Below are 72,089 nucleotides of genomic sequence, written 5' to 3'. Positions count from 1 at the left end.
AGAGACATTCCCCCCTGAGTCAGAGCAAAGAGTTTGAACTGGTACCCGAAATTGAGTGTCCACCATAGAGTGAAATAAATTGAAAATTTCAAAAACCCATGACTTAGAGTGCAGAAAGTAAATCCAGGTGTAACGTGTGAAATCATCAATGAATATAACATAGTATCGTAACCCAGAGAGAGACACAATTGGTGAAGGACCCCAGACATCCGTATGCACTACTTCAAACATATAAGATGATTTTGTAGTACTTAGAGGAAATGGAATACACTTACTTTTTGAAAGACAACAAGAAGAACAAGAATAATCCAAATCATTTTTATTAAGAGAAATATAACATGCTAGAAGAAAATAACTGAATTGCCGAACAAATATTTGATGAAGATGGAGAAAAGAAATAACGAGCCAGAGTGACAGATGGATCAAAGTCTAGCACATACAGATGACCATGCCGCCTACCCATCCCAAGTACCTTCCCCGTTGCCAGATCCTGTATAAAACAATAGTTTGGAAGAAATATGACGAAGCAGTTATTGGATGTAAGTTGACTAACAAAAATTAAATTGGAGGAGAGGTTAGGAACATAAAACATATTACGAAGGGTGAACTGGCAATGGACAGAAGGAGAGATGGTCAATGATCCAACGGATTAAATGAGTAGTCTAGTGCCATCCGCAGTATAAATAGCTTGATTTTCGGTGTAGGGACGAATATCGTGAAGATGAGATACAACACCAGTCATATGATTGGAAGCACCCTAATCGAAAAACTATGTACAAGATGAGGATATATCTGCCATACCGGTCGCAGAAAGGGCCTGCACGATTTGCTGGAGCATCGTAGGAGTCAAAGATGAGGAAAGACCTTCAGCAAAAACAGTAGATGCAGTATCACTAACAGAATTGTCGGAGGAATTAGTAGAAGAAGTAGCAGAAAGAGCACGACCACGACCATGACTACAACCACCACGTCTACGGCCGAAAGAAGATGTATAGGCACGTGAATGACAGTCCTGAATACCATGACCAGCCTGTCGACAATAAGCGCACCAATCTTTGCATTGAGCAACGACATGACCCACATTGTTACAACCGCGACAAGTCAAAGGAGTGGAACCATGGTTTGGTGCAGTGGTGGACACAGTAAGCACCAGATCAGATGATCTCAGAGTTGGGGAAGTAAGAGAGAGAACTTTCAGTCGTTGTTCCTTAGCCAATAAATCATTAATAACCGAATTCAATGAAGGAGTAGGACTACAGTTCAGGAGAGCAGCCCGATAATGCTTAAATTCCAGACGCAGCTTCATAAGAAACCGTCGAACTTGCGCACTCTTGTGCATAGTTTGGAATATCTTAAAGTCATGAGAAAATGCAGGATCCATCATAGTCATCTTTGTCCAAATTGCGACAATTTTAAAGTAGAATGATTGAATACTGTCGTCACCCTGAGTAAGATTAACCAGATCTTATTTCAGGCGGTATAACCGAGCCGCATTACTCAATTGATAAATTGTCTGGAGATGCTCCTACATTGCCTTAGCAGTGTGGTGAAGTGTGAGGCCAACAACAATGGACCGATCAACCGAATCGAGAATCCAGGTAATAATCCGTCCATTTTTCATTTCCTACTCAGCTAATTTGTCGGCATCGGTGGAAGTGGGGACAGTAACAGATCCATCAATTAGTTCCCACAAACCACGACCCTTGAGGAAGCTCTGAAAGTGGATGACCCATAAATTGTAGTTGGTTCCATCAAAACTACAACGTGGGGCCTCTGTACGGGATGAGTCCTTGTCCATAGATAGAGGTGGGCAAAATGGACCCGATCCGCCCCGATTCGAACAGAACTGATGGCCTGAATCGGTCAGGTTCGAGTAGGATCGGTCAGATCCGAACGACAATCGGATCGGATTCAGGTATGTAGCAAATCCGACCGAACCAAACTGAAATCCGATCCATTTGGATCTGACCCGATTTGATCCGGACTACACCGATGTAGTAACTAGTATTAAAAAAACCCACCCAACCCATCTCTCTCTCTCTCTCTCTCTCTCTCTCTCTCACATACAGAGATTCATCAGCAATGGTGTCTGTAAGCAGCATCACACCCCAACGATTTCTCAACATCTCAAGACCCACGTCAGGTACAAAACCCAACTTCGAATTCCCGTAAATGATATCTTAGGATCCTCTCTCCCAAGCTGCTGTAAACACCGCAACGCTTCAAAATCCCATCTATTCAGCTCAAAAAACAGAGAACTTGGAAGAAGGATTGGCTACTCCCCCTGACACCAGCCCATGGTTGATGGTCGGTGCTTTGTGAACCCCACCATGATGTATGTGTTTCATCCATTCCGTTCATCCATTTTATAGATCATTTTAGGGCTTTATATATATAAAAAAATGATAGGGATATAAATCTAAGGTGGACCACACCACAGGAAAACAATAATGATTGGATATCCACCATTGTAATCCTCCTGAGGCCCACTGTACTATTTATTTGACATCTAATCTGTTGATTAGGTCATAAGGACTCAGATGAAGGGAAACAACAAATATCAGCTTGATCAAAAACTTTTATAGCCTCCAAAACGTTTTTAATGGTCAACGTTCATTTAATATTGTTTCCTATAATGTGGTCCACTTGAGATTTCGATATACCTCATTTTTTTTAATAACATAAAATGATCTATAAAAATAGATGGAGGGCATGGATGAAACACATACATCATAGTGGGGTCCATAGAGCGACGACCGGTGGCAAGGGAGTAGCCCGTCCGTTTCCAGTACAGCGCTACAGCTGTACTGGCACATGACACGTCTGGCAGCGGATTGCATACTGAGTAACTCAGTACGGTAAGCGTACCGAGTAAACTCCGTGGGCCCCAATGTCATTCATACATTGTATCCACTCCGTCTATCTCTTTTAACACATAATTTTAGGGATTTATCCCAAAAATGGAGTATATCCAAAGCTCAAATGGACCACACCACCAGAAATAGTGTGAATTGAACGTTTACCATTGAAAATTTCTTAGGGACAATAGAAGTTTTAGATCAAGCTGATATTTGTGTTTTACCTTCATCCATGTCTTTCTGATCGTATGAACAGGTTGGATGACAAATAAACATCCCTGGGGCCTTAGAAAATTTTCAACGGTTGAAATCAATATTTTCACTTTTTCCAGTGGTATGGTCCACTTGAGCTTTCTATATGCATAAATTTTGGGTTGAACCCATAAAATGATATGGAATAACGAATGGACGGCGTGGATAAACCACATGCATTCGCGATGGGCCCAACTGAGTTTACTTAGTACGATAAGAGCGTACTGAGTAACTCAGTACGCAATCCGATTTCCTGGCATTCTCGTGCTCCGGGCGCTCCTCGAGCTCCGAGTTGTACGAACGGTTCAAAGGAGATCAAAGTTATATGGGCTCCACAGTGATGTATTTATTATATCTACACCGTTCATATATTTTTATAGATCATTATAGAGCATTATTCAAAAAATGAATAATATCCAAAGATCATCTGGACCACACCTCAAATATTAGCAAAGAATGATTTTCACTGTTAAACCATTCGTGTGGTCCACTTGATAGTCAGATTTGTCTTATTTTTCGTCTCAAGCCTTAAGACGAGCTTACCAAATGGATGAACAGTTTGGATATAACAACTACCCCATGATTAGATCCACAGAACTTGCTAACGTGGATACACAATTCGAATTCACCCTGCGCAGGCCGTGCTTGCATGAAAAGCAAGTAAACAATTTCGTGAAGAGCAAGTAAACTTTAAAAGTTAATAAAAACGTATACATGGAGACTGAAAGTTCTTTCAGAGCCATGTGGGGCCCACCTTGATGTATATATTTCATCTAAGCCATTTATCAATTTTAAAATATTATTTTAGTCATTGGGCACAAAAAGGAGATATATTAAAGGTTAACTTAGACCACACCATATGAAACAATTTGATTTAATTCATACTGTTCAAATCGTACCTAATCCGATTCGGCTCGGTTTTCTTGACCGAGACTGACTCGGTTCGGGTAAGGTCAATAGGCATCGGGTCTGTCCGAATCAGGTGACCCGGATTCGGTCTTGGATCGGATCGAGTTCGGGTCTAACCATTGAAAATTCGGATCTGATCGAGTTATACCTGATCCGATCCGATTAGGACCGATGCCCAGCTCTATCCATAGATCTAAAGTAATGGAAACCATGCGAAGAGACGTGGCAGAAGGAAGTTCTGGATATACTTGGCAGCGGAAGAGTCGCAGCAGGCAGCAAAAGGAGATAGCCAAGGGATGGAGCGAATCGCAGCAACAACAACAGGGGTTGCTGGATCAGGATCAGGATCGAATGTAGCACTAGCAACAAGGGCGTGCCGAAGGGCTGAGGGTGCAGCAGGGGTGATCGGATGAGCAACAAGGGCGGTCGGATGACGTAGGGGTGGTCAGACGACGCAGGGATGTTCAGATGACGCAGCAGGGGTGGCCAGACAACGCAGGGGCAGTCGGACGAGCAGCAGGGTCGGAGGCAGCAACAGGGGAGGACGGACGTAGCAACAGGGGTGGTCAGATTTGTCAGGAGATGACATAGGAACGGCCGGATCTGTCAGAAGACGGTGTCGGTGACGAAGGAGGTGTCGGATTAGGATCGGTATGCTCTGATACCATGAAAACAAAGAGAACTCCTTTGGTTTTCTTGTATTTTAGACAACCCAAAGGGGTTGAATATATAGAGATCTACAGCCATCTATACAAGGTAAATTAGAAATACAGAATCATTTAATTAGCTATACAAGGCATGTGACTATACAAGGCATACGACTATACAAGGCATGCGGCGCATGCAACTATATAAGGCATGCGACCTGTCTAACAGTTATTTCCACTATTTGTTGGTGTTTTATTTTGAAATAGATGGATGGAATGGATTCGATTAGTAACCTTTGAGTGGACCCCACAAGGCCCAAGAGGCACATTACATCCATCTACCGCAGATTACTGATTAGTTTTAACCATTTTCTTACGCTAAAAGCCCTGAAAACCCTCATTTCGCATCTATCGCCATCTCCGCCTCCCTCTCTCCGTCTCCGTCTCCCTCTCTTTCGATCTCCCGATCTCAACCCTCTCTTTCAATCTCCCTCGATCTCCCTCTCTTTCGATCTCCGTCTCCCGATCTCAACCCTCTCTCTCGATCTCCCTCTCACTCTCCCTCCCTCTCTCGATCTGTGGAGAGATTTCTAGTTACGTCCATTCAAATGATGCTGTGGCTAATCACTTTAATGTGGATGAACATGACTTATCATTAAGAAAGCTCAATGACTTATCATGGTGCAACTCATGTTCTAGCCAACTCAAGTTCAAGCCAAAGATCCATGCATCTCATACCCAGCCACTCATCATGACATTTATTCCCTTCTCAACCCCCCTGTTCCTATAGATTGCTAGTGAACGTATGCTCTGTGACTTGCCGTCCGTTGAATTTTGTCACATCAGAAACTCCTAGTAGTCTAGTCCATTTTTCTCACTTCTTTGCATAAGCATCATCACATCCGTCTTCTAGACACACCGTTGGACGTATGCTCTATGGCTTGCCGAAATCTCGGATCTTGCCACATCAGAAATCCACGTGTATGCCTAGTCCTATCTCGACCACAACATCCATCATCCCTTGAGATTATTTTTCCACACTAAGTAGAGATTGTACCTTTGTATGGGCAAAGAAGGTGCCTAAGACCTTCACTCTTTGTAACCGAGGTCTCTTACTCGGAATCCCGGATCGCAGACCAGGAGTCAATCTAAGGTAGGTGAGTCTTCGGATTTCTCCAACCTTACATATTTCGCAGGTTCTAGCCGACTGCGGGATTCTGAAATTAACCGGCTAATGGTGACTCCAACATTTACAAATCGGCCTGTTAACTCCCACCTTTCACCCTGAAAAACATTTAAATCCGCGTGGGCGTCAATTTTCAGTGTCCACAGGTTAAGAGGTGAAGCTTGTAGCGTGATGAGTTGTGCTTATGGCTTGGATTCATGTTTTAATTGAACTCTCTTTTAATTCTAGTTTGATTAATAGGAATCCTTTCAGTTTTTAATGGTTTGTTGTGACTTAAATTACAATGGATCTGCGATAGCTTTGAGCATGTTCTTAGCATTATAGGGTTTGTGAATTTGGGAACCCTATTGTTCACCATCGTCTCCTGGGCATAGTTGGATGATGGAATCCTTCCCAACATTCGTACATCCCTTAGATTGGTTATAGATTGGCTAAATTCTGTTGTGTGCTTTGTCTCATATACATGGTTTTGTGATAGAATTAATTCTAATTCTCATACCTATCTTCTATTTGATAAATAGATCAAAAGGATGTTCATATTTGTGTTTTAATGTATTATCTTTCAACTGGATGAAGATAGGACTCTAAATCCAATTGTGTTCTTGAATCAAGCGTAGATCTTCATGATCTCTACAAGTGGATCCTTGGCACCCTAGTTTCCCTCCTTTAAAGTTTACAATTTTTAGTTAATCAAAATTCACAATTATTTCCTTAATTCTTCCTGATTTAGATCACATCTTCGCTTACTTCTAATTCAAGTTACTTTCAGATTACGTACAAGATTCAGTCCCTGTGGATTCGACCTCGGTCTTACTGAGATTGTTACTACAACACAACCCTATACTTGGGGTATGAACATCTACTGTTGAAAAATTCAAGCTGATATTTTTGTTTTCACTACATCCATGTCCGTGTGATCTTATAAACAGGTTGGATGACAAATAAAAATTACTGGAGGCCTTAGAAAGGTCTCAAAGGTGGAAATCAATACTTCCACGGTTCCCTGTGGTATGATCCACTTGAGCTTTGGATATGCTTCAATTTTGGGCTCAACCCCTAAAATGATATGGAAAAATGGATGCACGGCATGGATAAACCACAACGGGCCAAACAGAGTTTACTCAGTATGATAAGAGCATACTTACTCAGTACACAATCCGATTTCGTATCAGCCACACTATCAACTAGGGTTGGCAAGGGCCAAGTTTGCCTGACATCTATAAGACCCAAGCCTAACATGGCCCAGGCCAAAAATGGGTTGGACCTATGCCTGGCCTAACCCTCACAATCTGGCCTGAAATTTGATAAAATCTTTATTTCTCACCTTTTTGTTTTTATTTTTATTTTACATGTATACACCACACTGGGTACTTGAACCCATGACTTCCGCTAAAATCCTTATTTCTCACTTGAATATTTCTCATCTATCCATTGATCAAGTGGGCCAGACATGCATAAACAAATAATGGTTTTAGAGGAATGAAACCAATAATGTATATTTAATATGGATGAGTTCCTTAATCTAGGATTGCAATGGTACATTTGCACTAAAGTAATAGATAGATGACTTGAGCCCAAGCATAACCTAGAAATTGATTGAGCCATGCATACAAGACCCAAGCCCAGCTCCCAAGACACGCCAGTAGGTCCAGCCCCAACTCAAAGCCGGGTCGGGCAAGCTAGCTTCCCATTGCCAGCCTTACTATGGGAGGTGGATTGCGTACTGAGTAACTCTGTGGGGCCGACCGCGATGTATGTGTATTATCCACGCCGTCCATCCGTTTTATCATCTTATTTTAGGTTGAGCCTGAAATTGAAGCATATCCAAAGCTTAAGTAGGCCACACCACAGGAAATAGTGCGAATTGAACACCTGCCGTTGAAAATTTCTTGGGGCCCACAGAAGTTTTGGATCAAGCAGATATCTGTGTTTTCCTTTCATCCATGTCTGTGTGATCTTATAACAGGTTTGATGACAAATAAACATCACTGTGGGCCTACGAAGGATTCGACGGTGGGCGTCATTCTCCCCATTGTTTCCTATGGTGTGGTCCACTTGATCTTTGGATATGCTTCAATTTTGGACTCATCCACTAAAATGAGGTGTAAAAATAGATGGACAGAATGGATAAAACATATAAATCGACGGTGGATGACAAATAAACATCACAGATATCTAGAAGACTCTTTTCCTACTACGTTTTAGCTCAACCCAGTCAACAAAACAGGGTCAACTCAGCGAGTCATGAGTCAACTTCTCAACTTGGCCAGCATATCCCTGTAATAGCTTTGCTAAGCCCATGCGTCTGTACAAGGACTACTGTACACGCACCACCACATGTGCCAGCGTGTGCGACGGGTGCAATATCCAAGCCGTCCATCAGGTGGATCTAACCATGCAGATGCTATTGCTCAAAAAGTGATTGGAAAACTTCAGCCAAAACCTTTCATCGGTACATTTGCTTCATAAACTGTGGGCCGACCTGATGAATGAACGGACCTAATTCTGTGACGAGTGAATCTACATGATGATACCCTTCTGATGAATGGATTGGATCTAATACCAATGTACCATGATATCACATTTGTGATGTGTACATCAGCTGACTTATGCACACGTGCGAACTTGCCAGAGCTCATCGTAGGTGCGTTGGACAATGATCATGAAATATCATGATCGTACAGTGCCTACTTGGCTTAGGGCAGGCAAACCCGGACTTTTGAATTGGGCCAGCGGGACAGGCCCAGCCCAACAGTTCAATACATGGGCCAAACCAACCCAAGTGTGGCCCATTGACAGCCCTACGTTGGAATGGCCCACCGGCAGTAGGCATTGGATTGGGTGTCATTCAGTAAAAGGTACCACCACTGCCAACCCTTGATTGGAGCACTTAGGCAAATCCAGTCCGTACAGTTAGTGGACCACCTTTTGGTTGAGTTAGGCTGCCAGTAGTTGCTCGGATAAAGGGTATCCGATGGACCCAACTCAATTTTAGGGCCCGTTTGGAAACATTTCCTCAAAAAGGGTTTTAAGCTCTTTTTTTTTCTTTTTTCTTTTTCTTCTGTCAACTGATGTTTGGCTCAAAGCTTTTTTAAGACCTCTCTCCCTATTTATACTCTCTCTCTCTCTCTCTCTCTCTCTGGCTCAAAGCTCATTTAAGACCTCTCTCCCTATTTATGTACTCTCTCTCTCTCTCTCTCTCAAAGCTCATTTAAGACCTCTCTCCCTATTTATATAGTCTCTCTCTCTCTCTCTCTCTCTCTCTCTCTCTCTCTCTCTCTCTCTCTCTCTCTGTGTGTGGCTCAAAGCTCATTTAAGACCTCTCTCCCTATTTATATACTCTCTCTCTCTCTCTCTCTCTCTCTCTCTCTCTGTGGCTCAAAGCTCATTTAAGACCTCTCTCCCTATTTGTGTACTCTCTCTCTCTCTGGCTCAAAGCTCATTTAAGACCTCTCTCCCTATTTATATACTCTCTCTCTCTCTCTCTCTCTCTCTCTCTCTCTCTCTACACAAAGGTCTCTAAGTTCAACACATGAGTTGAAGTGCATTTCAACACCAAAATCATGAGTTCAAGCGCCCTTGTGGTATGCAAGTAAAAAAAAGTCCAATTGCTTGGACCACAAGTTGTGGTCCACCCAGCGGACAACTTCCCAACTATTAAGTGCGTGTAACATCTAACACTTCCAATAGTGTGGTTGTTTGAATTATCTCCGCTGTTAGCGAAATATCTTCAATATTATCATTCTCCTCTTTTGTGATACTGATAACACTAGTAGCGATGCCGATAACACTGGTTGTATTAGACATTCCAGGTATCAACATTGCATTGCTAAGTATCACCAACATATCAATATCGTGAATATTTTCAATTGTATAAATTGTAGGTGTCACTTGTATTGCCAATATATCAATATCACCAATATTTTCAATTGTGTAAATTCTAGGCGATGCTTGTACCACGAGTGTATCCACAATATTTCAATAATATTGCTAATGTAGAGATGTCACAAAAAAATGTTTATTAAAAAAATTCTATTTCAAATTTTTTATGAGTACATGATTGTATGTAGTGTTCAATTTATCACTGCTAATATTGTTATCGCAACATACGCAATATCAAGAGCACGTTCTTTCATTTCCTTTCTAGTTGTTAATGATTTTTTGACAAAATATAGTGATTTATCGATATTCTGTAATATTGATGGATGGTTGGATGGTTAGAGGAGATATATGGATGGTTAAATTGTTTTTCTTTTTGTAATTTTTGTCATTTATAAATATGTAAATTTGTGTATTTTAGCATCTCTAAAGTTTCACCGAGAATTTTGTTGTTTTTTTTTTTTTTTTTTTTAAATGTTTTCCTACATTTATAGTTATCATCAATACTATTGACGATATCGATATTGTTTCCGTAGCCCTTACCAACAAAACTTATAGTGACACCAATACATAAGAAGTTAGAGGAGTTTTCTAAAGGGTAAACCGTAACTTATAGTTCAGCCAGTAGGACTTGCAGCCCTCTCTCTCCATCTCTCCCGGCAAGCCCACCGTAGTTCGTGTATGGAATCCAACCATCTCTGCCCGGCAAAGATAGCAGTCGCCCCAAAAATATGACCAATCCAACCATCACATGGCCTAGCACTTGAATTTTGAAGTTTTTGGGTGGATGCCCACTGTTTGCTCTAGAGTGGTCCACCTATTGATTATATGAACTTTATTTTTGGTGCATTAATTTTATCATCATGGTGGACCTGCACATATTGGACGGCAGACATGCAACACGGTGGACCCCACCCAGCAGTTGAATAATTTTTACAGGCAGGTGAATAAGCTCAACATGTGCTAATAAACTTTAGGCTTATGTTAATAACCTTTACTGACAGGTGATTAAGAGTTGTAGAGAGGGCTCTGTCAACAACGGTTGTAGATCTATTTGGATTGTAGAGAGCCATGTACATCACGCACGTGTGTCAAAATGGCACACCTGTGTGTAATCTAATCCACCCATTGGAAGGACCTGACCATACCAATTCCATTACTTGACCTGAGACCGGAATCGAACCCCACTCCAAACCAAGGTCCAAAGAGGGGTAACCATGCATGGGCCCATCATACTTGTAAATGGGGCTTGATTTAGACCGTTCATTCAGTGGTCCCTACCATGCATTGGCCATAACCGAAAACTTGCTTCAATGAGACAATTGTCAACATCTGAGAGGTAGATTTTTTGACCATATGGGTGCTGAGTAACTATAGGGTGCTGAGTAAAATTGTGGGTGCCACTATGATGTATGTGTCTTATCATGCTGTCCATTTATTTTTCATCTCATTTTAGGGCATGAGCCTAAAATTGAAGTATATCCAAAGCTCAGGTGGACCACACCAAAGGAGATGGTGAGAATTAAATGCCTACCATTGAAATTTTCTTGGGAGTTACGGAAGTTTTGGGTCAAGTTGTAATTTATGTTTTCCCTTGGTCTATGTCTTTGTGACCTTATAAACGTTGGATGAGAAATAAACATTATAATCGGCTCTAGGATGGTTTCAACGATGGATGTCACTATCATCATTGTTTTCTATGATGTGGTCCACTTGAGCATTGGATATGCTTCAAGTTTGTGTTAATGCTCTAAACTGAGCTGAAAAACAGATGGATAGCATGGATAAAACATAAACATTATGATGGGCCCCACATAGTTTACTTAGCACACTGTAGGGTGCTAGTTACTCGTACACAATCCCCTTTGGGAGCGAAAATTGACTAACCATGTTTTATCCATGCCATCTACCATGTCAAACAACTAGTTGTTATAAAAACTGGGGTCTTTAACTTTTAAATCAATTGGTGATTTGACATGGTATCAAAGCCAAATGTCTTGTGTTTGAATCTTAAAAATCAGGTCTGGCCTAGGGCCTTTGAAATCAATCTTGGCTTACTTATGGTGTGTCCCTCTACCGTTGTCCAATATGTTCCCGTATGGAATTTCACCCAAATGTGCGGGGGAGTGTTAAAGTCCCTCACACATTGATACACCATTTTCTAATGGCTCGAGCTTTTAGAGAAATAGTTGTTTGACAGTCTCAGTAATGTTTCTCCCACAAAGCACTCGAGTTCCATCCCTATTAAGTTGCAAAAAGTAGTAGAATGCGGTTTTTTCGAACGTGGATTTCCTATGAAAGCCTTTCATGCGCTGGAAACCTAGGTGGGTCCCACCACGATGTTTTTGAGAAATTTACCCTGTCCATCCATTTTTCCTTATCATTTCAGGGCATTATCTCAAAACTGAGGCAGATCCAAATCTCAAGTGGACCACACCACAGGAAGCAGCGGTGATAATGATTCTCATCGTTAAATATTTTTTAGGGCCCACCGTGATATTTGTTTGACATCCAACCTATATATTAGGATATACAGACCTGGATGATGGAAAAAAAAAACAAATATCAGCTTGATACAAAAATTTGGTAGCCCCAGGAAGTTTTTAATGGTGAGAGTTCAATCAACACTGTGTGGCCCGCTTGAGATTTTGATCTACCTTAGTTTTGAGTTCATACCATAATATTATTTTTAAAATTGTATGGACGGTGTGGATTTATCATTAACATCTTGGTGGGACCCACCTAGTATCATAACGGAAGAATTTTATGTGAAAAGGTTTTGGCCGCGTGGATAAAGAGGCGTGTGAGAAAAGGAAACTTGCTTTTTCAAGATCGCTCTAAGAGTGCCTTCATCCAGACCGTCTGCTTTATCCAACAGTTGATAGGAAGGTTTGCACATAATAAGGTGTGTACAGGTACGTAGCTGAGCGTTCATATATACACACACACACACCATTTTTTTCTAATCTCTCTTACCTTTACTCTCTCCCTCTCATGTGCATTGCACCTGCCATACCTTTTAAGTAAAATATTACTATTAAAATGTATCTAACATGGGCTGGCCCAACTCAACCCATCTCCCATTTCACCCCCATTTTAATCATCTCCAGATTGGTGGACCCCATCTCTCTCTATCTCTCTCATGTCATTATCATCCACTCATGATGTGAAGCAGACTCCACGTTGTGGGTCATGCCGGACTCGAAGGCTGCAGCCTTGATGGAGAGGTCACCTTTTAACAATTGCAAGCTAAGTTCTCAATGCATTTCTTGACTCTGCAAATCTAAGGTTGTAAAGAAATATCCCTTTATTCTTCCCACATTAAAACTATCCACATGCAAGTGCTATCACAGATCATTTACGGGTCAAAAAGAAAGGTTGGCCATCCTCATCTATCTTTTTAGAAAGGTAATTTATTTGATACTCTAGAATCACATGATGCTTGATACACAGTCTCTCAAAAACTATACACGTGGCATACATTATTAATACAACCCAAATCGATTAAATTGTGGAACCCACCATTGCAGAGTGATAGTCTGAAAGCGTGATTGGTTGAGCAATCCTAACCTTTGATTCGTGGACAGTCTTTTTGTTGAAACTGGACCATTGAATTTTTTTTCATCTTTAACTGTCCAATAAATGTCTCCAATCCATAATCATATAATAAAAAAGACCCATATTTTGGATAGTTTAATTTGAATTAATTGTATGAAACGTACACAATTTCTTGATAATTTCTAAGCACCTTGTGTATCATCCATCCCACTACGCTAGAGTATCAAAGTTTCAATTTTAAAATAAAATGGAAGTGCCCTTGGTTACTTTGTACTTGTTCGTTTTGCCCGTTTTAAGAACGGTAAGCAGGGGTATTCTGTCCACATGAAGTTCAAACAGTTGAGTTTCTGAGCAACTGCTAATTTATCACACGAGAGACAGATCTGGGCCACTCACTAGGCGGGCCCCAACTTTTTATATCTTCTAAACTAATATAAGGTCAATCCATTTCTTGTATAAGATACACATGGATGAGGAAAATGACTGGTTAGATAAACAATCTATTCAGTGCAGATATTTAGTCCATCTGATGAGTGGACCGTACTGAAATATGGTCAGGATATATCCACATCCAGAATCGTGTATGGAATGGAATGGATCTCGTAAAAATATTCCACGTCATCATGTGTACCGCGATTCATCTTTCCAATATCTTCTCGTGCGAATGGGTTCAGCATTTCCTTACACATTGGATCGTGTAAGGTGGGAGCGGATTAGGTGATACCCGGGTAACACCTCAGTGGGTGTTACCCTTACCTTGTGGGGCCTACCTTGATGAATTTTTATATATCCACGCCGTCCATACGTTTTTAAATCTCAATTTAGTACGTTTTTACAAAAAATTATTTCATCTAATTCTCTCTTTGACCATATCACTGGAAAAAATGGTGAATGACCATTAAAAAATGTTTTGTAGGCCAAAATGGCTTTGGATCAAGCTGATATTTTTATTTTCCGTTCATCCAGTTATGATTGACCTTATCAAATGTTTGGATGGAAAATAAAAATTAATAATATTCTAACGGTTGGCCTAACAAGTTTTTAATGGTGGGCATTCAATCACCACTACTTCCTGTGGTGTGCTCTACCTGAGATTTCTATATGATTAAATTTTTGTACCATAGTCTAAAATGGTCTGGAAAAACTGATGTACGGCGTGGATATAAAACATATTATCAAGGTGGGCCCCACGGTAAGGGTAACACTCACTGAGGTGTTACCCTGGTAACACCTAATCCCTCCCGAGTAAGGTATGTGGTCGAAGCCATGATTGTCCCCCAAGTATGCAAAAGTGATGGTCAAGTGACACGTGCCACCACGTGGAGATTGGGCTAAAAGTAATGGTCGTGCTCTGCTCTAGCTACTCGCGAGAGTAGCCCTCGGAATCTTACTCTCTCCACGGATGCCTATGTGGCACGTGTATGTCCATCATTCGTATTACTGAAAATGGGTCACACTTGGAATATTAAATGTGGACCACCAAACGATTAGGTTGACCTAATTTTTGAGTCAGACACATACCCTATGGGTCCCATTGGATGACCCATTTACTGACTCAAGCTTTAATAGATGCGCTGTTCATACCAAGATCATAGGTTTGACTGCCCACGTGGAATGGAAACGGATGGGCTACTGGTGGTCGGTGCTCTACAGCCTCACCATTATGTATATGTTTCATCCATGCTGTCTATCTATTTTTTCATATCATTTCATGGCATGAAACGAAAATGAGGTCTATCCCCATCACAAGTCGACCACATTACACGAGACGATGTTGAATGAGCGTCCACCATTAAAAATCTTTTGGGAGCCATAAAAGTTTTGGATCAAGATGATATTTGTTTTTTACCTTCATCTGGGTTGTATGACCTAATTAAAAGATTAGATGTCAAATAAACAGTACAGTAGTCTTTAGGAGGATTTTAATGGTGGATATCCAATCACTATTGTTTTCCTGTGGGGTGGTCCACCTGAGATTTATATCCCTCTCATTTTTGGGATCAAGCCCTAAAATGATCAGTAAAAATGGATGAACAGAATGGATGAATCACATACATCATGGTGAGTCCATAAAGCACTGACCACTAGCCACCGAGGTGGTGGCAGACAATCGGTTTCCATGTAGAATAGGGTTGCCGATAGTCGGGTTGACCTGTTAGCCCCAGAGCTTTCAATACCAGGACTGAATAACGCAAGTCGAGTTGGGACAAAGCTTGGCTAGGATTGTCCAAGACTCTTCATGAAACGGTGCCAACTCATCGTAGAATCAATCATCTAATATCACAATAAAATTTTAATGACTCATCTTTAAATCCAAGACTCAAAAGTTAGAACCATCCATCACGATTATAACATCGCAACTTTTATATGGCACTTCTGAGAATATAAACAGTCTCAACTTCGTTCATCATCTAATATGCAATCCGGTGGGATAACTATGATTGCTTCCTTCATTTTCTCAACAATTTGTTCAATGGCTAGGATTGTCCAATTAAATTGACATATAAAAGAGATGGGCAATCAAAGATGAGCCCACATGATCATTGAGTGTACAGAGCAGTGGTAGAAGATTTTAAATTATAATTAATATAGATTATTCATTTTCTTAACAATTCCTTAATTTATTACTATCATCCAATTGATATAATTTTATGAAGGTGATGTAGAGCGGGTGGTGGACACTTTCATGTTCAAGATAGACTAGAGAAGGCTCGATCAGAGGTGGAAGTGATTAGGATCGTCGGAACTCTAAAATAGACATATTTAGCAAACTGGAATGAGTTATTCAACATGCCACATATAATTTCAAAGTAGAAAAAGCTACTTTAGCCACCCAACCATGTTATGCCAAGTTGCATATACCAAATTTGTGAGATTTCATCAAATTGAGAGTAGAAAATTCATTTTATTTCCGTTTTCACTATTTGTAGTAAGTTTTAGTTTGATTATAACTTTTGATCCATTAAGTTTTAGGAGTCGTGCTCAACATGAAAAGGGCCTAGAAAAAAAGGAGATACTACTTTAGCAACCCATCCCCTTCTAAACCCTTTCATGTTGGGCATAACTCATCAAAAGTTATGATTGAACTAAAACTTACTATAAATAATAAAAATGAATTTTTAATAGTAGATTTGATGGAATCTTGCAAATTTGACATGTGTAACCCAGCATATCGGGGTTAGGTGGATAAAGTATATTCTCCTACTCAAAATCATATATGGCAGAGTAACTCATTCCGATTTGTTAGATATGTCCGTTTTAGGGTTTTGACGGTCCTAATCACTTCTGCCTCTAATCTGACCTTCTCTAGTCCATCTTAGATATAAAAGTGTCCATGACCCGCTTTACATCAGAAGGGGATGGGTTTTTAAAGGTTGTCTTGACTAGGTGGATGGTCAGCATCCGTTATTGGATCTTCTTTATCATAGTCAATGTCAGCCCTTTATTTCTCATCCATGAAAAGATCATTAGAATCACCCCATCATAGTAACTTCTAAGAAGGATTGACGAAAGGAAAAAAAAAACAACTTACATTTTATAACAGAATGTATATGGAACATCCATTTTCTATCCATTCATCGGAAGGTTACACATGCTCGTACAGCCGAAATTTTATCAAGGTCACACGCTACCTGACTCAACCAGGTTAGAGCGGGTCACATCGATCTAGGAGGATTTTATCGTTTCATTATCGTTTCATTAATGGCACTTTTTTCTCTTGTTTCAAATTCTCAATGTAGAGCCCAATAAAGTGGACCCACTCTAACAACAATAATGACCACACATTAAGTAGCATTTTCGAGCCAGATATATGGTGTCCATGCACTACATCCATGTTCTTAGATTAAAGGGCATCCATACAAGTTGGAAATGTGGACCATTAAGAAAGTGTCATCATACATAATAAATGAGCTGTCTCCCATGAGTATCACCTGATCCGTGCAATACTGATGTGGTTTCATTAGCAGGCTCTCCACCTCACTACAATTCCCTTTATGTTTAGCCAGTCTTTAAAGATAAATGATATTAAAAAGAAAAAACAAAAAGAAATAAGAAAGACTTTAATACTCTGGCTGAATGTGATGGATGATACGCAGGCACTAAGAACTTAACAGAGAAATTTGTATGCATGGGATAAAGTAATTCAAAATAGACCGTCCAAAATATGTGTCCCAGATTAGATGCATGGTAAGCTAAAGAATACATATATCTGGCTATTGGATTTGTGGACATTTATTTGAAAATTAAAATGAAAAATATCTAGGGATTATTACCGTGAAATGCTTTCAAGAATCAGATTTTTCTGAATAGTGTCTTTGGAACTCGGGCTGGCTCACTCGACTCGACTCAAAAAAGCTCAATTTGACTCGGTTTGAAACTGAGTTCGAGCTAAGTCGAGCTGATTTTTTGAGCTTGAAAAAATTTCGAACCAAGTTCGAGTTTGCCTAAGCTGGACTCGACTTGGATTGAACCCCAACTCAAATCAAACTCAGATCAAACCAGTTCAATGACTCGGTTACTTTGATATTCATGTTGCTCACCAAGTGTTTGATGAAATGACCCAACGAAGTGTTGGCAGGTGGCAAGGAAGGTATGTATATGATATACTTTTTTTTTCTTGATTTTGATGTTGCCTACAAAGTATTTGGTAAAATACCTGTAAACAACTGTTGCTATTTTACATATAGTAAGAAATTAAAAGTGCACTCTATGTATTTATGAAAATGCTGCACAAGCTTGATCATAGCTTGAACTGACCTGAGTTGCTGACCAAGTTGAGTTGAGCTAGCTAGTCAAGCTCAAGGACCAAGCCGAGTCGAGTTCAAACTAGGGTAAGCTAGTGGCCGAGCCGGGCCAAGCTGTGCCAAGCTCGACTCAGTTCAACTCGTGTACACATCGACTGGGAGCTGATACTCTGGACGGGAAATTACAATGCCATCCTTATCTTATTTTATTTTTATAAAGTGGAGAATTTAGAATTGTGTGGCCCATTTGGTAAGCGTCTAGCATCTGACCCGTCCAACACATGCAAACTAACAAGACTATTAGGCGAACAAAAATTATGGAGGATCTAACCATAAGGTAAGCCAATTTATTAAAAATAATATACACCACTCGGAATATCCAAATTGATGTGTATCCCATTGATATTTGATCAGCCTGATTTTTGGTTCGTACAATCACTATGGTGGGTTTCATATATTGGATGGCTTGGATGTTATACACATACCATGTGGGCCACACAAGTCTAACATTTACTAGTTTTAAAGAAAAAATTAGAAGAGGCATTTTGTGTGTTGTTTTACCTCAAAAAGCAGCTCGCTGTCATATCCACTTCTTCAGGCATTATTTGGTAAAATGGTAATGGTTGAGGAATTTTGCGGTAAAAATGTCTTCTAACCAGTGGTTAGAGTAGGTCAACCAATTTGATTTGGACCGTGAATTGACCGTGGATTCTAAAATTTGGTCGGTTTAGGTCCAGTCAGTATATGCCACGTGTACATCTTTTTCAGTGCCGGTGTATCAAGCGCCATGGGCTGCCAGAGTATCAAATAAAAATGCTGAAAAAGGCAAAAGTCACGCTTTCCCGAATTACAACCATGTTCTTTGTACATGGTTTGAGACACATGGACTGTGTAATCATTAATCTCAACCGTCCATTAGGTTCGACCCACTTTTCAAGAGCCAAGTTTCCAAACGTTGGCTTCTTCCTAATACTGCAGGTTTACCAAGCTACATGCTTATCTGATCAAAACGGTGTCTGGAGACATTCTATTCAAAGTGGACGCTATATTTCAATTGATTATTGGGTTTTGTTTGATCTAAACTGTCCATTTTTGCATGGCTTTTTCGGGAATGAAAATTTCCTGACTGGTGTGGATTTTTCACTCTGGCCCATGAAAAATGGGTCTAACCTGATGGACGTCAAGATCGATGATTTGATCAGCCACGTTTCAGAAAGCACCGGTGGCACTATCAGCCTCATTTGCACCGGGAAACACCGAAGTTCCCCCTGGGAAAAAGAAAGAGATTTTGACCACACTGGCACCGTTGTTCGTATGGTCAAGTTCTCCAAGGATCTTCCATATTCCGAGTCGCTTCATGACACGCATCCGAAATTTCTTTCGGATCAAAACGCGGTTGTCCTTAATTCAACAGTTATACTGTTTTTTTTTTTTTTAGTAACGTGAACGAAAGCCTTTTTAGGTGTCGGTAAGGCCCTACTCATAGGGCCCACATTAATGTATGTGTATAATTCATGCCGCCCATCCTTTTTTGCTATGTCATTTTAAGGCCAGAGCCCAAATATCAACTTGATCCAAAGCTCGTGTGAGCCACATAATAGAATTTATATTTAAAAATATGGTGTCACCTGATTTTTATAAACTTGTTTCGTTTACTTTAATGTTGGTTTAAATTTATAGTGACACCGAAACCATTGCACAACTATTACGTATTAACTCAAAAGATTTTTTTATTATTTTCAAACATGTGAGGGAATGTTGTATTTTGTTTCAAAATTTATATTAAAAAATAGAATTTCAAATATTTTGATTTCTTTCATTATTTAAAATTTTTGTTACTTTTGAGTTGTGGGTTTAGCCCCACATCGGATTTCCCTAAGAAAAATTTCATATACATAAGATAGGCCTTTTGCTTTAGGGCTTAAGTCCCATTCAGGAGGCATGTGAATTTGGGGGGGCCCGCCATGTGCACGAGTGCAACGGGCCAGGCCTAGCCTCAATTATGGGTGCGGATGTAGAGTGCTTATGCCAATAACTCTGATATATAGTATTGACCACGCGTGCGCGCGCCGAGCGGAGCCGTGCGGTGCCATATGCGCGAGCGCGGGTGTGGGTGTACTCGCACGAGTGTGTGTGTGTGGGTGTGGGGAAGAGACTTTATTTGCGAGAGTGTACTCGCACTCGCGCCTTTTCATTTGAAACCAGAAAAATGTAGTCAGTCGGTTGGTCACACCTGTTGGGTTTAAATCTAATGAATTAAATCCTTTCAAAATGGTGTTTAATGCACCACTTCGGAGTCTATATAAGGACTGCTGCTCAATTTTCAAAACACAAAAAAAAAATCATTTCTCATACTGTGAAAACTCTCTCTGTTATTCGATTTACGAGTTTTAGTTGTTGAGTTCATTACTGAGTTAACTAAGCACTTTTGGGTTAAATTGTAAGTGGTTTTAGCCCGTGTACAGTGAGTGCACCATTGTGACCGGGTTATAGTCGTTGTATCCTGGAGGTCGATTGCTATGAAAACCTATTACACTTGGGACATCGTCTAAGATGAGTAAATTCGATTTCAAGCTAAATGACTCACGTCACACCTCGACTCAACTCTATAAGTCTTATATCTTAAAATTTTATTTTCTTTTTGATTTTTTATTTTAAATCATTTATTTGATTCAACTAAATATTCCAACATCTGGAACACACAATTGACCAACTAGATGCCGTGTGGTGGATGGAGTAGAGCTAAAAATGCAAACTCATCAAAACCATGCAATTAACCTCATTCAAAGGGAACCATTAACTGTTTACTTTTAACCGTTCATTGTTGAAATTTAGTTTTTGAAAAATCAAATATATTTGAAATTTTCATTTTCTCGCCAAATCAATTGAAAATTTTCAAATGAAAAAAGTGCGATTTTTTCCTTTAGTCACACATCAGAAATGAAAAAACAAGTTTTATGGTTTATATGTGGAGGTGTGTGTAGTATTCTTACTTGGACTCTTGGAAGTTGAGATGTTCGGGTTGTGTATTCCAGTGCGTAACACCGGAACACGCGCATGCACTTAGGCACGGGCACGGGTGTTGGCAATGTAGCTGTAGTGGTCCTAATTGGCACACTTCGCATATGTATATCGTATCGCAAAGAGGTCACTCCCTCGCAACCTTACACGAACCGTCGTGAGACGGTGCGATCGCGATGTGAGTAGTCTGAGATAAGCCTGAGTTTTATAGGCTACAAAAAATGGTCTAATTATTGATCCATAATGGTCAGCCGTTTTGAAAACGGTTAGCAGCCTTAAAAGCCACAACGGTCCGAAAACGGACAGGCTTTGATGATCCAAAGGTCAAATCTTTCAATCCAACAATCTGAAACGGCCCAAATTCATTGTCAATGGTCAAACATTTTTCAAACGTTCTAAATCATTGATGGCTACCTAGCAACGATCCACTATCCTGATACCTATATAAACGGACCATTTTGGTCGAAATTCAATCAACTCCAATAGATCTTTTTCAAACTATCAGATATCACTAAAATCCATCTCCTCTAAGAATATTGCAAAACATCCACTAATAGAGTCTGCCAAAAGATCAGTTGCATTGAAAAGTTTCGCAAGATCTAAATAAGCTTGTCTTATCCTGGAAGCAATTCACCTGTAATCCATCAACAATTGATAAGGGGTGCTTTAAAGACAACGTATTTAAACATTATCCAGCACAGTGCTAAAAGAACACCCAAATCCATAGCTTAAGTGGTAGATCGAGTGAAAGATACCTCGTTTCAACGCTGAGGTCTTGCCATTAATCCCTAGTGGGGGTGGCTAATAGTGAAGTGTGAACTAACATTGGGTGTACCAACAAGCTAACCAAAAAAAAAAAAAGGAAAAGCACAGTGCTAAAAGAAAATAATTTTCTTTAATTCTTATTTTCAACTTTTTCCAACATATGTCACAACATTCATTACCTTCCGTTAGATGATTAGAATCATTCAATCATTATGATTCTCAGGCAATGCTCCATTACGCCTCCATGATGGAACTTAATATCTGGATGGTGTGCATGCATTGGTATACATGTATCCGACCTGTGGGGCCCGTTTTGTTTCGTGTCACTAATGAATCCAAGAATTAGTGGGCCCACCTTGATGATGGGATTCGCAATAAAATAAGCACTTCAGAGTCAGCAGGCGAGCCCTACCGAAGGAAATGATTGGCAACCACTCAAAAATCCTCAAGACTCACGTGGTGGTCCGGATGATGGTTGGGTCCCACGAGTTATGAGGCGTCCAACTTCCACAGGGGTGGGGCCGGGTGGCTCCAGCGGTCCTATCTTATGCCATGCAGAACCTAACTTTAGAGGTGGCAATGGGCTGAGGTTGTTACCAGGCTTGGTTTTCTGATAAAGCTGACCTCACGCCAATGATCAGTGGCCCAGGTTGGTCTGGTGGGGGGTATGCCGTTTGGCTGGTGACCCCAGCCAACTCACTAGTGTTAAGCTCCATGCGACCCACCATGATGTATGTATTTTATCATTGCTATCGGCGGTGGTTAGGTGGCCAGTGGTCGGTGCTATGTGGGCCCCACCATAATCTATGTGTTTTATCAGGACCGTCCATCCATTTTTACACATCATTTTAATAATGTTTCCATAAATGAAGCATATCAAAATCTCAGGTGGACCACACTATGGGAAAGCAACATTGATTGAATGTCTACTATTGAAAACCTCCTGGGCCCAATTTAACATCCAACCTGTAGATTAGGTCATACAGAGCTGGATGAAGGCAAAAAACAAATATCAGCTTAATCCAAAACTTCTGTATCCTCAAGAAGTTTTTAATGGTGAGAGTTCAACAACACTGTGTGGCCCACTTTAGATTTTGATATACCTCATTTCTGGGTTGATCACATAAAATTATTTGGAAAAATGGATAGATGGCATGAATGAGAGACATACATCATGTTGAGGTCCACAGAGCACTGACCACTAGCCATTGGCTAGTGGCTGTGGGAGTGGCCAATCTGTTGCTATCCATCCATTTTTCCGGCTCATTTTAAGGCACAAGCTCAAAAAAGAGGTTGACCCAAAGTTCAGGTGGACCACACCACTGAAACAGTAGAGATTGAACACCGACGGTGGAAAACTTGCTAGCAGCTACAAAAGTTTTGGATCAATCTTATATTTGTGTTCTCCCTCCATTTAATTTTAGGCACTGTTCAACCAACTGCATTAGGTAGGATTAAGGTAGATGGAAATATAAAGGTCATAATAAATACATGTGTAAGGTATTATCTTTAGATTGGGTGTATCTCTTGTTTTTTAATACCATGCTTGGAATTAAAGCATTAAATAATAAATCTCGAACTCTACTTTCAAATTATACTTGTATTGAACTTGGATAAAACAAAAATTCACAATCCATGGGATTTGTAATCCCATCTCACACTTTCCGACACAAGCCTCATTTTTTAAAGCTTATAAAGTTAATTTTAATCTCATCTCACACTCCTTCCAAATACGTCACTCCCAATTTTAAAGTGGGATCATCAATGCAATCCCATTTAATACATCTTGATGCCACTAGCCAAACAGGCCCTCCTGTAACTCTATATACGGGTTGAATGGCAAAATAAACATAGGGTGGGCATCAAGAAGTTTCCGCGTTAAACATTTAATATCCATTATTTTCTATGGTATGGTCCACTTAAGATATACATCTGCCACATGTTGATGCTCATGCTGTAAAAACAACCGGGCGGCAGCGTCTCCGTGTTAATCTGTCCTCTCACTGGTTGGATAAGGATATTTTCTACTGCATTCATTCAAGTGCGAGTGGATACCTGTAATCATTAATTGACCGTTGGATTAGACATTACCCAAAAACCACTTGATTCATAGATAGAGAACATCCAACGAAGGGCCCACAAATCGAACGGGTGAGACAAAAAAATGATCTTAATCCAGCCTGGCGCCCTTAATCAAAATGATCTCAAGGAAATATGCAATCATCTATCACGGCCACGCCTATCCAACGGTTCATAATTACAGTGGATCCCCCCTCTGCCACACAAAATTATAAAAGGCATCTCCACCATCCTAGTGGAACATCTGTTCAAAATCAAGGCTATTTGACCTCCCATTTGGATGGTCCAGATCAGTGCCACGCGTACAGTAGAGATGAGCTACAAAACTTCACACGCTTCCGAAGTATGCGACAAGCTCACGTAATCCTCGAATCTCGCTTTTAACCCTTTTTATCTTCCTTATTATATAAGAGATTCTCGTAACCCTCAAGATCAGATTCTGTACTCATGCGGTACGGTACATTTCCCGGCCACCATGTCGTTCTTAATACGTGGCGCACGTGAATTAGATCGAAACCGTCCATTTTGTGATTCCACTAGTGATGGACGCATGGTAAAAAAATTACAGTGTTTCGAAAGTTGTGGACCTTTCATTTGGTGAACACTAAAAGACAAAAACTAGCAACGGGTCCTACTAAGTGAGGAAAGGTCCATTCATAATATTTTTTTCAGATAATTTAATTATATTAAAATTTCATTAATGATCCATCAACGATTTATTTGATATGATATATGGTTCAGATCATTGTACAAGTGTGACATGTGTGTGATACAGAATATGGAGGCACGAAAATCCTGTGCCTCCAGATGCAGGGAATCCGTTCTCTACTCGTAAATGCTAGATTTTGACGGACCCGAGCCCGAGATCTATTTTTAGAGCCCTGTTCATACATACTTTCCAAAATGACTATAATACCCTCGTTTCGAATAACGGGACGTCCGTTGCAGGTTGTTGGGAAAAGCGGTTGGGGAGTAAACACAAGGAAGGAGGTACTCGCGCAAAACATGAATTCCATACACGTGGGAAAATGGAACTCGTGTATACAATCTGTTACGTTTATTATGCATTATTCCCTGCGATAATATTCTACCAAAAGAATTAGGAAATATTACCTATTATATTGTCCACAAATTTCCACTGAATTTCGATGGTTGGTATCATTTTCCCAACTGTCCAATTATTTTAAATATGGATGCCTTACATAATGATTTGAATGGCTATTTTCTTGGATATAAGACATCAGAAGTACTTTTGGTCTGATTAACGATATGAAAATTATACACGTGTGAGGTTTTTTTTTCCTCTGCGCGTATAGATGAGCAGCTGTGAGTAGCATTCGGCAGAAGGAAGACTAAAGAAGAAGTATTCACGGACACATGGTCCCTTGCGCCAAGCCGACATCGCAGACGATTTTCCAGAAAATCACGTGGCGGCATATGGGAGGAAAGATAGATGAATAATATAATGCCACGTACGATCTCACTCCGGCAAAGCTCGTGCCGAAGTAACCGGTCACCTACACGCAAAGTACGGAAACTTGCGGTACCGTACCATCTTTCCTGCCAACAGGTCACTTTTGCGTGGGACATCACTGCTATCAAAGCCTTTGTCCCGCTATGAAGATCATCCGGAACAAAAATCACGACGGACCGTTCATCACGTGGGGTACACTACACAGAAGGCATCAAATAACAACCGACGGTTAATCTCAACATAATGGCTTGGCCTACCTATCGAACAGATCAGCTTGATTTTCGACAAAGCTAATATACATGATGGATCCTATCGTTTTTATGGTACTGATTTCGTGTATTGGGGGTAAAGATGCAGGCTAGCGGAAAGTGTGGTACAGTAGCCTGTAGGTAATCGTTTATCGAAATTAAGATCAGGGATGTGAGGTGCACTCGCGCGAGTGCAATGTACAGTTTCTACGTACTCGTTGCTCACACGTGCCGACTTTCCCCACCTGCTTAAGATCCAATCCGTTCATCGGTTTCGCAGCCATTGGGTTTAACATCTGGCCAGATTCATGTGGTGTTACATGTGCAGTGATAGGTTTGATCCAATAGATATTCTTTCGCTCAGAATCCTTTACCTGACCTGCAGTATGCAGTGGGTACGACACCCGGCTTCGTGGGGCCATCCGTGTTGTAAGTGTGAAATCGAAACCGTTCATCATGTGGCCCTTATCATTTCAATGGTAGTTTCAAAATTTTATATCAAAATTAAACTTAGGTGGGCCACCCTACAGGGAACAGTAAAATGTTGCCTAAAAACTCTGTGTTCACGCGGTGTGGATGGCCTGATTTTTGGATTACCGCTTCATCCTAGTGAGACAAGCATGATGAAAAGGTCGGGACGAATATTAAATATCATGGTGGGCCCCGCACAGTGCTACGGTTTGTGTCTCGTCCGAATGGACGCGGATTGCATGCTAATCCTTCCGCACCGACATAGCTACTGGTCGGTGCGCTGTGGGTCCCACCATGATGTATGTGTTTTATCCATGCCGTACATCCATTTTTACAGATCATTTTAAAGCATAATCCAAAAAAAAAAAAAAAAAAAAATCCCAAATCTCAGGTGGACCACACAATAGGAAATAGTGGTGATTGAATGCCTACCATTAAAAATCATTAAAAATTTCTTGGAGGCTACAAAAGTTTTGGATCAAGATGATATTTGTGTTTCCTCATCTGTGTCTGTGTTACCTAATCAACAGGTTGGATGGGCAAATAAATATTACAGTGGGCCTTAAGAAGATTTTAATGGTGGCCTTTAATAACTAAATTTTCCTGTGGTGTGGTCCACGTGAGATTTTGATCTGCCTTAATTTTGGGGTCGAAAGATAAAATGATCTGAAAAAATGGATGAACGGCGTGGATAAACACATGCATCATGGTGGAGCCCACAGGCCTCGACCAATAGGGACGTCGGTACTGGCACGGTACTCCCTGTGCAATCCGCATCCTAGATAACAGCTTGGAATTTGGATCCCACATGCGTCTGCAAGTTTACTCGTGCCACTCCAATTAGCGGGTCTTAATTAATATTAATTAATCTTCCACCACACATCCCAGAATTTGAACTGAACATATCCAAAATAAACGGCCAGAAAATCAAGAACTGTTTATAATAGAATAATGACTAATAAACAGAGAAATAATTGCAGAGGAATGAGAGTGTCCTTTTTTGGGTCTACCAGTTGTACATGTGGTGCCCATGGATCGTTGATCGAGGCTGTTGATCTGATGGATCTGTTGGATTAGGGATGACCAAAAATCTCCCAGACAGGAAGATCAGAGCCCTTGGATCTTTGGTCGTTTTATTTATTGAAAGTCACCACTTTCATATTTTTTACTACGCTGTCCATTTATTGGCCACCAATGGAAGGGTTTGGATCAAATTGGGGCCCATCATATCAAAGGGTCGTATCATCACTATAGATGCGTTGATGGAAGGCTTTCAAATTGGGAAGATGGACGGTTTTGATTTTGTAACTTGATGGTATTTAATGGACGGTTGAAATGGAAAGCAAGTAATGATTTGAATTCAAACAAACAAATGCCCATTAATCGGAGGTTGGCATTGTTCAATCTATCCCAATTTTGGATGATGACCAATCGAAAGTGGGTCCTACCATTCATACGTTTGATTTGAGTTAATGCATGCCACGTATGCAATTTGTAAGAGCGTACGTAACAAACAGTACTTCAGACCACTAAAATATCCAATACTTCTATTTGTTTATAAGTTGAAAAGGAGGCATGGGATGAAAAAGACAGAAGAGTAAAAATAAATAAGATGTAGTACACAATTAGGAGTTTGGACGGTTTGGATGGACCGTACGTGGCCATGTGTACCATCGAGATGCATGCACGTGAATCCATGGCACGCACACCGATCCCGTCCGCGTGCTTGAACATGCCAAACACATGCACGCAAGAGATTTTTGGTGAGCGGATTGCCTGTGACCTGGGGGACATATATATCTCTGTGCCCAGGGCTGTGTGGTGTCCACAGAGATGTTCGTGATAAATCCACTCCATCCATCTGTTTTTAAATACCACAATAGTACATTATTGTAAAAGTCAGAAATATATAAAACTTAGGTGGGCCACACCAACAAAACAGTGGGAAAAACAACGTCCACAGTTGAAAACTTCCTGGAGCTGACCATGATGTTTATATGCTATCCAAACCGTTCATGGAATTATTACCACTCAGATAAACTTCAGAACAAATATTATCCTTATACAAAACTTCTGTCAGTTCCAACCGTTCAATCCTTACTGTTTCGTGTGGTATAGACTACATGAGTTTTGGATCTGCCTGATTTTTATAATCCTGTTCTATTCTACTCTTTCAAAACAGATGGACGGAGTGGATTTGCCAAGGATATATCTATGGGCCCACACAGGTCGGGGCACAGATATCTCTGTGCCCGGGTAACAGGTAATCCGTTCGTAGATTTTTGATACTCGGGCAGAGGGTGTTGGTCCATGCACATGTTCTAAAAAATTGTAGACGTGGCATACATGCAACTAAAAATAAACTGTCCGAGCTACGTGAGCCACTATAGATAGTAAGTAACTTACAAATCATATTAACTGAACAATCCTAGCCTCTGCTTACTGGATATATGTCATTTAATTCGGGCTACTGAATATTTTTAAATTGACCGTCCGTTAACGGTCCAACAATCAGAAGGTTTGGAGATCATTTCGTGTAATTTTAAGTTTACCTATGACTGAACGGTTTAATCTAGAAAGAATCTATGCCACGTGTACAATTAATGTGTGCGTGTGTATGAATCGTCACACGTCCCTAGAGTAGATGAACGGTTTTTCCTACATCCTCCGTCTCTGACGCTGGCAGTTCATTTGGACGAAGCGAATGTACTCGCACTCATCAGGCTGAAGTTTTACTCAAACATGCGGGAGCACGAGAGATCCATACGCCAAATTTGAAAAAATGTGCATGCATGCAAGCTCATCTAGACCGTTCACGCCATGGACACCAATGTCCACGGTGAAGATAGCCTGAAGTCACTGTAATTGGACAATCTCAACCATCTGATTTCTCTTGTTGGACTTGGGGTGACAATCTTTCAACTAACAATAGGTAGTCACAAATCAAATTAGGATCATCTTATCCGTTCATTTTTTTTTTTCTGATTTACTTGGGCCACAATCGATGGACTGTAGCGGCATTGCAAGATCCCACCCGGTCCTACTTCCCCACCTATGTTATTTTTAAGTGGGCTTTAAAAGAAATATAATTGCAATTTGATGGCTTTTATTATTATTATTATTATTATTTTAAATTTTTTCAAGACTTTTGACGGTCATCCATCAACCTGATATTAATTCTCATCCTTTATTCCAGCTTGAAACTGACCCATGAGTTGCTATCAGGCAGAGTTAGGGCAACCACCCAATACAAATCCTAATTTAATATTTTCAACTGTTGAAAGTGAAACGTATGGTCATCAATGTCCTCCATTCCGTAGTTGCTGAAACTCATTCCATCTCCTCTCGTGACGAATATAAATGAATGCATGGATTGATTTATTCCATAAAAAAAATGGATGTGATAAATAAAAAATGATGTGATTCTAGTCTCTATAAAATAAGCCCTCATGAGGCTTAAAATATAAAGAAATTTAGAAAAATAATAAAAATTAAAGAGAAATATCTATTTTTGTGTAAATTATCTTTATTGGCAATCAGTCACTAAACGATTACATAATCACTCATTCATGATCTAGTTTTGCCCATGAATGTTGTTTTGGCCAGAAATAGATTTTTAATAGGCGATATAACTTAGTTCAGGGTGATTAAGTTATTATATAATGGTAACAATAACTGTAACAGCCACCACCATTACCTTTATAATACGAGATGTAATTACTATTACGGGGGTTGCAACAGACAATAAAGTCTATTTATAATTGAAAATTACAATAAAAACTTATATTAACCCCATAATAACCCATTACACATGGTTTATTACAAGGCTATAATAGTTTTCACGAGTGCTTTTATTTTTTTATTGTAATAGTCATTATGACCTTTAAGACCCCACAACGTATAACATTTATCATCATTATCTTTATATATAACGACATTTACAGCACACCATAGTGGTGATCAATACGGTGCACAAAAACTAATTTTCAATCTTTAATGATTATAAAGCAACATAACCCAAGATTACAATTAAGAGGATTATAATCATGTTAGCAATGTTTACAATAAATAAATAATAAATGAAAGCATCTCCACAGTCATTTAAAAATTCATCCATAGACCATGGGCTACCAAAAAGGTGGTTCACATATATTTTTCATTGATTTATGTACCATCCAATCCGTATTTCTACAATACTAGCCTTTTAAAAAAAAATTTGGTAGTTTTGAAATGGACATGTTACCATATATAAATATAAATAAACACTCCAACCTTATAAATATATATAAGCAAATACTCAACTCCCATGTGTCTCCTCTTCCCATCCACGTGCACTGTCATGTGGGCCCACTGAAAAATCTAACAAATGCCATCAGACCATTGAGTAATTTACAAGGAAAGCATCATGGAATCCTGTGAAAGAGCACACCAGTTTCTGTTTTGTGACAGACAGGCCAAACCAGATCTAAGGAAACCTACCTTTGGTTGAAGTTTTCTGTAGATTTCAAAGTGACCACAGCCAATGGCCACAGTCGTTCATCCGTTGTTGTTGAATAATCCAATGTTAGCAAGTTTTTGGTGTGGGTGAATCTTATCATTATGTGAATCATCAGATGGATCCTAAAATTTAAATAAGTGGACCCACTTATTATCACTACATAATTCTAAAAGTTACAAAGTGAACCCCACTTATTATCACTACTTAATTCTAAAAGTTAAAAAATTGGACCCCACTTATTATCAAAGTTAAAAAAGTGGACCCCACTTATTATCACTACGTACATTTATTTAGTGGAGTGCTCACCTGCGCACCTTCTTAGGTGAGCACCCGTGCCCACGTTTGCACACGTGTCATGGGAACAGAATCTTAACCGTCCACTTTGTAACCGTGGGCCCTACATTCCATTTGGAAGTTTTTATGGTAGATGTTCCTCATTATTTCCTCGTGGCATGGCGTACCTAAATTGACATTCCCTTTGTCGTGTGGCCTACTTAAGTTGTGGATTAGATTGGATTTTCAGATCTAGCCATAACATAGGCGTGCATCTGACGCGATTGGGTTGGATGCTATCACGCGTCACGGTGGAGCCATGCAGCTGGAATTTATGGTAATTACCATGAGTTGGAATGCAGTGATCGTTCCCATCTATCCAATGGCCATGAACTGATCGTTGTGGATGTTTCACGTGAAGTCATTTGGGAGTGTGTATTTGATCGGTTATTGGTGTGAATCAATGGTAACTGGTGTGTTTGGGAGAGTCTATTTGATATTTGATATGAAATGGAATTATATACTACAAACTTCTTTTATAAATCACATCAAAACTATATAATTTCTAAATTTCACATGAATTTTGATTACCATCAAATATCACATTTTCGCAAGTCAATAATCTTCTCTCTCAGTCTCCACCAATTTATTATAAATATAGATTACATGCACACTCACACGCATTCCAATAAATTTAAATTACAATCCGTCAAACACAACCATGGCAAAATTCCAATAACTTGTAAATTAACTATGATTCTAATTACACTCACATGCATTCCAACAAATTGAAATTAACTATGATTCTAATTTATATCGATTCCTTAGTAATTGCCTATGCATACCACATTCACATCACATCCCAAGGGTCCTTACTCTTGCTCCCGTGGTAGACTCTAATTAAGGAGTTTCAACACCTGGTCATGGGTTCAAGTACTCATGGCTGATGAAATCCCACAACTGCTTGAGCGTGTGGGGGTGTGTGTGTGTTAATAAATATATATATATATATATATATATATATATATATATATATATATATATATATGTGTGTGTGTGTGTGTGTGTGTACACATCCCAAAAGTCCCTTTGTACTAATGTTGGTATGTACCACCATTTCTTAAACCATGGCAAAATCGTAACAGTCCTATCGACTGGATGATCCTAACCACTCAATTGGTAGTCAGCAAATGGATAATTAAATGAAGATCAGCCATCCCAATTCAATGAATGAGATCCAATGGTTTATGCCATCCTTTGGATGTGATTTTTCAAGATGTGCTTCCCACATAGGGGTCATAATTTGGACAATTTGCCACATGGATGATGGATGGGATAGGTGGGTTGTACCGAACGGTTGAAAATTCACACTACAATGCCCCATCTTTCCCTAGAACCATTTTGCTTGTGTAGCCACCTGAGCAGCCGATAGGTGAGCTGCATTGTGTAGAAGACAACACAAGGACGCTTGCCGACCCATCAATGGGCTGCGCTTGTACTTCAAATGTGGATCATTCATAATTCATTTTAAACTATCATTTTTATACTTGTTGAAATTGTACGATGAGATTAAGAGTCTATCATAGTGTGTGCGGAAGTTTGACGGAGCTATAAAATTATGGCTAAGTTATAAAGAGGGTGATTAGAACTAAATAAAAGTTCTTTGCCTATTTAAACAATTTACCAATTAAACTAATTAAGGCAAATTGACAATAAGACTTTCAAGCCAAAGTAGGTCCAATTACATAAACTAATAGCAATATGCTAAGTGTGCAAGTAGTTTATAACATATAGTGATCTTGTGTGTGCTTGCAAGTTAAGCGCCTAACATATAAGTTAAATGCCTAATATATAACTCAATTCAAGCATTCATATGATCTAACTAATCAACATATATGAGTTTTCAATAGGTTCACCTCTAACCTTTACAGGCGTATACTTCTGCCGGAGGCATACGCAAGGTCCTATAAATGTACACTCCCGTCGGAGGCCCTATATAAGGACTTGACACATGTATACTCCCGTCAGAGGCCAACACAAGGACTTACAGGTACTCACCCATGTTGGTGGCGATACGGTCTTACACAAGAACCCAAACTCTATACTCAATCTTACATAAGGAGAGAGTATGTGGATTCTTACAATTGACCACTTGTTGGATTGAGGCCCTTTTGTAATGTATTCTTAATATGTTTGATCAATTTTCATTTGTGCTTCAATCAGCTTCTTTTGTGCTCTCCTGACCTTTGAAGCCGGTCTTCTTCCACTTCCTTGTATCAATTATCTTGCATACGATGCTCGCTACCAAGGTAATGAGAGTGGCTTGATTAAATACATACAATTAAAGGCTAAGTTGATTTTCAAATGAGGATTTACTTTTATGGCCATTCTAGAGGTTAAAAGACCAACGATTTACCTATTATATTGATGTTTATCATCTAAAGTATGTAATAAATCACGATCATCTTCATAAGGAGTTTAAAATGGTTATGAGAGTGATTAAACACATGCAAGATTACTTAAATCTCCTTGAATGAGAATATAGAAGTGTTGACAAGTATCGGAATATATTAGGACTTCTTACTCACTTAAAAATTATTATTTTGCCGTATAACCGAAAACCCATTTTATAAGAAAAGGTTTTCAATGGCTATAAAATGACTAGTTTAATGGTTTTATCGATTAGATCAAAGGTTTTTCGATAGGATCGAGATAGTTCTCGATGGGATTGAGTAATACAAATTTCTTGCTGAAATGTTACTCGACAGTTTTTAGTTCATTATGCATTTAAACTTGGACTTATGATAAAGTTTATTTTTGATTACTTATGCGAGATGCATATAACTTCTAAGTAATTTCTAAGTGTCTGCGTATCAACCATCACACTAGGCCAGAGTATCTAGTTCTCCTCTGTCTACATACTACATAACGTCATTCAAAAGAACTATTAGATGGATCCTCATCATAAACAACAACTACAAACAATAGATATGCTGGAAGAGGGTGGTTGTTTGTGTACGTGAATTCACAGGAACTTCATGTGACCAGAATCTAGGTGGGGCCCCATGGTGTTAATGGGGAATCCACTCCATCTATTCGTTTTTCCAGATCATATTAGAACATTGGACCAAAAATGAGGCGGATCCAAAACTTAAGTGGGCCAAAACCGTGAGGATTGAACATCCACAATTGAAATATTCATGGGGCCACAAAAGTTTTGGATTGGGCTAATATTTGTGTTTTCAGTTCATCCCAATAAGAATGATGCTATGAACGGTATGGATGATATACAAATATCACTATTGACCCAAGGAGGTTTAGATGGTAGGAATTCCCTTACCCACCTTTTCTTGTAGTGCAACCCGCTTGAGTTTTGGATCTTGCTCATATTTGGTCTCATGTCCTAATATGAGCTAGAAAAATGAATGGACCGAGTGAATTTCTCACTAACATTGCAGTAGGGTTCTGTCCAGTATTTGTCAGGAATTTCAATGCTTGTATATATATATATATAATGCTCTGTAGGTCTGTGATGCCCGTGTCGCATCCGCTCCATCCATAATTTTTAAAAAAAAAAAAAAAAAAAGGCTGGCCTAAAACTTATGTGGGCCACACCACAGTAAATCGTAATGGGCGACTCTTAGCATTGAAACCATCACAGGATACAAAGTGGTTTTATATGCCATCCAATTAAATAGGGGCATTGTCCAAAACTTACGTGGGCCTAAGAAGGTTTCAATGGGATGTGACTCTTCTAAGAGTCCCTCTAACCCCTTAAGCTATATGGTCTGGGCTAGTAGTAATCTTATTGGTCCGTGTAGCTCGTCCCACCATGGTATATGTGTTTTATCCACTCCATCCATCAATTTTACTAAATCATTTTTAAGTACAAGCCCAAAAATTAGGCAGATCTAAATTTGTAACATTTTGAAAATTTTTCCATACTCGACCTTGGCGAATGAGTGAGCGTCACTACCATAAAACCATACGAACTCAATTAGTTATCTTAGTTAGCCTACAAATTGTTGATTTATGACAATCAGGATCAAGTAACTATTCCACTAATTACAAATAGGTTATATCATGAACTTAGTTAAACTAAATCCTAATCGTCATATACGAGAAATCTCATATCTTAACTCATTCCATAAATGCTTAGATTAGCCGAACTAGTTCTAGACCACCTATTAGTGAGTCGTTAAACTTAAAATTATAGAAAAATGTCTATCTTGTTGGGCTTGACATCCACTATAGATGTTGAGTCGAGATCGCATTTTAAATCGTTCAATTTGGGTTCGCAAGGAGAGTGCATGAGATATGCGAATATCTTTAGAATCTATCAGAAACTTAAGTTAATTATTCACATCTGATCTTTGCCAGAGTTGTGGCTTTCAAACCGTTAGATTGTGACTAAATTTAGGGCACCAATTTAAGTTAATACCTTATAACTATTCGTATAGTTGTGGCCCTGATCGATGATCGGTGATTATCGAACTGACTTTTAATTATACTCGTCGATCAACCCATCCAAATGGTAGACCGATCATATCTATACGTAGATCATCATTATATTCAACTATTCTAAGATATAAATTGAGTCGTACACCTCCTAGTGGGCCCCAATAGTTAGAAATAACCTCCCATAAGGTTGATATACTAAATATCGGGCCACTAGGGCCATTTGCATCACATCTGACACTATATATAGCTTACTCTCATACAACCCTCTCCTTCATATGAATTTGTCCTAGGAAGAGAGAGAGAGAGAGAGAGAGAGAGAGAGAGAGAGAGAGTTTTGGTGCCTCATTTTACTAATTCCCTTTGATCAAAGCCCTAGTCTCTACCAAGTCCTCAGTCAAATACTATTTCCCGATCTGGATTTTTAAAGATGTAACATCCCATCCAGCCAGAATAGTGTTTTATAGCGTCCATGTAGGACTTTCCGTAGAACCGTTCCTTTAAACCATTCGCGGTGGGGTACCATAAGCTAATCAACCTAGAATTAACCCATTTTAAATAAACCAATCGGGTCATGACAGGACCCGGTGGGGGTCGTCAATCCAGATGGCTCGTTTGCACTTAGCAACAGCCCGTACGGGCTACACCGCGACGCAAGAAGGTCAGAAAGTTCTAAGAATGTACGGAACCATAGATCTCACTAGGCTTGGGGACCATCGCGAACCACGAACCCAGTGGACACCCAGAAGTGGGATCTGACACTGACTAAATGCACCCCCACTAATGCTAGGACCAGAATCTGGCGCTCGCAAATGAAACCGAGACACTAGGTGTAACGCCCTGAAATTCGGGGATCGAGGCTAACTCAGCTCCCGAGGTTCAAAACATCACTTATGCAACATATTTAATGATGGATGTATGTTGTCTGTAAGAGTACATAAAACATGGAATATATTAAGCCAAACTGCAAACATAATTCAGGGATAAGTGAAAGACGCAAGCGAAAGACTTAAAGAAACATATGTGTACATATGTAAGTCCCTGAAATACGTATACATGTCAGGTCATAGTTACAAGTTTTGCTCTCAAAAATACAAGAATCAAAATAAAATTATCTATTCCAAAAGAAAATCCATAATCCCCGCATATCAGGACATGGCTCACATGAACCCGCCTGAGAACTGCATAAAAGAAAACGCGGCCTCATTATCCTCGAACTCCTGCTCTGCCTCAGGGGTCGCGTCATGATCTGCATCTAAGACAGAGTCTGGTTGGTGTGTACAACACCGCCCCAGAACGTGGGAGTGAGTGATGAACTCAGTAGAACAATATCGCAAAAGTTAACATGTTATCAAATCAATCAAGCAATAATGATAAGGCAATACAATTAAACAAGTCTAAAGTACTCTTGTTAATACAAGGATGTATGTATAAATGATGCATGCCCTCGCCTGCACTCCCTCAGCGTCTTCATCTTACGTTACGCATGACAAACTCTCGCAGTGCCAACGACTTCCACGCACATACAAATGCGGTGCATGAACATGATTACCAAGTTGTTATTAGTCCTTTTCATACAGCAGGATTAGGAAGCTAAGGTACCTTTCTCATATTAATTTCCACACAGTGATCCATTCTAGGGTCGTCAGTCATAGGCTATCTCATACGATCATATGGTTCTAGGTCGCTGCAAAGGGCTCGTCACCAATCAATGCACGCCTATCATACCTCCGTTACTACTCTAAGGTTCGTCGCCTTAATGCAGTATCAAGGTATGCTCGAGGTCACTACAAAGGGCTCGTCACCAATCAATGTAGGCTGACAGCACGAATATAGTGTCCCATACCACCATAATCGGCTCACGAGTTTGGTTGCTCACTGGTCACTACAGGGAGGCTCGTCACCCCAGCGTAGGCCGACATCTCGACCACGGTGTCCCATACCACCATGTCTGGCTCATGAGTCTTAGCGGATCAAGGTACAACGGTTAACGGAATTTCATCGGTAAGTTTGGTACCCTAGATTCAAACAATAGCGTCCATACATGGTGAACATACATCAGATAATCGGGTTACTTGACGAACTCGACTAGCACGAGCGCACGTTGGGTTGAACGACATAGAGTACGCAAACACTCCTTATGGCCAAACCACTGCCGACAACTCTAATACGACTTGGGTTCGTCAAATCACGTCCTTCGTGGTGAAAGCAACCTCAGCCATGAACTCAAGGCCGATTACCGATTTCCTAGACTATTTCATAGTCCCAAATACATTCCATTATCACAGATATGCATATACAATTTAGAACAGTAATGGAACAACAATTCAACTCATGTAGTATGTGAGCATTTGAAGAATATCAACTTAACATGAATTTACACATAAGTAATACTTGAAGTTAAACAACAAAGAATGTGACTTGCATGTAGGAAATCATACACACCAATATGAGAGTTGAGAATCGCTTCTCAACACCTGCAAATAGGATAATATATTACGCTATAGACCATTCAGACATTTCTACAAATACTTAGACTGCATAGTTCAACATACATGACGTATGTTGGAATACACGCATTTGGACAATTCATTTTGCCAAGGAGTTGATACACATACAACTAGCACAAGTACACGACAAATAATCATAGCAAACACATGTTCATATTTTATACGTATACGATACTTACTACATATACATAGAATACACAAATCTCAATATAACACATACATATCAGGAACGCAAAATAAACATAGCATTTGGCATGTGAAATTGCATCCATAACAATAATAAACCATTATCTGACATTGAAAGCCTTGAAAACCATAACCTATACGAATATAGTCCGCACCTTAAACCAGAAAAAACACACTGAACTGATTCAGACGATATGTCTTTGTCAACGGCGACTAGATAACCTAAGACAAGAATAGAAATGAGCTAAATCAACACATAGACTATTCTAAGCTCTAACACAGGTTAGGGTTAGATTAACTTACCCAAGGATGAACTTAGAATCGCCGGAATAACGATTCAAAAGTGATGGTTTAAGGATGTAGAGTAACAGGAAAGAATCTTAAGATGATTCACCAACTTCTCTCTCACTTTCTCTCTTTTCCTCTCTTTTTCTTAGCTAGGGTTAGGAAATTCGTATGGAAAAGAGAGTGAGGGTTTTAAGGTCTTTATATAGGCCTAAAATAGATGAAAATAGCCCCAGGGCCAAGGTATACTTAGGTTATAACCAAATCAGGCCTCTCTCGATCCAACGGAGCACTTCCAGTGGTCCTTTTTTCATGTGCGGTCGGACTTAAGCTCACTGACCATGGATCTAGGTCAGGCTGAGTTTTCGTACTGATCGGATTTACAGATCAGCCGTGGCGGACCACTCTCAATTCAACGGTCACTGAAACTCGATCAGGTCCACAAGCACTATGACATGCTTGGGCCATCTTCCCTAATCCGAGGTGAAGTTGGGTTAGAATCCAATGGTCAGATTGCTTAAAATCGTCGCGCAAGCGACACGACTCAGATTTCATAAAATCATATTTAATTTCTCACCGTTCTCACACTCTTCACTCCGACTCAATCAAATTGACCTAGGACATCATCTGAACTTGATTTTTGAGGTGATGGTCAAGTCCAACATGGTGACCATAACTGTCTAAGATCATCGCTATTGGACTTTCGACGCGCGGTCCAGGTCCGATCCAAAGCTTCTAAAAATTCTCAAGAGCAACTAGATTTAGCGTTGAATCCCAGATTTCAGAGTAACATAGCGCTAACGATTCTACAGGTTTTGAGTCCTACAGATCAAATTTAAAGTGATTGATGCTAATTTCACAAGCAATCGAGTTTAGCGCTAATTAACCCACAAATAACTTCTAAGGAAAAAAGAGGTAGTACTCGGGTCTTGGTATGAAATTTTTCAGGTCATTACACCAGACTATCCAGCCGTCGGATCTCTTCTACATTTTTAGGGGAGGTCTAATAAATTTTTCTATACCCACCATGAACTCTGGGACCCGATTGAGGAACAGTGACCGTTGATCACAAATCGGACCCGTACGACCAAACCCTATATCCGATCATCCCCAAAATTTGCATGGCCCTTCATCGGGCCATGTAACAACTATCTTATGAGTTTCATAGCCAGAGGACCACCAGAACCACTTCAATCACCAGAACGGACCCCACAAGGCCATTTAAAGATCGGAACCGTTAACTCAAACCCCATAACCGTTCATCCGTTTATTCCCAAATTTTATATGGCCCCTCATTGGGCCATAAGGCACCTACCCACCAAATTTGGTGGTCGAAGGAGTGTTAGGGCTGCCCCTAGACCAATAGGGAGCCCTAGAGGGTCATTGTAGGCATTTAACAAAACTTAAGGCCAAAGGGCCCAAGTCTAGGAAACAAAACCCTAGCTCTCTCATAACTTCCTCCTTTATTACCACACCAAGGAGTAAAGAGAGAGAGAGCAAAGGAGCATAGGAGAGAGAAGAGAGTGTGAAGGAGAGCTAGGAGGACCCTAAATCAAGGTGGGGCCCAACGAAATCAACCCCGCAACTCCCTATATCTTCTCCAACAAGTACCCATCATCCTCGGCCGCCCTTTTCACTCCGTTGATCATCTAGGTAAGACCCATCCCCCATTTTCGTTGAAACCCATATGAATGAGAAGAGATTTGCTTGGATTCTAACATACAAATAGGTTGTAGGGACTCTGGCTGATCAAACCCCCGAAATCCACCCTCCTAGGTTGATCCCACGCCTTCTACAAATCTGAAGGTACAGACTATTATTCTTAAGTGTCCTAGCACCAATTTTAGTATAAGCTTAATGATTTTGATCATCGGATGCAATATTTGAAATTCTAGAGAAACTCTAGGGAGTATAGGTTTGTGAAATTGTATGGATTTGCATATTTGGCTCTTTGATGTCGTTCTTGCCTCTCACATGATTTGTGTATGAATGATTATATGATTATGCCATGTTTGATTTCTTCATGTATTGTGCCTCATAGTATATATGATGTCATTTCGTTTGTGCACATGATTTCGAAATATGGGGGAAGTGCTTAACTTCCTCATAGGCCCACAACACTCACATGCACTTGTTCATGATAGCGATAGCTTGCTTGTTGAGAATATGTGATTTGTATGATTGAGAGGCATGAAAACATGATGTGATATGCTAGTTGATAACTTGGATTGCCGGTATGTCATGGATCACCAACACACTATTGGGTTGGTCAGGAACAGGATGAGCGACGGTAGTCTCATCGGTAGGACTATACTATGGCAAGACCCGTGGGTTTGGGCAGGTGTGTTTGGGTGGCTGTAGTTCGACTACATGGGTCCCTTGTGCCCGATATCACTTATCTCACGTTCGCCTGACTCGCGTGGTCTAGCCTACTGTCTGACCGACCTTGATTGTTAACCTTGCTTGCTCATACATGTATGGAACCTGAGACACCCTACAACCATGATAGCCCATCAATAACCCACTTGGAATTGGTCCACAGCCTCGTGAGCCGGGCATGGTGGACTGGGACAGTGTGTCTGAGCTGTTGGCCTGCGCTGGGGTACCACGCCTCTCTGTAGTGACCACGAGCTATCTCTTTCCTTTGGCACTCCTCATGTGCTTGGGGTCGGGGATGAGGAACCCGACGGGATCATGGACTGCGGGGTCTCGGCCTCACACGTTGGGGGGTCTTGTCGTCGCAACCAGTTTAGGGTGTTGATACGTGGGGTGTACCTGATTCCCCAACCTGCTGGATGAATGGACTTAACTAATAACTCGGCTAACACGATCGCATTTCATTGCACTAGTTAGGGTGACGACTCGGCAGTCGAGGTCGCTCTGAGGGAGTATTGTCATATGCGATCATTAGATGAAGTCGCTCGAGGGAGCGTTGTGGCGAGGGCATGCATTATGTCATCCTGCATGCATGCGCATTAATAAGATTAGTTAGATATTATGATTGACTGCTTTTCATTAAGATCATATTATAATTGATGTCTGTTATAACTTGAGACTAATAGCACCCACTGAGTTGATCACTCACTCCCACTCTGGGACGGTGTTTTAAAACACCAACCAGACTCGTTCACAGATGCAGGTGACTCAGGACTGGAGGAGCCTGGCAAGGCGATCTTCGACGAGGAGGATGAGCTATCTTACTTCCAGTTGATGGACGACTCTCCATCGGCTTGAGGGGCAGGATTGGGACTGCTGGCTGTGGGCTCAGCCGTGTTATTTTTTTGGGGCATAGCATTCTTTTGTTGTTTTGGTTGTGCAATGCCTTTCACGACCCATTTATATTTTGGACCTGTGTATATGATAGATCTCTTTCATTTCAGTAGACTGGTGTGATTATGTTTCATATTCCAGGAAATTTCAGGCTGTGCAACTAAAATGGATTAAATGTATATTAATGAATATCTGTTAAAAGTAACTCTCGAAAACTCGGGAGTTGAGCGTATGCGCGACCCCCGATTTTCAGGGTGTTACAAAAGAATAAATTGCATGAATCTCAAATAATTCTTGGTGCTTGTATATGAATTGATGTTTTTTCCCTAAAACCCGAGTAAGTTAGGTGAAACCCTATAAGGCGTGGACCATTTTTGTAGGTTTCCTTTTATTAACCCTTGATAGTGTTAGATAATAATTTATTATTATTTTAAAGATTTCATATGTTATGTGTGTTTAAATTATTTTATTATCTCAACCCTAATGTTACTTGTTGTTAGTAGTCAACATGTCTAATGAAATGCTTATGCTAATTGATAAGTGATGTTGATATACATTGGGTTGTATTGATATAAATGAATTGTATTGATTCGTACATATGTTCGGTTGATGTACTCTTTTATGGTATTAAGTTATTTTGTTATTATATTTATGTATTTGATAATCTGATTTGTAGACGTGTGGATCAAGCCCTGCAAAATCTTAAGTTGATGACCTACTTTGGGTTAGTTATGCCGGGCCTATACGGTCAACTGAGATTAAACACGGACAACTGACATTAGTTATAGCTACATGGGATGCTTTGCATCTAATACCGGTTTTATCCGGGGTCCTCCATTATCGATTGGATCAGTTTTATGCATGACACGATCATTTTTATATTTGATAGTTATATAACATTAATATGAATATGGGATATCATTGTTACCGCTGATTCAAGTCAATTTATAACTGTTAGTGCATTATGATCCTACGAAGACTCATGATCAGGCTTAGCGGTGTGGGACACTGTGTCCAAACTGTCAACTTATGCTAATGTGACATGCCTACCATATTGACAAAAAATGAAGTGATGAACTTGCCAAATGGTACAAAATTGGGTGACAAACATCTTCGTAGTGACCATTGAGCATTAGTGAAGGCTACAAGCCTATTGTATTATTAATGGAATTAATGTCACTACTTTACCACATTTGTCTTTGGGTGATGGCCTGGTCGTCCTTGGGTGATGAACTCTAAAATGGATCAAGGGACACATGTGAAGAGCTGTTAAAGCTGCAATAAGCCTCATGATATGGATAGACTCATGATAAAATGGTGGTACTGTAGCCTTACCAATATGTTGTTTGAATAAGCACAAATAAACATATGATTAATCATGCATGTAACAACATTTGTTGGTTTTATTGCAAAATGTGCTAGACTCGCTGTGATGAGGGAGTGTTTGTATTGTTGCAAAAAGTGCTAGATTCGCTGTGATGAGGGAGTATTGAAATTGTGAGGAACATGCATTTACATATAATGACATCCATGCACTTAATAAATTTATTCAAGAATTTTTTTTATTTTGTTATGCTATAATTACTTGCGCTTTATTGCATTGATAACATCGGTAACTTAGAAAATAGTATCACTGAGTTAGCTACTTACTCCCACATGGGATGATGTTTTAAAATATCAACCAGACGAACTTGTCGTTGCAGGTACCACTAAGACTGACATATTATATGAGACATAATTGACCCCATTGATGACACTCTGTACTTTTAGTTGTCGGATCGACAGGCTTAGGCGGAGTGCCTCGTTACTTGTTTTGTACATTTTAAGTGCGTGCACGCGCGCGCGCGCACACACACACACACACACACACACACACACACACATATATATATATATATATATATATATATATATATATATATATATATTGGAGTTCCCAATTGGGTGGAATTTGTGGTTTAATTTTGTTGGATATGTATTGTGGCTTATATATGTAATCTCTATCTAGGCGGACGCCACTTTTGAAATTATACATTTTGAATATTAGCCATATGTTTTTGAGTTTAGTTATCTCTACTTAAAATTTGATGCTGTTGATTTAAAGCTACCGTGATTTTTTACTATGGGTGAATGTTAATAGGACCATGCAGACACATGAAAACTTGTACACATGCATTTTTACTAGGTTCACACTTGGAAACTCGGGATCGAAGTTTTCATCCCTAAGTGCCGATTTTTGAGACATGACAAAATCTCAGGTGGACTACATCACAGTAAACCGTGGTGATTGAATGCCTACTATTAAAAACTTTTTAAGGCCCACCGTAATGTTTATTGGCTATTTAACCTATTGATTAGATCATATAAATTGAATAAAGGGAAAAGATAAGTATCATGTTTAGCCAAAACTTCTATGGTCCCTAGGAAGTTTTTAATGGTGGGCATTCAATTACCACTATTTCCAATAATGTAGTCTATTTTAAATTTGGATCTATCTCATTTTTGGGTTCATGCCCTAAAATGAATTAAGAAAATAGATGGATGTGAATACATAAAACACATAAATCATGGTGGGGCTTATAGTACATTTCCAGCATTCACCATTACTACTAAACTCTAATTAACTAAACAACCAGGTTAAGTCAAAAGTAAGCCACATCACAGGAAGAAGTAGGGAACGATTGAAAACTTATCATTAAAAACTTCGGACAATAAACACCTTAATGAAGCTGATATCTACATTTACCCTACTTCCTATCACCATATGTAGGGGTCTATTGCCTGAGAAGGCTTAACAATTGTTATTTCTATTCTCACTCATTCCTATGTTAGTTTTTTATCATCCTCGTCTTTGAATTCATGTCTTAAAAAGGGGTGAAACTGATGGTAATCCATGTCACCATAGTCCCTGTACAGTTTTGAGGATACAAGAGGCCAGTAACGTCCCTTTCAAGTCCCTACTCTCCCTGTAGCATGCCCTCAGTTTTTTACGGGTCATTACTCTGGCTGACGCACAGAACAGGCACACCCAACGTGTGGACCCGCATAGCTATTTATTGCATGTACTCCAAGCGTAACTTAGCTACAACCTAATCAACCATGTGGGTGAGATTCTGTCAGTGGGGCCTACCTTGATGCATGCATTATATATCTACTCCTTTCATATGTTTTGCCAGCTTATCTCAGGATCTGGTCCTAAAAATCAAGACCATACAAGTTTTTGGTAGCCCACACCACAGTAAACAGCGGTCATTGAATGCCTACCAATAAAACTTCTTACGTTCCACATAATGCCTGTTGACTATTCAGCCTATTCACAAGGTCAAATAGACCTGAATGAAAAAAAAAGAAAAAAGAAAAAACAAATATTATCTCGTTCCAAACTTTGTGGCCCACCAAAGGTTTTTAATGATTAATAACTACTGTTTCTTGAGATGTGGTCCACCTAAAATTTATATTTACTACATTTTTTGGACCAAACCTTAAAATAAACCTAACAAAACAGATAGACAGATGGATGTACAATGCATTCAACGATGCAGCCCTATGGCAGGTCGCACCCCATAGATGGTTCCGGGTCGCGGCCGAGTAACATTCAGGAACTCTTACGACAGCTGGAGGGAATTGATCGGTACATGCTGCTGCACGTGAGTGCAACTATGACCATGGTTCTACTTTCATGTATGCATTGTATATCCATACTGTCCATCTATTTTTTCATCTTATTTTAAGGCTTTGATCCAAAAAATAAAATATACTCAAATTTTAGGTGGACCACTCAAAAGGATTATTGACCATTAAAAACCTTTGTGGGCCATAAAAGTTTTGAATAAGCTGATATTTGTTTTTTTACTTTCATCCTTACTTATTTGACCTTTTCAAAGGTTAGATGGTCAACAAATATTATAGTGGAGCCAGTGAAAATTTTAACAGTGGGCATTCAACGACCGCTATTTCTGATGGTGTGGTCCATCTGAAATATTGTATCTTCTCAACTTATGGGATCGCGCCATAAAATAATCTTTCAAAACATCAGGGCGTGGATGTACGATGCATGCATCCTTGTGAGCATTAGGATCACGGTCGCACCCACGTCACGGTTCGCAGCCAAGACACGCTGGAGAGATTTTTCGTACGTTAACCGCGGGATTCTAACTGCGTGGTGAAACTGCCACCGCCGACCACTGTGGTGACAGGACGTCTTATGAGGCCCACTGTAATGTAATTATTTTTATCCACACCGTTCATCCGTTTTTCTAGATTATTTGAAGCCATGAGCCCAAAATTGAAGTATATCAAGGCCACACCAAAGGAAACAATGGGGATAATGAAGTCCACCGTTGAAACTTTCTTTTGGGCCCATTATGATATTTATATTAGTGTACACTGAGTCGAGCTGGCCTCTCAGCTTGACTCAGCTTGGCCACTAGTAGACCTTAGCTTGAACTCATCTAGGCTCAATTCTTGAGTATAACTAGCGAGGTTAGCTCGGCCGAGTAGTAGCTCAAGACAATTCTAGCTAAGTTTCCAAAATCAAAATTGACCCCACGCGATGTTTTACCCAACCCATGTAATGCCCTTTGAATTTCTCATTGTATGTAAAATAATAGTAACTATCTACAAGTGTTTCATCAAATGCTTTATAGGCAACATCAAAATGAAGAAAAAAATTATATTTGTTTCATATATATATATCTTTCCTGCCACTAGTTGGAATTTCGTTGAGTCATTTTATCAAGTACTTAGTGAGCAACATCAATATCAAAGTAGCAAAATCACCTAACTAGTCCGATCCGTGTTTAATTTGAGTTGGGTCCGATCTTAGCTGAGTTGAGCTTGCCCAAACTCAATTTCTGTTTGAAAATTTTTCTAAGTTAAAAAAATCAGCTCAACTAAGCTTGAACCCAACTTTGAACCTGTTGGGGTTGAACTTTTTCGAGTTGCGTGAGCAAACCGAAACTAACTCAGTTCGTATACACCCCTTGATATTTATTTGTAATCTAATCTGATCACAAGCTCACATAGACATGATGAATGAAAGCACAAATATCAGCTAGATCCAAAAATTATGTGGCTTCTAAAAAATTCTCAATGGTAGCGTTCAACTCCTGTTTCCAGTGATGTGGTCCACTTGAGCTTTCGATATGTTTCAATTATGGTCTTAAAATGAGTGGAAAACAGATGGACAGCGTAAATAATATACATGTATCATGGTGGCCTCAGAGACTTCTGTCAGCATGGAGGTCGGTGGTGGCAGGTTATCACGCGGTTCCCGTCAATAAAAGCAGTTACAAACGTACATTACACACACCTAAGAGGGCGGTTGTTGTAGGGGCCTTTCAGTAATTTTCTACCACAAACAGGGGCAGTTGGCCGGTCTTCTCTCCAAGTCTCAAACCCATCTTAAAAAAAAAAAGAGAAAAAAGAATAAAAAGAAGAAAAATACTCTCTCTCTCTCTCTCTCTCTCTCTCTATCTGCATTGTAGCTCTGTCTTTCAGAGCTCCCACAGAAGCTGATTCCGCCCCAAAATTCCAGTAATCGATTTTCTGCAATTCCATCATATCTTTCCTCTTTTTTATATGATCGAGTCTACTCAGATATTCTTGAGTGGCTCTAACCTACTCAGATTTGAAATGGGTTTTGGCCGTTGGAGTGATTGGAAGACCCATTTCTTTTCTTTGGTTGAATGAGATAAAAGAGGAGAGAAGAGAAGAGAAGGGAGAAGGAGAAGATGTCGTTGAAGTGCAGAGGAGGAGAAGTCCCTTACAGAAGTGTGGTTTCAAGGAAATGGACCCTTTTACTTTGCCTTGGAAGCTTCTGTGCTGGGCTTCTCTTCACTAACAGGTGTCATTCCCAATCCCCTCTTCTTCTAATTTCTGTTTGTTTCTTTACTTCTATGGGTTTTTGCATCTGGGTTTTGACTGGGCAAGCAATTCGTGTGGGTTTTCCGGAAATTGCGTTTTTGCGGAACTTCTTTCTGTTTGTTTCGGGTGAATTTTTGGTTTGTTTGGACGGGGAGTTTGGGATATGTCTGAATTGGGATTTTTACGGCTTAGATCTGGAATTGGATGTTTTGAGTTGAAGGAAAGGGACGGGCTTGGAAATTTAGTAATTGTGGTGTTAGCAATAGAATTCGGATTTTGAAGCTGTAGATCAGGCCTAGTTAGCCTACTTAAAAAAAAAAAAATGTCTTTTATCTGTTTGTGATTTGTTGATGCATTGGTTGGTTCTATGGTGAGGTTATTTCTGAAGAGGAATGCTAAACCTAGCAGCTCCGCCCGTTGTATGCGTCCCACACTTGCATGAGATCTGAGCTGCCCATCAGGTGGGCCCCACTGTGGACGTTCCATGGCCTGAAGATCAGGACAGTCGGACCATCTTATTTGCTGGACTGAGCATTGAATTCTGGAGGTTGGGTCTATTGTTTTGACTGGCTGCCTGGTTTTTATTTTTGGTCCGGATGCATTCATTCCGTGCCTTGATGAGCATCACGGATCTTGCATACATGCCGCACATGTACAAAGGGGCGGCATGCAAGTTGAGAGTAGGATTAGCAATCAGCTGTTTCTGAAAGTGTAACTGGAAATTTTCTTCTTGGTTATTCATGATTTTGTTTTTCTTCTAACAATGTCTAGAAGTTTGGGCTGATTAGCAAACTGGGGCTGAATTATTTTTATTTTATTTATTCCACACACACACACACACACACGTATGCATACACATTGATGAGGTGGGTTTTCAGTATGATTCGTGCAATGGTAATTATGAAACAAGTGTTTTAAAAGTCGACCCGGACTTTGACCCATTTTTATGGGTGGTTCAGTCCAAACAGGCTTGACTGGTGGTCCGACCTGTTTGCCCTTGAGTCCATGCCATTGTAAATAAATAAATGGATAGGGAATAAGAAAGTACGATTAGCCTGTGTTTGTCACAGGGTTTAAAGTATTGTCGGAAACCGATACTTATCGCCCAATATGTACCAGTATTGCCCATGAATGATATGGCTGTATCAGCCCTGTATCGGCCCGAAACATCCCGATAAAGGCAATACATAATGTTTTTTGAAAGATAACTCATTTCATTGAAAGAGAAGGAAACAAAGAAGACCAAAAGAAACAAAGGCCTGCCGAGATAGCAGACAGCAGAAACAGGAAGAAAGAAAAAACGGCGAAAAAACAAAAAGCGCAAAAGAGAAACATTACATCCCTGGGAACATCATGTTCAGCTTATCATCAATGGACGCCCACTCGATGATACTACGCTTGGCCTTGGACGAAACCATCCAAGCAGAGTTGGAAGAATCTCTAAAGCATCTACCATTCCTTTCTTCCCAAACATAATGTTATCAGTGGTGAACGATATGTCATGCAACAAGCCATTTCAAACCTTGGTTATTCATCCGATCAATTGTTTGAAAAAGGAATTATCTGTTAAAAATAAAAATAGCAAATTTCCATAGTTAATGACCAAAACACACTACAGGATAGTAGAAATTGTCCAATCACTGTGCTTTTCGGCCTATAGAACATCCACCTGGTGTCCCACCAGATATGCAGTCCCCATCACCATAGTCTCATATCTATTTTAAAGCATTTTCATAAATGTGGTTAGGTCATCGAGTTTCTTGGATGATATTTATCTCCCACGAATATGTGAATGCAAAAATACTACTTAGCTAACTTACATGCTTACAAAACTCATATGGTATGTAATGATACACAAGCCTTAGGGAAAGGGTTATGATGCCATGCATTTGTAACCTATGCATAAAAAAATGTGTGATGCAACCTAACAATGGGGCACTATGGGATGCTTCAGAAATGTTATGTCTCAGTAGGTATTGGTTGTTGCATGAGACGTATTACCCGTTACATCTTGAATTTATCTTAACCTAGTGCTACCTTAGGCGTTTTTTTCCATGCATTATGAATAGCTGTTGGTAGCTTATATAAAGTTTGGTAACAGAATGTGGACTGTACCTGAAGCAAAAGACATAACCCGGATAAATGGGACCGAAGATGAAAAGCTGAAGCTAATTACAGATGGGTGTAACCCGAAAATCGTGAGTACCTCCTCTTTTGTATTAGGTTTAAAAATCAATAATTTCTGAGTTTACTATCTTGAGTGTTAATGTATAGAGAAAGGCTTCAGTGCTCTGAGTGCACTATAAACTATAGTGCTTCTAGTTGGACAGTCCAATTGATTGATTTGAACTATCCATTAAATCCAGAAAACATTAATCAACCACCACGCAAAAATCGCACTGATCAGATGATTCAATCCATTATTGGTTTGACTTTATTTTCTCTAGTCATCCTTTTCTAAGTATTTGACAGGATGTTTACCGTTGCCTAACAAAAGTGATTCTTTCGAATCATAAGAAATTCATGATGGACCCTAACAAATAGATGGATTACATTGTTGATTGGACTTATTTTTGCATAAACAGTCTTGAGCATCCGTGTTAACAGTCATTGATCAAATGGTGAATATTTGTTAGGTTGATGTAATGTTCGCATAGTAGCCCATGCAATGCGCACTGGACCTAATGAACAGTCTAGATCAATGGATTCGACAGTCTAAGTGCCTAAATTCAACTAGGAGCATTATAACTTATAGTGCTCTGAGAGTACTGTAATCTCTCTCTCTCTCTCTCACACACACACGCGCGTGGGCACGTATATTTTGTTTTTAAATTTCTTATATCCTTCATTGAGTATGATTAACTTTGCACTGCGATGGGAGTTGAATTTACTTTGTTTCCATCAGAAGAATGTCAAGCGAGAACCTAAGGACATTATCGGGGAGGTTTCAAAGACTCACTTTGCCATACAGTAAGTTATCCTATTGTCTATTTTAGTGGGTTTTTGTTGAGATACGACATTTTCTTTGAAATTTGGGTAATCTGAATACAGTCTGCTTCCTCTATGAAGATACTTTTTTGAATCTAATAAGGAAAAACAAAATGCTTGTTGGAATGCAGAAATCTGGATAAAACAATTTCAAACTTAGAGATGGAATTGGCGGCTGCAAGGGCTGCACAGGAGTCAATACTCAATGGTTCTCCTGTATCAGAAAACTTAAAGATCACGGAGTCCAGTGGGAGACAGAAATATTTAATGGTTATAGGAATTAATACTGCCTTTAGCAGCCGAAAACGAAGAGATTCAGTTCGTGCTACCTGGATGCCACAAGGTTCATGGTTTGGTCTAATTTTCTATTTACGTACGTGTAATCTTCTTATACATGCTTTCTTGAAGCTGATTTCTGGATTCTTAAAAAAAAATGAAAATAGGTGAGAAAAGAAAGAGGCTGGAGGAAGAGAAGGGTATCATCGTTCGCTTTGTTATTGGTCACAGGTTGGTTTAACTTACTTTTGAAGCTGGTCTGAGTTTAAGACATAAGAGTGCAGATTCCATAGGATAAGGCAATAGTATAGTTCGCCACCATATTCATCCATAGGATAAGATGGTTTAGTTCACCACCATTTTGAAAATGGTGGTGCCTCATCCCCTAAATGTGACATGTAGTTTTGCAATTTATATTGTCCAAATCATGGTGCCCAAATGGATGAGTAGAATAAAATGTGTAGTGGTCCAAATCCAATGGGCGCAATTAAATGGCTAAGATCATCAGCTCAGTGTGATTTTCAGGCTATGCTCCATCCACAATAGGCCCCATGGTTTTTACTCTCCAGATTGCTGTAAATGTGTGGGCCGCATATGGTGGATTAGTCACCACCATTTTGAAAATGATGGATTAGTCACTGCCATTTTGAAGATGGTGGCAAACTTCTGCAGTTTATTTCTTGATCCAATCATCTGGTTAGCATGTGAAGCCATTCCTTCTAAATATTTCTTGTAAGCTTGGCAGCTGTTGTGCAGAGGACTGATCTTAGGTCCTTTTGTCATGAGGAATAATAGTGTAAACATCCATGTGTCTATTTTGCCTCAGCAAACGATTCTGTACATTCGGGCCCATGGTTTGACGGTCAACAACATTGATCCGATGGGGCCTCGCTGTCGTCAGGCTATGCCCTGAATGTCTCCCAGTTGTATGAAAAGGTCATCTATCCACTTGAAAAAGTCGAGGTCTCCTCTTAGAAAGACACCCTGGAAGGATGCACCAACTCTGTCCTTTCATTGATGTTTTCAAATACAGTGATATAAGAATTTGAAAAGGGCAAGAGAAAAACATGGTTAAAGGCGTAACACAGCTAGTTTCTTGAGTCGAAGTTCCTTCTGAGCGGATTGGGCTTCCCTGACAACCAAGGGAATAACAACAATAATCAGGACTTGAGCAGCTAGAAGGCAGCCCTGTTATCAGCATCAGCATTGTATCTTTTTCACAGCCATTTGGGGTTAGCTTATTCTCATGATTGCTTTGTAAATGTTGACGACCAGCTGCCTGCTTGGTATTAACCCTCCTTTAGGTTATGGGGCTTGGCATGGGCTGGTGTGTCGCATCGGGGCGGAGTTAGTGCACACATATGCACAAGTATACAATTGTAGTCAAGACAATTCGCCCATGTGTCATCTAGGAAGTGAAAAAAGAAAGTTAGATTAGGCAAATGATTATTTCCATGATCATTATTGAAACATTGAATCCGTTCTTAGGGGTCTTGTTTAAATAGCAAGTGGAAATCTCATATTTGTAAGACAATGTCATTGGTTTTTTTTTTTTCTCCAGAGAATCCGTATGGAAAAGTGCAATGATAACTTTGTGGAATCCTTCATTTTCTTTGATATCTAAACATCTCAAACTGTCACATCAATGGGAAAACCTTTTCCATTTCCATTGATTTCCTTGGAATTGGTGATATCCAAACATGTCTAAAGTAAAAACTCGAGACTACTTATCTGACCAGTCTTTAATATTGGATCAGTGATCACCATCGTATGATTTGGAAATTGGACCAAAACATATTTAATACTCACTTCTCTATATGGGTATGTCTGTTAGGTTTTAGCCACTAGCATTCAGCCTGTTATGCATAATAACCTCCGATTTGGTGCGTAGAATTCAAAATAAAGGAAAGCAGGTGCTCGAATTGGAAGTGTTAAGTAAGACTACTACTTGCTGAAATTAGACTAAAATTAGTATAATAAGAGGGAACTGAGATGGTAAAGAGAGGATTAGGCATTTGTCGGTGTCAAAGCTGGTGAAGTAGATAGGTATCCCATTCCAGAGAACAAGCAATTGGTGCCTCTAATGCTGACTGGACATCTAAGGCAACACCTGCAAATTGGCGTCGGTGCCTCTTAACTCCTATGGGTACCTTTTTTTCTTCTTCTTATTTTTACTAATGTAAAAACTTACTTTTTGGTAAGCTTTCTGATGGCCAAATCAGGGACCAAAGAACTGCAGTTGGGGTGCATGGCTTTTGCGTGGCCGAAAATGGGATGCATGTTTGATCCCATACTATACTCATTCTCTCAAAGGAAACTTCTGTTGATGCCTTCTAAGGTCTAGAATGATGCATAAAAATTTCAGGTTTATGCATCCGAAGGATATGGAAGCAATTGTATGTGAAAAACACCAAAAATTAGGCTCCAATGGCAATGAAATTTGACAAATGGCATACTATAAGGGATATTCAAAATCCACTCACTAGGATGCAAAATGGGTTGTCTACACCAAGGTGATCCGATAACCTATTGGTTCGATCTTGAAGGATATTGTACACCCTTTACTTTTCTGCACAAACTTCAGGCCTGCTGGCTTAGGTCTATATCTTTGGCTATGGTTGTCTATGTTTGTATAACTGAGGTCCACCCTTGATTAGTCACTTAGGAAGTAAGAACAGTAAGACTCTAGATTTATGGTTTGAGACTCACGAGTATGGAATTCAAGAATTTTAATGGTTGAATGTTACTTCAGTCCCTATTCACTGGACAATCATCTGAGTGCTGAGACTTGGCTGCCTAGTGTACTTTATGCATTTTGATTGTCCTCTCTACATGCCAACACACATAACGTTGCAAATATGTGCACTCTGTTTCCCAAGTACTACTGGGGCACAACATGTCTATGGAATTTACTTTTAAAACTTAATCGTCTCACACTAGCACTGAAACATTGAAGTGCATAGCTAACTGATAACATATTATACATAAACATGAACTTAGGGCCTGTTTGGATTCATGGGAAGGAAAGGAAGCATCATTTTCTATGAAATTAATTTTCTATTGCTTTTGAAGGCTTGTTTGTGAGAATTGGTGGGAAACACCAATTCTCACTCCCTCTTTTTATTGGAAAATCAACAAATTTATTTTCCCACCTATCCCCATAAGAAACCCATTTTCCTACAATTGAAGGAAAATAAATTTCTTAAGAGTTAAAACACATGTGCCACCACCCATCTCCAATTGCCTCACATGCGTCACATATCCAAATGTTCCACTGTCCATCATCTATTTTGTCACACATGTGCCAATGTGCCATGTGCCACCATCTATCTTCACTTAGGCCCCACATGAACAAAGCTCCTCAAATGTGCCGCATGTGCCTATTTTCCATTGTTCATCTTCTTTTTTGTTGCATTTGTGCCACCATCCACCTTCATTTGGTCCTCATGTGTACAAAGCGCCTCACATGTGCAACATGTGCCAACTTTCCATTGTCCATCTTCTGTTGCGTCGTACATGTGCCACTATCCATCTTTCACTTGTGCCCCACATGTGCCATTGTCCATCTTTAATTTCTCTATACGTGCTACATGTGTCAATGTATCTATGTGGACATTTGCCACCATCTACCTTCAAGTGCCCACATGCGTCAAATTTTCTAATGTGGTGCTCGTGTTATAGTTGCCATCATACAATTTCAAGCACCCCTCATCGTCATGTGTGACACCATTGAGCTTAAGCACCCACATGCGCCATTGTCTATCTTCAAACATTCCATATATGTCATGTGTTAATCTCGCACATGCCAATACCTACAAGGATTTTTTTTATTTATTTGACCAAACAATAAAATGGGAAACATGCACCAAATTTTCTAGGAAAATCTTATTTAAAAGCAAACATAGAAAGCAAAGATTCATTTCCCACAATTTCATGGAAATAAAGTTTCTTGAGAAACAATGTTTCCTTTCCCACGATTTCCATGAATCGAAACAAGACCTTAGTATAAATTATGAAATGTTGGACAAGAGAACCACCATCATTTTGAAGTGTTGGCAACAAAAAATTCACCAAAGTATGGCATGTGTGATCCACGTGGAGCAAGGAGTGGATAAAGAGAGCAAAAGGAGAGATTTGGAAGGGAGAGAGAAAGGAGAGGCGGAGGGAAAAGTTAAAGGCTACATGCAGGTGGTGCTACACAGATGGAGAGAAAAAAAGAGAAGGGAATAGTAGGCGATCCATCCTTACTCTTTCCCTTGTTGTGGCCCACTCGATACCTTGAGCCACCTAATTTTTGGCTTGATGTCGTGTACATAGTGGATGTCACACAAACACAATCATCAGGGTGGGCCTATACGGCATTTGTCGCCACAGTCTTCCTAATTAGTTGGTTTGTGAGGGCTACACACAGAGAATAGGAGGTCAAGGCTACATGCATTAAAAGAAGTGAAAGGAAGCGGTTTGATCTAGGCTGTTCGTGGTGCCCTGTGTGGTCAAATATGAACAATCCCTTGCCAAGCAACTGCATTTTTTTTGACTGTTTTACCCTCTAATAACCAATTTCCTAAGACTTAATGGCAAGGGAAAAAGTGTCCAAAACTACTGGTGTTATATATAGTATGGATAAACATCGATTTATTGCGTAAGACTTGGGAAATATGATAGTTCTTTTTATATGGAATTCAAGAGTTATACTGATTGAGCTGTTCATGCCCCATTAACTGGTGATTGTCTAGGTGCTTTAGGTTCATATTCATGCCTCGTTAACTTAGAACATTGTTCCTGTCATTATTCCTAAAGATGTCCCCAGTTCCTACCAGGCTAGGATTACCAATGGGGCTCCCATCAAAATTTAATCTAAAACCAACATTAGGAGGGGGAGTCTATCTGAGATTTATTTTTATGACACCCATATCACACATATTTTATCCAGTTAGATATGATCATTTGTTTAGAAATTCCTTTGAATTTGCTGTCTATTATGCACCAATTAAGGATTAACTCAAGTGCTTTATTCAATACTTTCGTAGTTGCATCGTATTGTGAGTGTTATCTCGAAATATTCTGAACTTCATGGCCTTAATTTGCAATTGAAAAGCGGGCTAAATTTAATAGCAGTTAGCTGTGCATGTTATTATATTCTGAATGCTTTCATGTTTGATACTGAGTACAACACCTCCCAAACCATGTTATCATGTCTTAGTGCGTTCTGTTAAATTGGTTATGCATACTAACCTGCCAGCTATCTGAATCCATTGATTTGGTAGTTAGGCTTATGTTTCATGCTGCCTCTTCCTGTAGTTGTTTTTGGGAACTGAACTTCTTCCCTTAAATCTCATTCTTTGTGCATATCAGAAGAACACACACACACACACACACACACACACACACCAAAAAAGAAAAGAAAAGAGGAAAAAATTAAAATCTTGAAGTGGCTTGTGACTACCTTCATTAGGATCATAGCATGTAAGAGCGTGAAGGTGTAGATCCTGAAGAGCACGTACGGCTTATTCTTCTGTAGTTGCTTCTTTGTTCCCACTGTTGTGGATGCTAGGTGAAACCAGTTGCTGTGGTATGTGCGTATGTGTGCACTTTCACGAGATTAGCAGCTCACATGTGTTAACATGCATACATGATACATGCATCAGATCCTAGCCACTCATCAGGTGAGACTGGCCTTGTTTGTTCCCTGGACCAAATTTCAGGCTGGTCCACCCATCTAGTTGGACACCCACATACCAAATAGATGTCAGTGGAAGGGGCCTACTTGCCAATCATCAAATGGATTAGAGGGGAAGATGCTGTTTCTTGGTCTCTGTCGTTAAATTCTCTAGTGGTTAACACTCTCACAGTATGGGCTAACATATCGTTTGCACAGGCCTCTGAAGGTGTTACCTTTACCGTTTCATTTCTGGCCAGGGCTGGTGTGTCCTGTCCTTCCCTTTGTATTGGGAACTCCCTTTCCCTTTTTTACTTCAATAAAATTTTTGGTTACTTTCTTAAAAAAAAAAGTGGATTGTTGGTCAATCTTTTCGCCCATCCTTTTTTTATACATGTGCCTACTTGATGAAAGAACGAGCCTGGTTTTGGGGCCAAGGCATGTGCAGTGTGGCCCACCTGATGAGCAGTTGGGTCTTGCATAATTGTGTCATGTTGGCACGTGTGAGCCACAATTCCATTGACACTCTTGAGCCCTTTGACAGGCCCAACACAGAGTCATTCTGTGAACGACCTTTTCAGCCAAGATTTGTTGTAAATTTGGGTTACGGTTGAAAAGCAGCCAAGTCTTTATTTCATTTTTGCAAGTCACAACTCACGCCCACCAGCATGCATCACGCCATTTGGGTGCACATGCAGATGTGGTCCAATGGTCAGAACTCTTCATCTCCTGGGTGGTGCTGTGGATGGTCCCCAGTCTGAAACTCAGGCTGAACAGATGATTTCACCATCAGATATAATTAAATCCGGAAAAGTCCTTTTACTGCTATCTTTCCAGCAACACCCCCCCCCCCCCCCCCTGCGTCAGTGGAAGAGGCATTGTCTCCTTGTGTTTGGAAATTTCAAGTTCCCCCCAAGATAGCGGTTTTTGGGTGGTTGGTGGGCAAGAACAAGGTTCTCACAGTGGACAACCTGAGAAAAAGGGGAATGTGTATCCCAAATATCTGCTTGTGCTGCATGGCAGATGAAGAAACAGTGGACCATCTTTTTATCCACTGTGCATTCATATATCAGATCTAGACTCAAATCCTATCTCACTTTCAGGTCTCTTGGTCCTTTCCGGATTCAGCCCGTGACCTCCTGCTGGCTTGGTACAGTTTGAGGTGTGGAAAGCCGAGATCTAAGCTGTGGCGAATGGCTCTCTTGGCAGTTTGGTGGGCCGTGTGGGAAGAAAAGAACGGAAGATGTTTTAATGGCTCCTCTAACACGGTCGAGTCTATTGTTCAAAGGGTGATTCATCTCATAGTGGAGTGGGCCTCTTCCGTTGATAAGCTTAAAGATTGTAATCTGCTCTTTTTGGGTTCTTAGTTGGTCTGCTATCTCAGCGGTCTAGCTTCCCTTTCTTGTTGCCGTTCTCTTTCCTTTTCTAAAAAAGTTATCTTTACCTTTCCAAAAAAATAATTAAATGTGGACTTTGAAAATAAACATTTCAACAGTTCACATTCAATCCCACAGATTAGGGGTCAGGATAATCTTTTCAGCTTGACCAATGGATCATGGTGCATCCACTATAGCTCCTAGAGGATGATGGTTTGGATCATTGGACCATCTCTGCATTTGGGATGATTGCATCATAGCATTAGTTCCACAATAGCAATTCATCCTTACTTGTATCTTGGATGGAAAAGGTTGAGCTCAGTGGAAGAGTATAGTAGGGATCCTTGCATCTTTATAACTTGTATAACTAGTTTTACACATACAGAATGCTCCTATCATTATTCATTTATGCTAATTGTCCAGTCTTCTCTACTGCCCCTTAATAAGATGAGGATCACAAATTAAGAATTTCATGAAACTACTAATCAATTTTGTTTGGCATCACCAGTGCTACATCAGGTGGTATTCTGGACAAAGCTATTGAAGCGGAGGATAGAAAACATGGTGACTTCATGAGGCTGGTAATACCTCCCTTCTAGATCGTCTATCGCCCTTTTTTTCTTCTTTCCCTTTAAACCAACAGATGTGTCTGGGATTGTATCTGCTATATGAATTTTGGATGTTGCTTCATCTTACACTTTTCTTCCCCCTTTTCCTCTAAGGAACATCTTAATTGATATTACTTGTTTCAGGAACATGTTGAAGGATACCTTGAGTTATCAGCCAAAACGAAGATATATTTTGCCACAGCTGTTTCAATGTGGGATGCGGACTTCTACATCAAAGTCGATGATGATGTCCATGTAAATATAGGTGAAGAATTCCCTCTATTATTGTATTGCTTGTGCTTTACACACACACACACACACACACACACACACACACGCACACGGGTGTCAGTGTTCATATTATCGGCGAAAAATCGATAATATCGCCGATATTATCGGTGTCGCTAGAGTTGCGACACCGAAACTCACTTTTTTCGTTTCTCTTCCTAATATCGGCGAATATTCGGCGGTTTTATCGATTTTTATTGTAAAATACAGTTGTCGACCAAAAATCGCGGCTCTGTCAAGGGATAACTGTAGCCGACAACTCCTTCTCGACGATAATATTGGGAGCTGCCTAAATACCAAAAAAAATCGAGAAAAAAAGGGGAAAAAGAAACTTTTGGAAGTATGTACCTGTAGAATAGGATCGTTGATTGGAAGTATGTACCCTTCCGGAACCTCTTCTATCGGCGGCTTTTTCCTCGAGTTTTTTTTTTAGGATTTTGGGTTTTGAGAATCGGATTGCGTACTGAGTTACTCAGTAGTCAGTACGCTTTTATCGTGCTGAGTAAACTCAGTTGGGTCTACTGTGAATGTATGTGGGTTATCCACACCGTCCATACGTTTTCCCAGCTCATTTCAGTGGTTGAGCCGAAAATTGAAGAATTCCCAAAACTCAAGTGGACCACACCACAGGAAACAGTGGGAATAATGACTTCCACCGTTGAAACCTCATTAGGGCCCACAGTGATGTTTATTTATCATCTAACCTGTTCATAAGATCACATAGACATGGATGAAGGGAAAACACAAATCCAAAAGTTTTGTGGCCCCAAGAAATTTTGGACGGTAGAATTTCAATTCACACTGTTTCCAGTGGTGAGGTCCACTTGAGACTTGGATGTACTTAGTTTTTGGTTTAGAGTCCTAAAATTATCTGTTAAAAAGGATGGACGGAGTGGATAAAATATTTAAATCCTGGTGGGCCCCACAGACTTTACTCAGTACGCTTAGCGTGCTAAGTTACTCAGTGCGCAATCCACGTACCCTTTAATTGCATCCAACCCCCGCTCAGACGGTAATCCGTCCGAGCAGGGCTCTGTGGGGCCCACCATGATGTAAGTGTTTTATCCACACCGTTAATTGCTTTTCTTAGATTGTTTTAAGATCTAATTATGAAAATGAAGCAGGTCCACAGCTCCAGTGGACCACACCAAAGGAAGATACAATGATAATGACACCCACAGTTAAAACCTTCCTAAGGGCCACCGTGATGCTTTTTTTACCATCCAACCTATTCATAAGGTCATGTAGATGTTGATGAAGTGAAAAAACAAATATCAGCTTGATCCAAAACTTCTCCAGCTCCAAGAAGTTCTTAATGGTGGATGTTCAATCCCCAATTTGTGGTCCACTTAATCCATATACCTGCCTCAGTTTTTGGCTCATATGTTAAAATGATCTGAGAAAAATGATGAACGACATGGATAAAACACTTACATCACGGTGGGCCCCCCAGATCCCTTCCTGGACGGTAATCCGTTCGAGCGGAGGTAGGACGCAATCCGCGTCCCTTTTATAGGGAGTGAAAGCGGCGGGCGTGCCGACCTCAGTGGCTTGGATGTCACCAAGTTCCGTGGACCCCACCATGACGTATGTGTTATATCCACATGGTCCACCATTTGGCGAGATCATTTTAGGTCATGAACCCAAAAATTAGACAGATCCAAAGCTTGGGTAGACCACACCATAGAAAGTAGTGGGGACAATGATTCCTACCGTTGAAAACTTCCTAGGGCCCACAATGATCTTTATTTGTCATTCAAGCTGTCCATAAGATCGCATAGTCATCGATGAAGGTAAAAAACAAAAATTACATTGATCTAAAACTTCTATGGCCCCTAAGAAATTTTCAACGATAGACGTTCAAATTCACATTATTTATTCCGGTGCAGTCCATTTAATCATTGGATATGCTTCATCTTTGGAATCAAGCCCTATAATTATATGGTAAAGTGGATGGACGGAGTGGATAAAAGTATATAAATAAGTGGGCCCAATAGAGTTGACTCGGTCCACAAAGTATTATATGAACTCATTTTGATTACAATTGGAGCGATTTTGATTATAGTGGGCCCCATAAAGTATTATATGAACTCATTTTGATTACAATTGGAGCGATTTCTTATGGCAGTGCATGCTTTTTGAGCCCCATTAAATGAAAACTTATTATTTAATGCATTGTTTTGTAATTTTTTTTATTCCTAAATATGCAAATATGTGTATTTAGGCATGCCTTGAAGTTTTACTAAAAATTTCCATCATTTTCCCCATTATTCGCCATTTTTCTTCGCATTTCCGGTTATCGGCGATAACGATATTATATCTTTATCTCCAGTCAGCGAAACTTGTAGCGATACTGACAACTTGAACACTGTGTGTGTGTGTGTGTGTGTGTGTGTGTGTGTGTATATATATATATATATATATATATATATATATATATATATATATATATGTGGAGTAATGCTCCGCTGGGAACCGGTTCTCATGAGAACTTGTGAGAACCTTTTGAGAACTCATCTCACATGATGTGTATATGCAATCCAAATGGTCTTCTAGATGAGTCACCTCATGAAAATCCTACGGCCCAAAACTTAGCCCGATCTAAAAGTCTAGTGGGGCCATAGCAAAATGAGAGGCAAATCAAGGGAGGGAATTCCCTCCCACTTTGCTATGGCCCACCGGATTTTTGGATCAGGCTAACTTTTGGGCCTTGGGGGGTTTCATGAGGTGATTCACCTAGTGGACCGTTCAAATTTTGTGCTCACATCATGTATCAAAAAGTGCTAACGAGTTCTCGTGAGAACCAGTTCCTAGGTGAGCATTTCACTATATGAGTAATGCTATGCTCGGAACCTGTTCTCATGAGAATTCTCACATGATGCGTATATGCAGTCCGAATGGTCCACTATATATATGAGTGTGTATATATACATCTACATGTATATGTATGCCTCTCTCTCTCTCTCTCTCTCTCTCTATATATATATATATATATATATATTATGGAAATGTTCCTTTAAGGTCGACCTTACTATTAGTAAGATTGAGCTCTGTGGGCCCCACTGTGATGTGTGTCGATCATCGACACCGTCCATCAGATGCATCTCCTCATGTTATACCTAGAGCCCAAAATCTAGCTTGATTCATGACAAAGGTGGGCCACACCATGAGAAATAGTTGAGAGTTGGTGTCAAACCATTAAAATATTTTTCCTTTTTAAGCTGTAATTTTCTTTTTCTTAGCTGTATTTTGTGCCATCTCGGTGCTCTTAATAAAATTATCGTTACCTTCCGAAAAACACCCTTTGAGTCTTTTTGATTGTTTTTGGGCCCCACCAAGATGTGTTTTAGACATCCACCCCGTTCATTTTGTGTTCCACTTGGATGAGGGGTTCCACCAACTTTCAAGTCATTCTAGAACTCAGGTGAGCCCGTGAAGTGATTTTAGATTTTGTACTATTCTAGATGATGTGGTCCAACTGAGTTTCGGATACAACTAATGATGTAGGACATGAAAATTAAAGCATGCTATGCAAGATTCCAGGCTTTAGATCATACTAGTTCAGAAATAATCACACAAAATTCCACATCCAACATAAAGTCAAGCACTTAACAAGGGGAATCTATGCGGGTCCAGGCCTACACATGCTAGGGCTGGATCAATTTAAAATTATAGACCAAACAATACTAAAAGAAGAGTAGATTCAGCCACACATGCACGGGAATATTTTCCCCAATCCAAGGGATTCACAAGTTTCAATTCGGAAAAACCCTAGGGTTAGAAAAAGGGGCAAAGAAATTGAGATTGAAGACAACCTAGGGTTAGGGTTAGGAAAATCAGGTAAGAGAGGAGTGAAAGATAGGAAAGAGTGCACTTGAAGCTAGCTTGTGCATGTGGATGGTAGGCCAGGCCGGACGCACGTGCGCTGCGGGCTGTCTGCACGTGCGTGGGGCTCACGAACCCAAAAACTCCCTCCTTAGGGCTGGTCGGTTAGGGTTGGGCTACAAACCCCCCAAGTTTCGGCCTGATCCGACGTACGGTTCGTTTGTCGTGCTCCGCCGAAGTTTCAGCCATCTTGCAAGGCCAGATTCCAGAAATCTGCTGTAGAGAAGGATTGACTGCAAAGTAATGATGGATTTGAAGGTTGAATGGCTGTAGAGAAAGGTGAATATGGATGGTAGAAGATTGAGGTGAATCAGGATGGGTGTGGCTTCGCACCATGGTAGTTAGCCCTTCGAAGATGGGAGAGATGAAGTAACCACAAATAACAACTAATCAAAGTAATTTAAACTGTCTATAATGTTCTTAATAACAATAATAACCAAAACTCAAAGTACTAGACCGTTTGGAATAGTGGGCCACGATCATGAGAACCCATGGTGAGATTCACATGACAATCGGGTCCATTCCAAGGAACCAAAACGCAGTCCTCTAACTAGGAAGCTCTCCTTGGACGTCCTCATCGATCCAGATCGATGGTGGGGCCCTCCTCCTTGTGTACGTGCGTAAAGGGGGGGGGGGGTGCGTGTGCGCGTGATGTCCCCGTCAATTAATTTCTGGCACATTCCATGCTTAGGAGGGAAATCAATAGCTGCACGGGTCAGATGCCACATACACGTCATAGTGGGGCCCATATAGTTTGACCTTACCGTAAGTTATAGTAAGGTTGGCCTTATAGGAGCATTTCCCATATGTGTATATGTTTATTTGTATGTGTATATATACATAGATTGTGTGTTTTGGTTTGTCTTTATGATTAGACAAAAGCTAGCATCCAGTGGTTGATATAGTCATACTTTAAAAATGCTTATAAGTCTATGTTCTGCAATAATTACCTATAGACCTATTCATTCCGCACCCCAGCCCCCGCCCCCACCCCCCTGGGTCAAACTATTAATAACTGGGGTTGCTTTTCCAAGTAAATGAGAGATACTTTGTGGGAACTTGCACCTTTGTTTATGGATATCTGCAATTGTTTTTTTTTTTGTTTTTTTGTTTTTTTGTTTTTTTTTGTATTACGCCGTAAAAATTAAACAAACTGCACATTGTCGGGCGAACGGCTTCGTTCGTGGGTTTGCTCCCCATAGACACAAGTTCGAGTCCCCTCCCCGTGGATTACCTGATGCATGTGGTTGGCGGGTGATTGCGTGCATCCGTAGGGAATAGTCTCGCCTTAAAGGGGCGGAGACTCCTTGTCGTCATTAGGTAAAAAAAAAAAACTAAACATTGTTTTCTCGAAGACTATGCATCAGCGATTTCACAAACTAAAGGTTTGTAAATCCCAAATGCTCCTCTACATGCAAACCTACATGTGTATGCAACTGCCCATGTGTGCCACATCCATGTCATCAAAGTTGGTCATCAAGTGGGCCCCAGTGTGCAGATGACCTGGACCAAAAACAGGCCATTCTTTTCGTTTGCTGGGTCCCATATGTGCCAGCTAAAATTGATGGTAAATGAAAAAGGGTCAACATTCGATATTTAACATATAGATATAGGTGAGGACCACACGATGCGTGGAACTTCCTGATTTTTTCAGGCTGGGTCCTTGACAGGGCGAGACTGGTATAATTTACTGGCTTGAATATCATTGATCTTAGCACATGCGCTACATGTAGGTGGGTCTCTGGGGTTATCAAACCTCTTTAAAAATATCCCTTATTTTAAAGAATAAAATCCTTACTACGTTTTTTGAATTTAGTTATTTAGTTATATCTCCATTTTGGAACAGAAGCAAAATCAATTTCATACTGTTAGTGTTACAAGTTTGGAGCAAATCTTAGTTGTTTAGGAAAGAGGTTTGTCAGTGTAATCACTGTAAATAGAACTTGAATACTTGTGTCATTCTTCTTATGTAGTTCTCTATGCTGTTCCTTTGTTACATTGACCACATTTGCTTTTGCTATTACTGCAGCAACACTTGGAACTACATTAGCCAGACACCGTTCAAAGCCCCGGGTTTATATTGGATGCATGAAGTCTGGTCCTGTCCTCGCACAAAAGTAAGCGTTCTCAAAATGGTTCAATTGGTAGGTGGACGAGGATCTTTTAGCTTTCAGCTTCTAATTTTCCGTTGTCTTGGGACAGGGGAGTGAGGTACCATGAACCTGAGTATTGGAAATTTGGGGAGGCAGGAAACAAGTACTTCCGCCATGCTACGGGCCAACTTTATGCAATCTCAAAAGATTTGGCTACTTACATATCGATAAATCAGTAAGCCTACTTATGCAATCTTTTCTCGTGAAACCTTTTGATCTCGTCTTGTTTGTGATGTTGTTGTCCTTCTAATCTTCTCAGGCATATGCTACACAAGTATGCAAATGAGGATGTCTCATTAGGATCCTGGTTTATTGGATTAGATGTTCAGCACATTGATGATCGCAGACTATGTTGCGGTACCCCACCTGGTAAAGTTGTACACTTGTACTGCATTATTTTTTTGCCTTTTGATTCTTACCGATGGATCAATTTGCTTTAATTCTGATTGGAGTCTCAATGATTTATTTAGAGCTCCCTAGACATTTACCATTGAACTCTTCTTTGGATCTTCATGCCTTTTGTTTTTTTGTTTTTTCTGAGAAATGATGATGTCTGGGATGGATTTGAGACATGAGAATATAAATTAACCATGAGAATGAACAGATGCACAAGCTCGAATCTCCATAGTGAGATAACTATACAAAAGGCTGGAGGGTCATCAACCCATTCACGTACTGAATAGGTTCAATGCCTCTTAATGGTATCTGCTGCCGAGTTCCCTTCTCGGTAGATGCGTGTCACCTTACAATAAGCAAAACTCTTTAAGAGCAGCTTTCAGTCTTGAATTGATTCAGTTGTGTTCCAATATCTGTTCTTCTGGGTGAGGAGCTCCAGAATTGCACTACCGGAATAATCTTGGCTTAGATGGGGGTGATCTGCACTTGGTGAGTAAGCTGGACATACAAAAATAAGAACAGGAAGTTCAGCAAAATGACTGATGCAGTTGAGGGCTTGAGTTTGGGAAAGCAGCAATTTTTTTTTGGGTTTCATTCCTAATGATGCCACCACCTACTCCCTCCTGGGGTCTCCCAAGAGGAGCTATTGAAGTTAAGCTCGTGCTGGCGTGGTTCAGGTAACCCATGGCAAGGTTATAGCTGCAGAGCTCATTGAAGCCAAAATTGAAGAATAGTATCCTTTGCTGGCAAGAGATATCTTGGCATGTAACTATTGCCAGATTCTTTGATCTGCCAGTGGATCTTGGCAAGGATCTATGGAGGTGGTTCTCTGAGTTCCAACTAATCTGAGAGATCAGAGCTTTGAAATCTGTTGTGTGGTGTACACAAGGGGAACCTTCCAAAGGAATTTGAAGTATCCCTTGGTATCCATCGCTCCCGCCTGGGTATTGATCATGTTGGCAAAGTTTCCATGAGATCAGAATGGGAGTTGATTGTTTTGTAATTCAAGATGACAGCTGCACTGGGGGCATTCAGGGTCAATGGTCTGACGACCCTTTCTGATAAATCTGTCCCAAGTTGGCAGCCTTCCTGTGGATGCTTTTCATAGGAAGAAGAGGACTTTTGCATAAAGGGCCACTTCCAAATACATTCCAAGTAAAAGCATTTCATAAAAACATAGAACTGTTTCTCCTAATAACTGCAATCCTGTTTGTTAAATTCAGGAATTTTGTTTTTCTACAACAGGAACCTATCATAGCCATTTTAGTTGTAATTGAAAATGGCCTGATTACGTGCCTATACTTGTTATATGAAATGCATGTTGTGAAGTTGAATGATGGGTATAGGACTATCTACATTTGCTTTTGCAGATAACTATTTTAAAACTTCCAACATTCTATTTGCAAATTTATCATTTTGTGCCTCTTCTTTTCTAAGTTGTGCCAGTAGTCTATAATCATTATCCGTTCTCCCAATGTCTGATTCTTAATCTTGAAGAATCATGGGTCTCTCTCTGGAAGTCATAATTTTGAAGTATCAGACAGCTTCAATGATCGATTATTTTAGTTCAAACTGTTAAAAGTCAGGATCATGATACAACATAATTTATATATGTCGTGATGCATGTGTTTATTGTTGCGTGCAAGTGCGTGTTTTGGGGAGGGGGAGGTGTCTGCGCGTGATGGGTGAATGTATTGTTCAAAACAGGTAACTATTGCCCCTCATCCATGAATGCTACGGTTTCATTGGCCTGAAACAGGGCGATATGAGGGCGTATTGTGGTGAACAATATGGTACCTGATATACCCATTTTAAACTTGGTGTGTGTGGTGGTGTGGACGTGCATCGTGTCTATTATACATGCAATTCTGACTTCCAAAAAGGAAAAAAAAAGAAAAAGAAAAAGAAAATGAGAGAGGCCGCATACCCATTTTCACTTCCTCTTCTTCTGGTAACTCTGGTAATATGCAAACTTGAGCTGTCCTTGGATCGTGGATTGTGGTGCTTTTCCGTGGTAATAATCGTCGTTTCTACATCCTTCTACTGCTTTCTTCATGGTGTTTCTATCGCTTATGTTAACACATGCACATAAATGGAATATCTTATTCTCGGACGATCGGTCGGATGGTGAAACTAACATCGGAGCTTTATTTTAACACAGATTGCGAGTGGAAGGCCCAGGCGGGCAACATCTGCGTTGCCTCGTTCGACTGGAGCTGCAGCGGCATTTGCAAGTCTGCTGAAAGGATCAAAGAGGTTCACCATCGGTGTGGTGAAGGAGAGAATGCACTTTGGAGTGCAGTTTTCTGAAGTAGGCAGGGTGTAGGAGTTGGGGTATTGTATGTGATATATATAGAGAATGTATGTAATTTTCATGTGTAGCATTATAGAGGTCTGACTGCTGGTGGGGGGGACCTCTTCCATTTTATTAGTAGGGAGAAGAGAAGACCCCCTAAAGCAGAAAGGAAGCAAGAGACCCAACAATCACCGCCGGCCCGCCCGCCTGCCCGCCCGCCCGTGGCCCATTCTTTTAAAGCGTGCTTGGATGGCCATTATTGCTGTTGTAAGTTACTCCACGATGGCCACGAGCTACATAATAAGTGCTGCTAATCCTTTTGGGTAGCCTTTGCTTGCTGCCTGTGTTTCATAAATCAGTGGATTCTCTCCCTTTTTCCCTAATTACAAATGCCAGTTCTATCTTTGGATGAGCCTTTTGTATATCATTTATTAGGGTGTGTTTGGTTGTGAACTGAATCGCAAATCATGATTGAGGAAGGGTGGCACCGTTCTAAATCATAATGACAGCCAGACCCCTAATTGCAATTCCTTGTATTGCAAGTTCCACTTGAAATGCATCTCTCTCTCTCTCTCTCTCTCTCTCTCTCTCTCTCTCTCATTTATCAAAATTAGCTTGAATTTATTTGTGGTGTAGAGTACTCCATTGGGCTAATATTTTGATGGTGTACCTGTCTCATGAATGGATTGGTCCAAATTTTGCCCCATGTGATCTTTATGGTGCGGCCCACCTTTTGTACGCCTCATATGTTCTACACAGGTCACCTACCGGCAGGAAAAGAATGTGGAATGTGAAGGTTAAGATGCAACATTGTATGTGAGCATTCATCTTTCCTGATTAATTAACATTTTAATAACATAGCTTTTGATTAATTACGAAAGCATGATTGTTGTGAATATCACACGAGTGTAAACAAAGTGACATGATAGTTTCAAGATGAAATGCATATTCCATTATACGCCATGATAGCTCTTTGATCTGTTTACTGCTCGGGATTGGTATTTTGCATAAAAGTCAAATTTCACCTATAATCCCAAGATTTGATGGCTTTTTTTTTTTTTGGTTAAACCCCAAAATTCCTCCCTCAATGGGATTTTACCAAATAGTGCTTTCATTAAAGGAAAGAGTGCTTTTTTTTTTTAATATATATATATATATATATATATATATATATATATATATATAGGTGAATTTACACTACTGCTCATATATATATATATTAGATGAACCAAAATTATGGAGAATCTAATCATACAAAGTCTGGATTGTAAACCAACATTATTATTATTATTAGATAAACCAAAATTATGGAGAATCTAATCATACAGTGGTCCAATCCTAAAAAACAATATACATCACTCAAGACATCCAAAATCAATTCCAGTCCATTTGATGATTTGATCGGCCTGACTATTTGTTCGTGTGACTAACATAGCAGGGTTCATACGTTGAACGGGTTGGATGTTTCACACATACCATGTGGGCCCCACAAGTCCAAACTTTCATTACTTCTTAAAGAAAAAAAAAATAGATGGAATTTTTGTAATTTGCTCTCTTCAAAAGCACCTCCCTGTGGAGGCATTATTTGGTAAACCGGTGGTTTGGATTTCGCGGTAAAAATCCCCTTTCACATTGTTGTGGGCTGATCATGGTATTGCTACACTTACAGCTGTAGATCCTGACCGTCGATTAAACTGTCCATTTAGCCGGATATTTACAACCACAAATTGGATTATCTTTGAATATTGGGAAGAACATGGCCTAATCTGATATTTTGCATGTTTGAACTCCACAGATGGGATGGCTTCGATTGTAGGATCTTTCCAGTTGTTGATGACATGGGCCACGAGGGACAGGCCCACAAAGATGGACTATCTGACTTCACCAACCTTAGAACCACGTGTACGATGGAGAATGGAGAGATTCAAAAAGATTTGGGTGGTGGCATGCTTTCATTCCCTTTTTCTTGTTGTAATCATAATGCCAACAAAATCCCATTGTTTCCATCATTTTCAAAGTGTGAAAGCAAACCCACTACCTCCCCCTCTCCCAACCAAAGTCAATATTACTTTTTTTAAAAAAGGTTCTGTAAAAAGGACCCAACAACATCCTTAAATTAAGTGGATTTGTATGATCTTGTGTCCCGTGTCTGAAGATCCAGACCGTTGTTTGATTATGATGGAATAATTTCTCAAAGTGGATAATCTTAACCCATCAATTGAAGTCCCACAAATAGACGGATGAGGAGGAATTCAATTTCAATTTGGACAGCTAGGATGTTCCGGTGAGGTAGGTTGTGGGGAACGGTCCAGATCACTCAAACAGGAGTCCCACTTAAACAAAGGGAACAAGAGTCGTACACGTGTCATTGCACAAGGATCATAAAATCCCACCTTAGCTAAAACCATAGTAATAACGACAACAGCTCCATTTCCACTCACAAACCCTTGATTATCTTCATCCATACTATTTTTTTTTTTGGATCCATTTATAAAACCCCACCTACAATCCAATCTCTACACTCCCCTCACAAACTACTTCAATTAAAAACCCAATAGCTCTCTCTCTCTCTCTCTCTCTCTCTCTGTCTGTCTGTCTGAAGGATGAGAAATGGTGATGAAAACAATCCCAAATGCCTGAGAGTGGTAGACATATGTCTAAGGCTGTCTACCATCCCACTTAGTGTGGCATCCATATGGGTGATGGCCACAAACAAGCAGTTCAATGCTGACTATGGGATGCTTCAGTTCTCCAATCTATCTGGCCTCAAGTAAGCACTCTTTCTCTATTCTTTTTCAATTCTTATTTTATATGTGGGGCCCATATCTTGGTCAGCTTAAGCCCTTTGATTTTGGCCCTTTTTTCCATATAATTTGGATTGTTGCTATGTTTTTCTCTTTTAACCGTTCATCGGTGGGCCAACGATCGAGGCTTATGGGATAATTATGGGTAATCATCCATCCATGGTGGTACCCATGTGATCAACGGTCTGGATCATTGCGTGATGGGACCATTGATCACTGAATCATGCTAACATGATTAATTTTTACAGGTACTTGGTTTCCATCAATGCCATATGTGCTGCGTATGCTCTTCTTGCTTTGGTCTTCAATGCATGGCTCGGATACTTCATCAGCGACACGATTCTCTTTGTTTCTGATCAGGTATTCCCATATGGGCTTCTTGCTATCATCAGCTAGCTGGTCTCAATAGAGTTCTATAACCCATCCACTGTACACGTGGCATGCATGCATGTGTCTGATTCTTGACCATCCAAATTATGGGCCTTCACGGTTATAGGCCAATCTTCGCTCTTAACCATCTGATTTTGCAAATTCAATTTGTAAACGGACCTTTTATTTCTTGACAGTCCATTTGATGGTTGTCAATTGGATGGTTAAGATTGTCTGATTATTGTGATGATGAGGATATGCTCTATCCACAGTGGGGCCCACGATTTGGGTGGCTCGGATTGTTGTGCATATATGCCTATAAGGTATCCGGTGGCTGGGATCTAGCATTCACTAGTGAAGTCCGGCAGGCAAGATTTCTATTTTTGATGGGTTTAGTAGTCCATAAGGACACCTTAAATTGTTGCCCTTGGTCCCTACATCCACTCTAAGTGGGTACCACATCAGGGATCACAACCGTTCATCTTGTGTTCGATGCTAAATGGTGGTAAATCCTTTTGTCGAGTCAAAGGGCATTTGCCTGTAGAAAGAATCAATGGGCGTTTTACTTGTAACCGTCCATTTAAAGACCATGATCCGACCCACCAGATCATCCAATCAGCCGGAACTCCGAACCACGGTTCATCGATGTCAGTCCCATAGGATCAACAACGGCCCCCACGTGTCGACTGCTAGAGGACTACAATTTCAATTGGCCCCATAAACTACAAAACCTCTTCTCCCCATTTGAAAATTTAAATTTTACAAATTTCATCTGATCATTTAGATTTTGATTTACACACATCCATCACACACACACACACACACACACACACACACACACACACATGCACCCATTTTTCCATTTTTGGTATATTAAACATTATTCCTAATACTAATCTCAGTTCCCAAAATGGAAAATGGGTGGGGTAGCTTGTGGGTCCCTTGTATATTTTATTCCTGATTTTTGGTTGGTGGGCCATCTTTATCAGGTACTGGCTTATTTGATGGTGACATCAGGGGCTGCAGTGGCTGAGATATTATATCTAGGATATAAGGGTGACAGGAAAGTATCATGGAGTGAAGCATGCTCTTCTTATGGCAGGTTTTGTAGCAAGGCCAAGGTGTCTTTGATCCTACATGCTGTGGTCTTCATCTGTTTCCTTATATTAGCTGTTATTTCAGCTTATAGGCTTTTTACCAAGTTTGAGGCTCCTTGTATATCTAAGGAAGGAAATGAGGAAGAGGAATAGATGTAGGATGTGGATGTGTTTGTCTCAATGTAGGACTCTTTTCAAGTCTTTCATATAAATGGGAAACAATGGGATGTTACATTTATGTTAATATACATGTTTGAATCTGGGTTATTGACATACCTCATTTTGGTTTTGAATTTTGAAGTTCTCTCTCTCTCTCTCTCTCTCTCTCTCTCTCTCTCTTTCTTATTTGATCTTTGGGTGGGTTGCATGGTGAAAAGAAATTAATGGTTGAGAGAGATTGATGGATGGTCGTGGACAGCATAATGATTAGATCAGCATGATATCAAGAGAAGGCATC

General features: G+C 40.1%; 2 protein-coding genes across 3 annotated transcripts; both read left to right on the top strand.

The window, feature by feature from the left end:
- The first annotated feature begins 46,994 nt into the window (after window positions 1–46,994).
- On the top strand, window positions 46,995–67,765 carry LOC131240538 (probable beta-1,3-galactosyltransferase 2). 2 transcript variants are annotated; one of them, XM_058238836.1, is made up of 11 exons: window positions 46,995–47,417; window positions 49,539–49,635; window positions 50,346–50,407; window positions 50,557–50,768; window positions 50,869–50,932; window positions 58,245–58,317; window positions 58,489–58,609; window positions 64,547–64,634; window positions 64,720–64,845; window positions 64,930–65,039; window positions 67,228–67,765. In XM_058238836.1, exons 1-11 carry the CDS (start codon window positions 47,305–47,307, stop codon window positions 67,374–67,376), a joined length of 1,215 nt encoding a protein of 404 aa, XP_058094819.1. In that variant the 5' UTR covers window positions 46,995–47,304; the 3' UTR covers window positions 67,377–67,765. The 2 variants fall into 2 exon arrangements, with proteins under 2 accessions (XP_058094819.1, XP_058094809.1); XM_058238826.1 differs by having other exon boundaries at window positions 46,996–47,417; window positions 50,343–50,407.
- A 1,405-nt stretch (window positions 67,766–69,170) lies between these two features.
- Window positions 69,171–71,834, top strand: LOC131240550 (CASP-like protein 2D1). The gene is made up of 3 exons (XM_058238845.1): window positions 69,171–70,132; window positions 70,415–70,526; window positions 71,525–71,834. Exons 1-3 carry the CDS (start codon window positions 69,966–69,968, stop codon window positions 71,783–71,785), a joined length of 540 nt encoding a protein of 179 aa, XP_058094828.1. The 5' UTR covers window positions 69,171–69,965; the 3' UTR covers window positions 71,786–71,834.
- Window positions 71,835–72,089: the final 255 nt, after the last annotated feature.

The sequence above is a fragment of the Magnolia sinica genome, chromosome 1 (genome assembly GCF_029962835.1).
Source record: "Magnolia sinica isolate HGM2019 chromosome 1, MsV1, whole genome shotgun sequence".
In the NCBI taxonomy this organism is placed as follows: domain Eukaryota; kingdom Viridiplantae; phylum Streptophyta; class Magnoliopsida; order Magnoliales; family Magnoliaceae; genus Magnolia; species Magnolia sinica.
Note: the sequence above shows the minus strand (reverse complement) of the source record. Positions and strands in the feature narration are given on the sequence as shown.

Bases quoted from the DNA above. Each gene is read 5' to 3' on its own strand.
- LOC131240550 (XM_058238845.1), top strand. From the start codon at position 69,966: ATGAGAAATGGTGATGAAAACAATCCCAAATGCCTGAGAGTGGTAGAC. The intron at 70,133-70,414 runs GTAAGCACTCTT...TAATTTTTACAG, and splicing joins TCCAATCTATCTGGCCTCAA to GTACTTGGTTTCCATCAATG. The intron at 70,527-71,524 runs GTATTCCCATAT...CATCTTTATCAG, and splicing joins TTCTCTTTGTTTCTGATCAG to GTACTGGCTTATTTGATGGT.
- LOC131240538 (XM_058238826.1), top strand. From the start codon at position 47,305: ATGTCGTTGAAGTGCAGAGGAGGAGAAGTCCCTTACAGAAGTGTGGTT. The intron at 49,636-50,342 runs GTGAGTACCTCC...TGTTTCCATCAG, and splicing joins ATGGGTGTAACCCGAAAATC to AAGAATGTCAAGCGAGAACC. The intron at 64,635-64,719 runs GTAAGCGTTCTC...GTCTTGGGACAG, and splicing joins GGTCCTGTCCTCGCACAAAA to GGGAGTGAGGTACCATGAAC.